Raw genomic sequence first — 67,614 nt, forward strand, 5'->3', positions numbered from 1 at the left:
GTATTCGTTGATTTGTGACACTAACGGCCTAATGGCTTGGAATAACTTCATAAGCAAAGGGCTATTGGTTCCGATGGAGTTAAAAAACAAAAAAAATCCCAAACAATGTTCTTAAATCTATATTTCAAAAGTGATTAGTTGAAAATGAGCATTTCGGTAAGTTCGCTATGAAGAGAATCTTAAATTGATGGAGACACAAGTTAGTGAAAGGCAACAAAATTTACGTAAATAATATTTAATTTTCGAAGAGAATCTAGTTTTACGATTGAATGTGCCTCAACATAGCCTTGGTTTTCGGTGTTAACCAGTTTCCAATGCAAAAATTCAAAATAAAATTACAGTCCATATGAAATTCCAACTCATGAGGATTGAGAAGTATGCATGAAGTGATTTTAGTGCGTGTCCAACTACAGCCAGCCACCAATTGCGCGAAGGCGGGCATCGTCCCAATTGGTTTAGATAAAAAAGTTCTTTAGGTTTTACTTTGTCGTTTTTCGATTGTTTAAAACCTGAATTATAAGAGATTTTGCACCAAAAAATATACTTTGTAGAATATAAAGACGATAATTTGATGTTGCAAGGGAAAGAAAACAAAAATAAGGCAAAAACCAATATCAAAATAAATTTGAAGAAGGGGAGGATCCGTATTATGCTACCAAAGAAATGATTAAATAGGTCTATGAAAAGATTTATTAAGAACTTGCCCTTGTATTAAGAGGTTTTTTTTTTTTTTTTTTGAAAAAATCTCTACGGTACGATGAGAATTTTGTTGATATTGAAAAAAAAAAAGTACATCTAATCAGAGGTATAAACGTAATCTCTCATAATACAACAAAAAAAGAAGGGAGGACAATTCTCCTTTGCTTAAGAACTTTGCTTGCGAAAAGATTAAAGTATAGTTTTAAGAAGCTTACTTAGGAATTCCTCCTTTATATTCCATGGGAACCAATTGTCCTTCGCTTATGAAATTATTCCAAGCGATTAGGCACAATTTTTACTCTATTAGTGTATCTAATTCGAATGTGACAGACCTAACTTACCTACAGTGTTTACTAGGTTTTCCCGATTCCCTTTGTGTGTGCGTTGCGAGTCACTTGAACATGGGATTTGGATGAGGAACTTGGAAAACCCAAATGCTACACACATGCTATATCTTCCTTATTATGCAATAGCTTCCGAAAAATTTCATGTTTCATCGCCACATATTTTCCTGAATTATACTTGTCAGTATCTTGTTAAGAAAGTTAGGGTTATATTATAAAATCAATTAGCAATATGAAAAGTTGAAGCTCGATGTGGGAATGACACTCTTAACATGCTCCTTGCCTATGGTGAATTGATATAGGATTGATATTCTTAACACGTCCCTCATGTGTGCAAATTTATAAACCTAACATATGGACAACGTAAATCGTGGTGTGACATGGAGTAGGTGTGGTTGTTAGCACGCGGGACAAACTGCTCTGATACTATAAAGAAAATTAGAGTTTTACCATAAAACCAAATTGCAATATGAGGAGTACCTCACTTGCTTATAAGTACATGCAAGCATGGTTCTAAAAGACACTAGGCGCTAGTCGGGCGACAGACTGAGACTTAGCGCCTAGGTGGCTAGATAGGATCTAGGCAGGGGCCTAAGCTGATTTAAGTAAATCCATTATATATCGTATAAATAAGTGTTTGCTCATACTTAAAATTTATTAAAAAAATAAAATGCAAAATGAAAGTTATATATTTTTTGTCTAAGTGAGTCGCAATCTAGGCTCGTACCTAGACAGGTCTGGATGAGTTAGGCGGGTGCCTAGACGAGCGCCTAAGTAGGTTTAGGCGCCTTTTGTTAATTTTCAAATGCCTAGGGATTAATCTAGTCGGTGGTCAACCGCCTAATGCCTAAGCGACACTAGGCAAGAATTTTTAGAATAGTGATGCAAGGTCCCTCCTTTCCTTGATGCGAGATTGATAACACGCCTCCTCATGTGTATCTAATTTTCAAGCTTTGGGATTGATAGAACACCATATTCATTTTGACAAGATCTTATATAGATGCTTTTGATTGCATAGAGTTGACGCTTTGAGAAATACATTAACATATTTAAAATATATTAAATTATTTTTTTATTTAAGCAGGAAGATGAAGATGGGGGAGAAGAGAGAGAGGGGGGGGGGGCAAGGGACGAAGTGAGGTTTTTTTTTTTTTTTAAACTTTTGTTTTAATATTTAAAATATATTAAATAATTTTTTTTAGTTTTTAATAATTTTTTATTAATTTTTTTAATAGAAAGTGGGCCCTTAATCAAGCCACGTCAGCATTTAACTGAGAAATTAATGCCAAACTAACAGAAGGTATAACATTGGTACAAATTCGTAAGATAAGGTTAACATTGTTAATTTTAAAAGATGAAGTATGAAAATGTCGTGACACCAATAGTTGAGGTAGTTTTTTGTACTTTACCCTAACATATTTATACTAGGTTTTTTATTTAAACAAAAATTATTATTATTAAGGGGATGGGAGAGAGTTCAAAACCATTACATTAATATAAGAGATAAGGCCTCGTTTGGCAGCTCGGACTGTACTGACTATTTCTGTCGGATAGGATAAATAGCCACCGGATAGTACTGACTAAATTAGTCGGGTGTTTGGTGCAGTGTCGGACTAGCGATCGTATTATTTATACTGTGTTTGATATTATACTAGATAGGAGGCATCAAACTTTAAAAAAAAAAAAAATTTTAAATGAAATCATTTTTTTGTTCCCAGGTCTCTCCGCACCCCCCAAACACCCTCCCTCTCTCTCCCTTCTTCTTCCCCGACGATAGAAGAATCCCAAATAATTGTTCCCCAGCTCTCTCCGCCACACCCCCCAAACTCCCTCCCTTTCTCTCCCATATTCTTCTTCCCCGACTAAATAATCCGGACATTTTGGTTGGTTTTATTAAGCGGGTGTATACCGTATTATCCTATCCGACCGGTTAAATTAATCCGGTGCTTATTTAGTACGAGTGAACGCCAAACACCCGGGTCCGTATAACTAATCATATCCGATCCTTTATCCGATGTGCCAAACAGGGCCTAAGAGATAAGAGTGTTTTGAACCTCGAGCATATGAATAGAAACCCAAAACTATATCGACTAGGATGTTAAACCACATGCATGTGGCAATCAAACTAGTTTGTTGAATGCATCACACATAGTGTAAATAAATATAGCATCACATGCATCCTCACCACCAACATAATCAGTTTCATGACAAAATAATAATAATTTTTGCCCAAAAAAAAAAAATGTAATATGTTAGACTTGGGACTTAAGCCTCACCTGGGTGAGCATTTAAAGTTAAGTCACGCATAAATTCTTTGCTTATATGTTAATCCAACAACAAATTTAATAAATGGACGGCTCTGATCAAGTTTGTACTCCAAAGCTAAGCAAGAGGAAAAAGAAGTTTGATGAAAAACTGCAAAGAGAAGTCTTAAATAAATGCAACTATGGTGAACATGATATGTCATAATCTCTTCGATCCCTTCATTTCAGTGCCAGAATAAAGGGAGATTTGGTAAAAGGGTGAAAGAGATTATTTTGCGTATAAAAAGCAAAGGGAGTGGAAAAGCTGGAGCATGGAGTAACACTTTGGAAAAGCCCGATTCTCTTTGTGTTCGAGCTTTCATTTTTCGTTCCTTCAGGTACCGTTTGGTACGTGGGACGGGACGGAACAGAGTGGGACAAGGCGTTCCGTCCCACGTTTGGTGCGCCTAAAACGAGTGGAACGAGCTGTTCCACGGGACAAGTTTTGGGTGAATTTTCGTTCCACCTCACCCCCCTGGAACGACTCGTTCCACATCCGTGGAACACAAAATTATAACCTCTCCGTCTCCTTCTTCTTCCTCCTTGTTTCCATCCGAGGGCATCTTTGCTCCCGCTCCGTTCCATTCCGTCCTGTCCCGTCCCGTCCCGTCCCATTCCGTTCCGTTCTGTCCCGTCTGCATACCAAACGATACCTCAAGTACCTCCACCAATGTCTAATCTAATCGTGAGATGTTGATTATTTTAAATACATTTAAATATTATAGTCAATTAGCAAACGAGAAATGATAAGGGGGATTCTCTCAAAAGTTCTCTCAAAAGTGATACTCTTCATAGACTATATCACCTCGTAATTAACGTCAATTTTTTATCAACATTATAAAACATTGTGTAAAAAATAAATTGACAAAAAATATATAAAGAATCATACTTTTGAGATAGCCTTTTGCATTTCTCGCAAAATATAATCCACCCTAAATTAACTTCGGATCATATCGTAATAGAAAAAGAAAAAAGTGTGTGAACCGAAACGTGTAAAAACCATTGTTCTAAAAATCCCCACCTAGGTCCCGTTTAGGCGTTAGGCGGTTAGCCACCGCCCTGATTAATGATCAAGCATTGTTATAAAAATCGAACTACGTTTGGTTTGGTTTTTTTTTTTCTTTTTTCCTTCTTCTTCTTCATGTTCTTCTTTCTAGGTTGCGTTTTCTTTTTCTTTTCTTTTTTCTTCTTCTTCTTCTTCGGGTTTGGGGGGGGGGGGGAGGTTGATGGGTTTTCAAATTATTATTATTTTTTGTTTTTTTTGGTTGAAGATTAAGCAGGAAGATGAAGATGGGGGAGGAGAGAGAGAGAGGGTTCTTCTTTCTGGGTTGCGTTTGGGTTGATGGGTTTTCAATTTTTTTTTCTTTTTTTTTTGGTTGAAGATTAAGCAGGAAGATGAAGATGGGGGAGAAGAGAGAGAGAGAAAGAGAGGATTCTTCTTTCTAGTTTACGTTTGGGTTGATGGGTTTTCAAATTTTTTTTTTTTGGTTGAAGATTAAGCAGGAAGATGAAGATGAAGATGGAGGAGGAGAGAGAGAGGGGGGGAAGGTACGAAGTGAGGGTTTTTTTTTTTTTTTTTTTAACTTTTGTTTTAATATTTAAAATATATTAAATAATTTTTTTTAGTTTTTAATAATATTTTATTAATTTTTTTAACAGAAAGTGGGCCCTGAATCAAGCCACATCAGCATTTAACTGATAAATTAACGCCAAGCTAACGGAAGGTATAACATGAGCACAAATTCGTAAGATGAGGTATGACATTATCAATTTTAAAAGATGAGGTATGAAAGTGTTGTGACACCAATAGTTGAGGTAATTTTTTGTACTTTACCCTAACATATTTATACTAGGTTTTTTATTTAAACAAAAAATATTATTATTAAGAGGAGGGGAGAGAGTTCAAAACTATTACATTAATATAAGAGATAAGAGATAAGAGTGTTTCGAACCTTGAGCATATGAGTAGAAACCCAAAACTATATCAACTAGGATGTTAAGCCACATGCATGTGGCAATCAAACTAGTTTGCTGAATGCATTACACATACTGTAAATAAATATAGCATCACATGCATCCTCACCACCAACATAATCAGTTTCATGACAAAATAATAATAATTTTTTGCCAAAAAAAAAAATGTAATATGTTAGACTTGGGACTTAAGCCTCACCTGGGTGAGCATTTAAAGTTAAGTCACGCATAAATTCTTTGCTTATATGTAAATCCAACAACAAATTTAAGAAATGGACGGCTCTGATCAAGTTTGTACTCCAAAGCTAAGCAAGAGTAAAAAGAAGTTTGATGAAAAACTGCAAAGAGAAGTCTTAAATAAATGCAACTATGGTGAACATGATATGTCATATTCTCTTCGATCTCTTCCTTTTAAGTGCCAGAATAAAGGGAGATTTGTTAAAAGGGTGAAACAGATTATTTTGCGTATAAAAATCAAAGGGAGTGGAAAAGCTGGAGCATGGAGTAACACTTTGGAAAAGCCCGATTCTCTTTGATTTTGAGCTTTCATTTTTCGTTCCTTCAAATACCTCTCCACCAATCTATACTTTAATCTTGAGATGTTGATTGTATTAAATATATTTAAATATTATAATCAATTAGCAAACGATAAATGATAAGAAGATTCTCTTAAAAGTAATACTTTCCATAGACTATGTCACCTCGTAATTAACGTCAAATTTTTATCAACATTATAAAACATTGTGTAAAAAATAAATTGACAAAAAATATATAAAGAATCATGCTTTTGAGATAGCCTTTCGCATTTCTCGCAAAATATAATCCACCCTAAATTAACTGCGGATCATATCGTAATAGAAAAAGAAAAAAGTGTGTGGACCGAAACGTGTAAAAACCATTGTTCTAAAAATCCCCACCTAGGCTCCGTTTAGGCGTTAGACGGTTGGCCACCGCTCCAATTAATGATCAAGCATTTGAAAATTTAGAAAGCGCGCCTAGACCTTTTGAGGCACTCGTCTAGACCGTCCAAAGACACCAAGACACCCGCATAGATTGTGACTCACTTAGACATAAAATAGATAACTATCATTTTGCATTATTTTTTTTTTTAATAAATTGTACGAAACTTGTTAAATACTAAAACGAACACAAGTTATATATATGTTCCTCATGTTTTCATTATGTTTCAATACTTCATAATATATATATATATATATGTAATTCTATTTTGTAATTCATGATGATTATATATATTTTAAGTATAAAGAGATACATACTTACATGAAATATAATAAATTTATTTAAATCCGTCTAATCCGCCTAGACGCCCACTAGGCCCCGCCTAGCCGTCTAGGTGCCCGCTAGGCCTACTCCACTGCCCGACCAGCACTTAGCGGCTTTTAAAACTTTGGTAAAAATAAAATAAAAAGTCGTAAAATTTTCTCAGAAAAGATTCGTACGTTGCAAGTTATAAAATCGTAACAACTGATGAGTCCCGCTCACACACTTTCGAAATCTGAACTCGAAAAACTCTCTCGCAGCTCGCAAGTATCACCGTCGTAGTGGCTGCTATGGAGCAGTTCAAAGGCCAGCCCCGGCTTCCGAAATTCGCCGTCCCGAAACGGTACGATGTAAAGCTGAAGCCGGACCTCGCCGCCTGCAAATTCGGCGGCTCCGTCGACATCGACCTAGATGTCGTCGCCGATACCAAATTCATCGTCCTCAACGCCGCCGAGCTCTCCGTCAATGCGGGCTCCGTCTCTTTCACTCACGGAGGCTCGTCCAAGGTAATCGATGCGCTTTGCTTTTCAAATTTGTGGAACTGAGAAAAAAATGAAAATAGAAATGAGATTGAGGTGTTTGGCTGATGAAAATTCATTGTTTTTAGGTTGATTTTTTAATTAATACTTGATTAGTAAAACTAAGTTCAATTAATAAATCGTTGATTAGTTTTAATTTTGGTTTAATCACTGCTCTGTTAATGATTTGTGAGCAAGTGAATGGATTGGAATTGATAGGATGTTTGTGTCGACCTTGCTGCCTTCTGTTGCTGCACGGATAAGGTAGGAAATGGAAAGATTATTTGGAATTCATTTCGTGCGTTGTTTGCCTACTTGTGTCTTGACTGAATGAGTAAATGAATGTTTGAGCAGGTTTTCAAGCCTTCGAAGACCGAGACGTTCGAAGAGGATGGAATTTTGGTTTTGGAATTTGGCGAGACGCTTCCGATTGGGACTGGAGTTTTGGTTATTGAATTTGAAGGAATTTTGAATGACAAGATGAAGGGTTTCTACAGAAGGTAGTTTTTGAATGCAGGAACTTTTGCGCAGTCTATCTTCGATTGTTCGTTCAGTATTATCATGTCCTAATGGTATAGATATGTCTAAGATTTGATTTGTTTCGTGCAGTACATATGACCACAACGGTGAGAAGAAAAATATGGCAGTTACACAATTTGAGCCCGTTGATGCCAGGCGGTGCTTTCCGTGCTGGGATGAACCTGCTTGCAAGGTTATCCTCTCTCCCTCTCTCTCTCACACAGTTGAGTTAAGATGTTGATTTTCATCAGTGTCAAGTGATATTGTTTACACCATTCTGTATATACATTGTTATAAATGCATTTTTGCATTTTTGAGACTAGGAAAAAAGTTATCTGTTGTTTATGATGGTAGTATAGATGAGAAATCAATCTTCCCATTCTGGTTAAATTGTTCAAATCTAGAATTTATGACTTACTGGCTATTTGGTTGGCAGGCTACGTTCAAGATTACCCTTGATGGTGTTCCGTCTGAGCTAGTAGCCCTTTCCAACATGCCGATTCAAGAAGAAAAAGTGAATGGACATCTGAAGACAGTTTCATATGCAGAAACACCAATTATGTCTACATATTTGGTGGCCGTTGTTGTCGGATTGTTTGATTACGTTGAAGATCATACTTCTGACGGTAAAGTCCTACACAATATCTCTCGTTTCATCTGTATGTCAGTGCAACCTTTTTCTTGATGATGTCACATTTGATGTCATTACAGGGGTCAAAGTGCGGGTATATTGTCAAGTCGGTAAGGCAGACCAAGGGAAGTTTGCTTTGCACGTTGCTGTCAAGACACTTGAATTGTACAAAGAGTATGTGTCAAAGTTACCAATCATTCATATCCAAGTTGGCAATTGCTCTTGATGCATGTTATCAACTAAAAGTAGCAGTTTCTCTAGATTTTTTTTTTTCCTTTTCGTACTTATGCTGCATTACATTCCATTCAATATGAACTTATTGATGATAAGTTCTGCAGTTACTTTGCCGTGCCATACCTGTTGCCCAAATTGGATATGATTGCAATACCTGATTTTTCTTCTGGTGCCATGGAGAATTATGGTTTAGTTACATACCGAGAAACAGCTTTGCTTTTTGATGAAACACATTCTGCGGCTGCCAACAAGCAAAGGGTAAAATGCGAATCCTGAATGTTACTGCTTTCAGAATTTATCTTGGTTAATATGGTAGGGGAGTATAGTCTTTGCACCCAACGATACGTTTAATCACTCTATTTGGTTTTGGTATAAGGTTGCGACTGTCGTGGCACATGAATTGGCACACCAGTGGTTTGGCAATCTTGTAACTATGGAATGGTGGACGCATTTATGGCTGAATGAGGGATTTGCAACATGGGTATCACTTCATATCATCGCTATAATTGTTAGTTATTAGTTTCCATGCTTTTGTACTTAAAAAGTAAGTATTTTAATGTCATTAGGTGAGCTATTTAGCTACTGATAGCTTGTTCCCAGAGTGGAAAATATGGACTCAGTTTCTTGATGAACTCACTGCTGGTCTTAAGCTGGATGGGCTTGAAGAATCTCACCCCATTGAGGTACTTATTTGTGAACCTGGTTTTTCACGGGTTTCATTTTAATTTTTATTTCCTGAAGTTTCCTGTTTCCTAGCATCGAATCTTGATCATCTGCATAGAAGGCTTTAAATAGTAATATTCACCACTATAGTTTTCAAGGTGTTATTAATTGGAGAGTATTAATGTATATATGTCTCTCTGGTATATTATGGTTTAATCTTTTTTCTTTTTGGCCAGGTGGAGATCAATCATGCTGCTGAGGTTGATGAAATATTCGATGCAATAAGCTATAAAAAAGGTGCTTCTGTTATTCGGATGCTACAAAGTTATCTAGGTGCTGAAGTCTTCCAGGTATGTTCTTTGATTTGTAAGCTAGTGTGCTTGAAGGTTGAAGGAACTATCTTATTTTCTAGGATATAAAAAAGTTACAGAGTTAATTGCATGCTACTTTTTAATACATCCAGAGGTCACTTGCTTCATATATCAAAAAGCATGCTTACTCAAATGCAAAGACAGAAGATTTGTGGGCTGCCCTTGAGGAGGGATCTGGTGAACCTGTAAACAAGCTAATGAATTCATGGACACAGCAAAAAGGTTACCCAGTTATTTCTGTCAAAGTCAAAGATCAGAAATTGGAGTTTGATCAGGTATCCTTATGTTTGCTTCTTTCAAAGTTGTTTGATTATCAAAGGAACTTCTGAAAGAACCTCTTGAGCTCTAATGCATGTATAAGCTGTTAAGTCATTAGTTTAGGTTTTAATCCATGGTACAAGGACACGAAAAAAATCTAATAAGTAAATTAATGTATGGCAGACACAATTCTACTCAAGCGGTTCCCAAGGCGATGGGCAATGGATTGTGCCGATCACATTATCCTGTGGCTCGTACGATGTGCGCAAGAATTTCCTACTACAAGCAAAGTCTGAAACTCTTGACATAAAGGAATTTCTGGGTTGCTCAGTAGGAAAGGCTGGATGCACAAGCAACAAAGACAATGCATTATTCAGTTGGATAAAAGTCAATGTGGACCAGACTGGTTTTTACAGAGTGAAATATGAGGATGAACTTGCAGCTGCACTTAGAAACGCTATCGAAAAAAAACAATTGTCTGAAACTGACAGATTTGGTAATCATCATTTCGTACATTTGCTTGTTTAACTCTTTGATGGTGAAAGCTTTCATCAAATTTTTATTTTTCCTTTCACAGGCATTTTGGATGATTCATTTGCCCTGTCAATGTCTCGCAAGCAGTCTTTTGCTTCATTGCTTACCTTGTTGAGCGCTTACAGAGAGGACCTTGACTATATCGTTCTGTCAAATTTGATTACTGTAATGATCTTCCCTGCATTGTGTTTATGTCACTGCATCTATAGCCTTGGCCTAATTCCGGTCCTCACTTTTCACAGATAAGTTATTATCTGGCAAGAATTGCAGCCGATGCTGTACCCGGACTACTGGGTGACATTAAACAATTCTTTATTGGACTTTTCCAGTATTCCGCAGAGTAAGCTTGTTCTTTTCTTAACAACTCAAATACCTACGTAGATAATCTGTCATGATCCACAAGATTTGCTTCTATCTTGTTCTCTTGTAAACATGAATTTCCTGAAAGTTCGATGTCTACATCTTTAATTTTTTTTTTAAAGTTTATCATTTATGGTGGAATTTCTTTACAGGAGGCTTGGTTGGCAGCCTAAACCCGGCGAAAGCCATTTAGATGCAATGTTGAGAGGAGATGTTTTGAATGCGCTTGCTGTTTTTGGTCATGACCAGACATTAGATGAAGCAAGTAGGCGTTTTCATGCCTTTTTAGAAGACAGAAACACGCCCCTCCTTCCCCCTGACATTAGAAAGGTTGCTTCGATGCAAATCGTTAATTAAATTACACATACGTAATTAACCTTTTAAGTTCATCGTTGATGCTAATTATGGACTACTGTTGCAGGCAGCATATGTGGCTGTAATGCAAAGAACAAGCGTATCTGACCGATCAGGCTACGAATCTCTTATTAGAGTCTACAGAGAGAGTGATCTAAGCCAGGAGAAAACCCGCATTCTAGGTAAATATAAGTAAATAGGAAAATAATGCTGAACGTAGAGGCTGTTAGATTGTAGCACTAATCGATGTGTCTGTGCCTGTAGGTTCTTTAGCATCTTGTCCCGATCCCAATATTACACTGGAGGTTCTCAACTTTATATTGACTCATGAGGTATTTCAGATTTTCTTTCTCTTAATTGGAGGTTGAAGTTTTACTTATTACTATTAGTAATAATTTTGAGAATTCAAAGCTTGATGATATATGACTTCAATGCCCGTCTACGCAGGTTCGCAGTCAGGATGCTGTCTTTGGGCTTGCTGTTAGTAATGAAGGTCGGGAAACAGCTTGGAAGTGGATGAAGGTACCTCTCTTACCAATTTACGACATACTACGAAATGTTCCCACTTTCATGGATTTTATCTTTCTTTTTCCCACATCCGTTACTATGATTCATTTTTTCATTTGGATTGCCCGAAACACAGGATAACTGGGAGCACATCTCAGAGACCTGGGGGTCTGGATTTCTAATCACTCGCTTTGTCAGTTCAGTTGTTTCACCGGTTCGTTCTTTCTTTCACTATAAACTTTCCTTCTTATCCTCGAGGCCTTTTTGTTGTGCAACTTAGATTTCTAATGCCTTATCATTTTCTTTCTACCTTCCCCTGCAGTTTGCTTCGTTTGACAAGGTTAAGGAAGTAGATGAGTTCTTCAAAGCCCGTCCCAACGTGGCAATAACTAGAACCTTGAAGCAGAGCATTGAGCAGGTGCAAATCAACGCCAAGTGGGTTCAGAGTGTTCAGAGCGAGAAAGACCTTGCCGATGTCGTGACGGAGTTGGCTGCTGCTGTTTTCTAACGAGAAGATCATCTCTGGGAATGTATTTCCAAGCTTATGTAACTTAAATTTGCCAAAACAAAGAATAAAGAGACATAATGTAAATACTATAAGTACCTAGTTTGCCTTCAATATGACTTGCTCTCATGAAAAATGCATCCAGTACTTGGAGAGATTTTTCAATGCACGGGTACATGTTCTGGTATACTAAGTGTTATAAGTTGTTGGATACTTTAAAAAAAAAAAAAATTTATAACCACTTTTATTGTGACATTTAGTGTACCATGTCGTCTTCACTTAAAAACTTCTCCATTACTTGAATCTCATTTTACCTATTATAAGATGGGGGGTTGATAACACCATGTAATGCTGTTACGGTCACATCAAGTTACCCCGCTTGATTGGACAGGGCACATCAGAAACGCAGGAACCACCAAAATTGCAGTTCCCTTTCCACTTGCAGACCAACACATGAGTGATTCTATCAACCTTAAGGAGTACGGAGATTAGAGGAGCTTCAACTCACAGATTATACGCCTCTGTATGCTTCCCTCAACGCATACGAACACCACGAAGCATAGGGTGTAATATTCTCTCTTCTCTTTTTTTTCCCTTCCCTTCCTCCTCTCCTAATTGAACGATCACGGTTAAGTCATGTTAACATTTTATATTAATTTTTTTTTATAGCAAGAGAAAGACAAAATAAGAAAATGTGAGAGGAAGGAATGGAAGGGGATAGAAAGAGGATGGGAGAGAATCCTAGTCCCGAAGCATAGACATGAGGTATTGACATCCTTGGTTTTCAATTTTACAAATTGGAAGACAAATGGTGTTGGATTTTGAAGTTTATTTTGCCATAGTATACTGGTGTTATTCTGATCATAAATGAAGACTTCTTGACTGATAAATGTGGATGGGTTAATTGGTATCTTGTGGGAAAATTTGTGAAAAAAAGATTGTTATGCATTGGAACTGTTTGAGAAAATGTCCGAGAGAGGGAGTGAAGACCAAATGGAAATATCCGACCAGAGAGACCTCTATAATTTCGAGAACACTAATTGTATCTGGAGTTCCTGTAGCTGCATAATTGTTGTTGAGCTTTTAGCAAGTCAATTTCAAGGTATCTCTGCTACTTTTCACCAATATGCTACAAGTGGACCACAAGTTGGGGATGAGCTTTTCCAATTGAAAAATGTGGAGTTCGATCATATCAAGGGAATTGAGAATTTGGGGGTCAGATGGATAGCACATTAGCACTACCAACTGCTTCAATCTTAATTCTCTTGTTTGATGGAATGTCTAAGAGACATAATTACAACTGGAATTCTCGTAGCTGCTCATATGCTGTTTGGAATGCTCCTATGCTATGTGGAATGCACAAACTTATGCATCATTTGGTGTTGCAAATTCATGACCATGATTGGCACCCCATTGGTGATAAGAAGTCAATTAAAGCAGAAGTGAAAGTGTCTGTGGGAATTGGTCATGGAGGGTACACTACTCTTTGGTGGGTGCTGTGGAGGATGAAAGCTATAGGAATCACAACTTCTTTTGCAAAAGCACCAATGGAATTTGTTCATGGAGTTCAAAACTTGTGGACTTCACTGCCTCCTCCAAAAATTCGGTATGCAGCTCTTGTGATTGGTACCTCATTTACCATTGAAGGTGCTTCTCTTCTTGTTGCCATACAAGCTGTCAAGGAAGGTGCAGTGGCTGAGGGCATGAAGTTGACAGACTTTATATGGCGCGGACATGATCCCACATCTGTTTCAGTCTTGACGGAGGATGGCGCAGCTGTAACTGGTCTTGCTATTGCTGTGGCATCATTGGTTGCAGTGAATAGAACAGGAAATGCACTTTATTGGAAAATATTTTGAATTTGATGTACGGAATTTATTATTTTTCTTTGTTATTTGAAAATCTGTGTGGTTTTCAAATTTTCAATAGGTATAAATGAGAAAAGTTCAACAAACAAACCAAGATTCGTCAAATTTTTTATGGGGAGTGTATTTTTCTTTCTAAATATAGAAAGTTTAGAGTTTAGAATGAGAATTTTGAAGTGCCAATAACAATTCCCTTTTTTTTTCCTTTTTCTGATCCAGTTCAGTACCAAACACAGTATAAATAATACGGTCATTAGTTCGATACTGCATCAAACACCCAACTAATTTAGTCAGTACTATCCGGTGACTATTTATCATATCCAACAGAAACAATTAGTACAGTCCGAGCTGCCAAACAAGACCAATGTTATGGTTCTTTCTACTTACATTTTTGTTTAAGAGGTGATTGTCGCACCATCCTTTTCCTCTGCCCTCATTCTTCGCAAGTAAATTTAAGAAAAATCAACGATAAGACGATAAAAACAATGAGATGAGTGCAGAAGGAGAAAACGGCAGCGTGAAAATCCCTTTTTTGTTCATGCAAGATCATTACAAGTGGCAAGCAAATTCCAATTTAGTAATTTTATAAGCACTAAGATTGAAATAACAGATAAAGTAAATACCTCACTGAGCTTTTTCTTTTAACTCGGAGGCATAATGAATACAATTTAAAAGCATCACACCGCCACCACATTCCCATTTTCTTCCTTCTACAAAGCAGCTGCGATTTACACAGCCACAGCTCGGCACAGTGTACAGCGAATGTTCTACGGTACATGCAGACTGCGTGCGGTTCGGATCAAACAATGAAGCCCGAGCGAAAAACAAACGGGCAACACGATAAATCAGATCATACGAAGGTTTTTATATCATACAGCTACAGATCAAATGGGAGATGAAGGAACCGATCATGTTTTGCTTTTAAACTTCCTTTGAGCTTTCAAATCTACCACAATTACAGTAATGTTGTCCTTACTTCCTTTTTGAAGGGCACGGTTTGAAAGAAACTCCGCGGCTGCCTGGGCAGCGGGATCAATTCCTATGCCTCTTTCCTGCGGAAGTCCATCTGCGCCATTCTTCTTGTGCCAGAGGAGTATTCTTCTCCGAGCAAGGTCACACACTTCTTCGTTTGACATAACGTCCCATAAACCATCACTGGCTAAAATTAGGCATTCGTCGTCTTTTGTTCGGGGAATAAACATCACTTCTGGTTCTGGAATGATCCACGGTTTTAAATATCTATCGCCTGCAAACCCAAAACAAAAGTTGAAATTCAACTTTACTGTTGAACTGCTCAAGCTTTAGAGTAGGACATAGCTTTTCTATGTACTTTGGTCACCGAAACGTGTTTTTGCGTCTAAATGTACCATCATATTTGGACCTAGCATCAAATCTATTGTATATATAGCATTCGGTGAAGTACTACAAAGGTTTCTACGAGAACAGCACCCAGTTGAGAAATAAAAAACCATGGTGAAGCACATACCTATAGACCTTGACATAGCAAGAACTCCAAACACACGATGGCCATTCCATTGTATGACCTTGCCTCCAGCTGCTTCAATCCTTGCATATTCGTCTTCCCGATTTGGCTACAACCGATTTTTCCATACACGGTAATTTACGACAAAAACAACACATGCACATCAGTTTCCACAATCAGTAATAAACTATACGATACAAGACTTCAGTTAGCGAATGTCTTACTTTATGATCCACTGACAACGCCATGGGTTCTTTACCACGACACAGAACTGCTCTCGAATCTCCACAGTTTGCTACTATGATATGAGACGAGCAAATAAGGGCAACAACAGCAGTGGAACCAACAGTTTCTGGGGCGATGGGCTCAAGACCAGCCTTCCCTCCAATCTCAGTATCAACCTTAAGAAAACAATTCGTAAATGCATTTGTCCATTGTGCTTGGCAATTGTCTTTGATACTTACATGAACTAGGCCTTCCTTAACAGATTCTATCTCTTCAACCAAAGCCAAATGAACGCGATCACGACAATAGTTTGCAACCTAAACAAAATTAAAGCCGATTCCATGAAAATAAAATACCCGTAGAAAGACATTATGCGCATGTTATGCAGAAGGAAAAAGTTGCCCACGGAACACGTAAGGATTAGGAAATGATACCTGAGAGCCTCCATGACCATCATAGACTCCAAAGAAATGCACAGTTTGGTGTAAACACTTGCTCAAGCCATCAAGTATGCGGTCACCAATCAGCATTTGAATTGGAATCTTCAAAAATTGTGGTATAGCGGCAAGTGCATCTTCCATCTCTGGTCTTCTTCCAATCACGGATGTAAACCCCCAAAGTGGCACATAGTCTACCTCAAAAACACTGCGGCTGACTGTTTCTTTGGCCCCTGTTTCCACAGGTAATTGATCAACAACTGCAGATGGCTTTGGATCAGACCCATCGCCAATTTCTTCCTCAGGGTTCCCCGTCACAGCAAGGGGGTCACTTGTGATCTCTGTCTCAAAATTTGAATCACCTAAATCTGTAGCCTTATCGACAACATCAACACAGCAAATGCTCTGCTCCGTGTCTACAGAACTCAGAGTGCCTGCATCCGGACCAATCTCGTAGACGAGGAAGTCCTCTAAACACAAGCTACTTGACTCACTCGCCACCGAGACTGAACAAAAGCTATCAAAAACCTGATCGCCTTCCAATGATAAAGAATCATCGTCCTCACTCTCACGGCCTACCAAATCAGCAGAAGAAACCCAATTGCTTTTGTCTTGAGATATCATATCCAACAAAGGAGCTCCTCCTCCCTTGTCCTCTTTCGGTGCAGAAACTGCTCCGAAATTATCATTACCTGAGCAACTACAATTACAATCCTCTTCACCAGCTGCAACTGTCTCACTGGAACCCATGGTGACAGAACCAGATACAAACCCCGCCGTGTTTTTCATTAGCTTAAGTCTTGTGATATCGATATGGGCAGCTATGGTTGGGTTATCACAGACTGAGTTACCTACTCTAAATGGCAACGCAAACGCCGAAGACATATCCTCCATCAAAATCCTTATCTGGGCAATACAAAAAGTTACCCTTCAATCCCTCCAACATCACACAACCTGTCATTTCTCAATTAATCTAAGACTTTCTCCCTCTATTGAGAATGATTTCGGAATGTGAATGGTGGATTCTAACGGGCTATTTTCCATGCCTGAGGGCACCCGAATAAAGGCGAAAAGACGGTGCAAAATTCAGGAGATGTGAATGTATGGATGAGCTAAAAAGGGTGGTGGAAAATGAAATGGGTAATCAGATCTGGTCAACAACAATGGATCCACACTTCCATTTTTGGAAATTGAACTTTAATATTACTAAATTGACAGGTTTTGAGCCCTTTTCAACTTCTTCTCTTCACTCTTCTCATCAACTACAACCCAGAAAGATACAAGCTTTAAATGCACAAATGAAAAGAAAAAAACAGTAAAATTAGAAAGAAAAAAAAGTACAAAAATCAGATTAAATTTAGAACCAACCACTTATCAAAGCACAAGAAAGAAAAAGGAAAGAAAAGGAGGTCATGAGAAAGAAACCCAAAAAAGGCAAAGCCCCAAGAGTCACAGGAAAACCCAACCCTATCAAAGAAAGCAACTTTTTCCCATCAATATTAACTTAGACTTCCCTGGATCTGAGGCAACCTATCTCTGCCTCTTGTAATTCAACTCTCTCTCTCTCTTCTCCCCTCCCTCTCTCTCTACAAATAATTATGACAATTATTAAGCAGGAAAAGCAATAAGGTAAAAGAAGAAGAATCACTACCAAATATGTCAACTGTGTAGTCTTTCCTTCCCTCCCTCCTTTCCCTCCCTCTCTCTATACTTTATTTAAACAGCTGAAATACATGAAAAGGATCAAAGAAATCAAGAAAACAAGCTATGGGAAGCTTACCAATTAAAAAACCCAGCTCAAAGATGACTGCTTTAATATTAATAAATGTAGCTGGAGAGAGTTGAGACCTGCAAGCGCAAGAAAGGGAGTGGGGAAAGAAATATACCAGAAAAAGCAAAAATAATAAGAAATAATGGAGATAAAAAGGAGAAGAGAGAGACAGGGAAGTGTATTTGAAGAGTGAGAAAAAGGTGACACATGTCAAATCTTGAAGAGCATATTAAAGCATCTCCACCCATCCCATGATCCTTCCCATTTCATTCTCTAATCCTACACTATTATTTTTTTAATACAATGATAAATTTTATATTAAGAAGAAGAAAAGTTCAGTTAAATCACACAATAGACAATCTAATTTGTAATTAAATTCTCTATCTACGAGATTTAAACTTAAAATCTCTCACTTACAAGTGAAAAAAAATATCACCAGATCGTAGTACTAAGTAATTCTAATCCTAAATTATTATCAAAAGGAAAATGCTTCAAAGGATTTTTTTTTACTTTTTTTATTTTTATAAATCTGTAAATTTTTGTTAATAAGAGGGAGGATCTTTCTCTGGTATGTCTTATCTTGTGTGCGTGTGTTGTCCTAATTAAAAAATTTTGTTATAAATTTCTTTTTGTTTCCTCCAATGGTTTTATATGTTTTTACAAGGGGCAGAATCTCTTCATTAATGTTGGCGGATATCATGAGCATCAATGGTTATGAATTCCAACTAACTTACCATAATACATTCTTGGAAAAATTAGGTTGTCATCTCTCTGTTTTCTACTACATTGATTAAAATTTTATTCCTTTTCAATTTTTTATTAAGGTCTTAGGTTTTAATAAACGTCATTAATTATTTCAATGACAAAATATTTTTTTATTTCTAAATATATTCATTTAGTTTGTACCCATTTTTAATTTGCAATCCTTTTTTAATTTATACCAATCTTATTTTTAGTTTTAATTTGTACCCATATATATATATATATATATATATTTTTTTTTTTTTTTTTTTTTTTGTGCCCATATTTTTTAAACTTTTATTTATATTTGTACCCATTTTTTTAATTTTATTTGTACCCATTTTTTATTTTTCTAAATGTACCCTTGTTAATTATATGTATTCATTTTATATTTTAAAATATATCACTAGTTATTTTTCAAAAAATATGATAATAATTATGTGGATACATTATTTTAAGTATTTATTATATTTTAAAAATATTATTTGAATTTGTTTAAATTTCATAATTTGTGGGGCATTAAATGCATAAATGCATGAGTTAAATCTCTTAAATGATCCTAAGGACCCCAATCAAAATATTTAAACAAATAAGGTTTCAATCTAACAATTAGGCTGATTAAGGATCGGAACTAAAATGACCCTTTAATCTTTTATCTTGATAGATCGATAGTGTTTAATACTCATAGAGATCTTATAAAGTGTAGACAAAAATTGTAATAAGATGTTGGGCTTCTACTCATTTGTCGGTTTGAAACTCTTCATTCTTTAAATTACTATAATAGTTTCAAACTTTTCTCCCTCCTTTAATAATAATAAATTTCAAAAAAAAAGACTTAAAATTGTAGGTATTTGTATTGGTTGATAAAATGAATCACTCACTTGGTTTAAAATTTTGTTTTACCAACAAACTCCATCAATGGGGTGTTCATTCTTTTTTGACAAATCAAAATGGTTTGACCACTCTTGCTTATGAAACAATGCTAATTTGCTAAACCTAAAGGTGAAAGGGAAGGTGGGTTAGTTATTTTGTAAAACACTAAAAAGAAGCATATGAGAATTGCAGGGGGTTTGTAGTTTGAGTAATTGAGAGTATTTACGCAATGCATTTAAGAAAAGGCTTCTCATTTTCTAAATTCCAACATCGTTGATTTAACAAACAAACCAAAAAAGGAAGAGGAAAACCAAATTATCCTACGGTAGCCATAGTAAATCGCGATATGATCTCAATACCAACCTTGAGAAAATGTGCTCCAAATTTTAGGCCTAAATGCATGGTGGTTATATACAAATTTAAAATACATTGCGTGAATTACTGATAATGAAAATTCGAACTTAGAACCTCTTTTGAGATTTGCACTTGGTTCTTAAGGAAATGAGTTCGAGGTGAGAGATCACTTCCTTTCGTGTGTTTGGTTAATCCAAAATTGTGAAAAACTTTCACGTCTTATGAAAAGTGAAACCGTCCATCCAAACTTAGATTTAATTTTTATTTTCATTATATTTCCTTTCAACTTGCTAACTGTATTATTAGGTTGGGAGTAGGCTGACAATTTTGAGCTTAATTATTCAAAGTTTGTTGTATCTAGTTGACTCAAGCAAATAATTAGCTAAATAATTAACGGTCATTCAATCTCATATAGAGAGACTTAATATTCAACTAAGACGTTAAAATAATGGGAAATCCCAATTTATGTAAGTTGATTAAAAAAATGGGAAGCATTATTGACACTCCAAAAATCTCATTCTACACTTCTTAGACCATCTCCAATGGTTGGGCTAAAAGTCAAATATTTTAGCCCGGAAAATTTAGCTTTTAGCCCAGAAACAGCTTTTTTATTCCAACCGTTATAGCCTAAAATTTTAACCCGGAATTATTAAAGAATGAACTTAGGTTATTTTTTTTGTTAAATTAATTTTTTTTTTAAATAAATATGTAGACTATCGTAAATTAATTTTATGAACATTTTAATCTAAAAAAATTTAAATTCAGATAAATATTGGGTGGAGTCCACTCCGATTTCTGGGCTAAATTTTGGAGGAAATTTGGTTTTGGTTTAGCATTTAGCAATTAGCATTTAGCCCAAATTTTCCCCGTGAGTTGGAGTGGGTTTGGGGGAAAATTTTGGGAGGTAATTTAGCTTTTAGCCCACCATTGGAGTTGGTCTTAGAAGTGTAAATTTCTTTCCAAATATAGAAAATTTAGAGTGTAAAATGAGATTTTTAGAGTGCCAATAACAATTCCCAAAAAAAATATCGATTTGGAAAAGATTTCTCCATACATATTGATCTGAAAACAGATGGATAATTAAAATAATGTCTAGTGTCAATTTTTAATTTTTTCTTGAGAAAAACATCCTGAAACCTAGAGGGATGATGTCCCAATCCGGATACCTGCTGACCTGTGTAATAAAACGACGTCACTGACTGACGCGAATTACAGAGATTAAAATTAAGGCCCACTTAGTGGACTTGGTCTAGTGAATTCCTATTGGGTCTCAGATTTTAGTGGGCAAGAGAGAGTTATAGCCTGCTGAGCCCAAATTGTTTTTATTTATTTCTTTTTTAAGAACTTTAACGACAAGTTCCGCTTCGGGTACTGTTTATTTTAATGAAAAATCATATTTTTACACTAAAAATTCAATCTTGGTACTATTCACTTTACCCTTTATTTTTTGGTACTTAAAATTTGTTCTGATTTATCTTTTTTCTACAACTGGAAGAACATGTTGGATTTTGAAGAAAATTTTAAAAAGCCAACAAAAGGCTTTTCATTTTTATGTGTGAAAATCTCCAATTTTAAATAGAAAAATGAAAATAGCAAACTTAAGCGTAACCATGTTGGTTTACAGTTAAACAACGTCTTTTTACAAAACATCTTGGTTCGAATCCTCTTCTCTAATTTAAGTTCATTTAGAATATTGGTCAAATAAATAAAAACAGAACATGAAAGCTCGGAGAGAAAAGACGGCTCGAAATTCTTCAAGGGTATATTTGAGTGAGGGATTTAGGCACAGTGATGAAGAAATGAATCATAAAAAGTTAGATAGGAGGAATTAGAAACGACTAAATGAGTCCTACAAATCCCTCTCACACTCCACTGTACTGCTCATGCAGTGCATTTCTAATCCCTCATGTGTAACTTTTTGTGACCAATTTTCTGCCTCGCTTCGTCTAAATCTCTTAGAATTTGGAAGTCCCTCACCCAAACATACCCCAAGACACGCCAGCGGAGAAAATCTGTCGCGTCACCGCAGTACAGTCTCTCCCACTTGTAAGGACTTCAAAGTTCAAGGAATTGACATATTTAACCAAAAAATAAAACCTTATACATACATTTGTAAAATTCCATTTTGGCCAGAGTAAGAGGCGTATGATATATAATATGGAGGTATGAAAATTGAAGCAATATATTTACACAAATATTTCATTTCATAGCAAATTTCAAGTCCATCCCTTAAAAGCCTTACACAAAACAACAGAGAGAAAAGTTACTTGTAAAATGGCTACTGAGTTTCTTGGTAATTTGGCCATGAATACTTATACTATCACCAGAAACTGCCACTAGAGAAGGCATTGCACAATACTGCCAACCTGGGCAGTCAGGACAACCGGTTCCCAGAATTCTCAGGCTACATTAATTCTAAAATTCTAATTCACAAGGCCTAATTACTGAAGTCTCTCACTTGCCTCTTTTTCCGGGCTTTTATGAAGTTCTTCAATAGTTACTGTACACTTAAAATGTTTATATTGCAAGCTACGCGGCAGCCAATTTCAAAGATATGCCAAGTTTCTTTGAATATGAACCCGAATTAAGGACATGAGTATATATCTTGTCACCTTTTGTCCCCCGGGATTTGGTGTTATGGTAACATGGGATCACCGGCTGATGCAAGCATCTGTAACTCAGCTTCCTTGGCTGCCCGTTCAGCAGTAAAATCTACCCTAGCATCACCTGCATATATTAGCGAATATATAAGCTTTAATCCGCTTAGGTTCAAAACAGAATAACATCAGGTAATTCCAGTAAAGTTATACGATTCTGGAAACAAGAGTCAACATTAGAGTAACATTGCGTACCAAGAGCTTGGCGAAGCCCTTTCACAGCATCAAAGTTTTTGTATGTATAGCCAACAAAGCTTAAATCTTTGGGAGTCATTTGCAACTGCATGAAAGTATAAGGTGATAAGGAATACAAATTGTACATTCATACTAAATCATAAATTACTTAAACATGTGGTATGAGTTCGTATGAACAGGCTACTGCAGATTTTTGTGGATCCTCTAGAGAATAGACACGAGAACTCTATTGATAACAAAAGGGCAACGAGGTGTTGCCTAATAATGCAGATTCCTTCTGAGTTCTGAAAATAATGTTACACAAGTTGAGATATAAGCAAAAGCCAATTGAGATTGATTTTTTACAAGAAAATTCCCTTTTCAGAAAATTAAAAACAGAATTATTGGCATCAAACAGCACTAATGCAGATTTCATGGTGGCCGGCTAAAGTCAACAATTGTAATTTGGCATTACGTCATCTTGAAGACAAACATAGATGAAAAGGTCTACGCTATGATCTTTTCTTTTTCCTATGGCAGTTCTCTTGGCTCTGGCGCCTTTTTAACAAAGGGAACCCAGTATTGAGCTTGGGTTTTCTCTTCAAGGAAAAGATGAGCATAATGTCAATTGATTATGTAAAGTATTACATATCATGTCTTATAAAATATGTATTGCATATCATCAGTATATAGACAGCATCTACAGTTACAAACCTTTCGTGAAGATCCAGTTCTTGCTGACACTGGCGGGTCCAACTAAGCACAAATGCAAAGATGTACGGAAGTCAGTATTTCAACAGGTTTGGCAGTGATGTAATGAAGCTTCTAGATATCACATGAATGAAAGAGTACAGAAGCTAGGTTTGTAAAATACCTCATCAAACTTCATAAAGTTTTAGAACTGTTAATTATAGCACTGAAAGTGAAAGTGTTTAAAATTGATAAAGTTTTGGAACTGTTTAAAATTGATAAAGTTTTGGAACTGTTTAAAATTGATAAATGGAACTGTTAATTATAGCACTGCTATTAGTAGATGTTGGTGCAAAAGATGATAAACAATGATACAAGAAATAGAAGGATGATCTTGTAAAATACCTCATCAAACTTCATAAAGTTTTGGGTATCAAGCTCCCCATTCACTTCTGGTTTGAATGCTGCGTCCGTTTCATAGAGTTTGTCCCACACAACATCCTTGAACCAAGGATGAGACTGATACAATACAACATAGTTTTCAGAAATTTAAGAAAGAAAGAAAAAAATCCGATTAGAGGATAAAGACAACAATTTATTCAAATAGGAGAGCTTTACTTTGATTTGATGTGCCCCTCCAGTACCTAGCCTATGTTCAACATCACACAGCAACCTGCAAATAAGATCCTTAGCCTCAGCTGTCAACCTTGCATCTTCTGGAAATTTTAAGTGGTTTTTCCAATGAACAATCTGACGTAAATTGACAAATACAGTGAGTAATTTTGTATGTGAAACTGAAGTGACCTTAGTTCAAACGTATGACTCACCACAAAAACTTTGCACTCAGATTTACATGAGCGTTAAGCATTTTACCTTTCTGCATGTAGTTATTGGATCATCTGAATAAAATGGAGGGTAACCAACAAGCATTTCATACATTATTGCTCCCAATGACCACCTAAACCAAACAATACATATCATAAACACAAAGATGAGAGAACGCGAAAGAGAATAAAAATAAATTAGCAGTATAAACTTACCAGTCGCATTCCATTCCATATCCTTTCTTCAATAACACTTCAGGTGCAATATAGTCGGGTGTCCCCACAGTTGAAAATGCCTTTCAGAAAACAAAGAAACAAAAAACAATAGAGTGAGGGGAAAATGTCTAAGGGTTAAGGCTAAAGATATACTGCAAAAACCAGTCTGTAAAGATGCTAACATACCAACTTCCTCCTGTTCATCTGCCAATGTTGCAGCTGTTCGGCGGGGCTTTTCCAACTACTCCGATTATCCGCATCAGGAACGCATGTGTCGATATCCATTGGTTCTGTCATATTTTCATCATCCATAGTTCTATTTTCATGCAGTGAAGGTAAAGTTGTACAATCAAGAGGCTTACAGAGGCCAAAATCCGAGAGTTTCATGTGACCATTTTTATCCAGAAGCAGGTTGTCTGGCTTAATGTCTCTGCAGAGGCAGCGAAAATGAAGTGGTGAGACAAGATTGCATACTTACTTCATCACCTAACAAGTATTCTGGTAACAAAATAAAAATTTAACAACATGATATTAGTAGAATTCTTCAACCTGTGTATGTAGTTGTGTTTCTGAATAGATTCTATGGCCAGTACGCTCTGTGCAATGTAAAATTTAGCCACACTTTCAGTCAAGGTGTCTTCCCTAATCAGCAGAGTCATCATGTCACCCCCAGGCAGATATTCCATTATTAAATATAAGTACTCATCGTCCTGGAAGGAGTAGTAAAGTTTAACTATACAATGGCTGGCAACTTCTGCCAGCAAGTTTCTTTCAGCTCTAACATGTTCCACCTATAAGGCAAAACGAAAAATATATCAACAGCAATGTTTCAATGATGAAAATCTAGGAATGAGTTCCAGTGGTGGGTTTGGAACAAAGTCACATATGTGATATTACCTGTCCTCTCTTCAGCATTTCAGATTTCTTCAACTTTTTCATGGCGTAGATATTGCCAGATTTTTTCTCCCGACACAATCGGACCTGTAGTTTGAGAGTGAATTAGGAAAGGTATACTGCAATTAGCAACCACATCTAAAGCATAAAATAACTTCAAGCTAACGCGAGTCCAATGGTCAATGAAAAGTTTAATACATTCGTTAGAATACTATGTTTAATTCAGACCTCACCAAAGGCCCCCCTACCAATGATGGTCAAAGGCTCAAAATCATCAACACATATCTTGTGCCTTTTAAGTCGCATAAATTCTGTCTCTTTTCGCTCCAAGTCTTTAATCAGGTTGACTTGTACCTCCTTTGGCACATCTGACGAAGCTAATTTCCTTTCCAACACCCATCGTCTGCAACAGAAATACATATCATGTCGGTAACTCACTGCATCTTTGAACTAAAGCATTTGGCAGTGGCCTTAACGATTTTCACCATAATACCCTTGTTCATGTTAAGTCGGAGTATGTGAGAGAGGAGTCTTATTTTCAATTACCTTACTTCTAGAACTTTGGTGTGAAACTCTATGAAAAGAAAATGTAATAACCCTATCATTAACCTCAAATTTTAGGCGGCCCCTTGGCATTTGGGAGACTTCGGGAGAGACGAACTGCCCTTGCTAGATTGGATTCTATCAAACATCTGAGTATTACTGATCCAGACTAAGGGTAGTAGTCTAATTGCTATACAGCCTAAATCAAACAAAGACAATCTAAGATTACCAATTAAACACCGATAACAAGATCCGAACCCACACGGATCAGATTCCGCAAACCCCAATTCTTATCCCAACGGAATAACTACCCTATTAGACCCTCATTTGCCCCATGACTACTTGCTTCCATCTTTAAAAAAAAAATCTAATTTCTTTACTCACCCCCACACTTCCTCAACCCAAAACATTACAGAATCATATTTTCAACTAACAAAACCACGATACCAACACATATTTCGCTATTCCCACATTTTCTCAGCAACCAAACAGCAGAAATCGAAACCGATTCATGAAATGCCAACACCCAATTCAAACACCGAATAGTTTCACGATTTAGAGCTCGAAATTACTACCCCAAACTACATTATTCAGCAATCCAAACAGAGCCTAACTAAGAAAATCCAGAAGCAATTGAAGCTGCAGATTGCAGATTACCTCTCTTTCCGCTCCTGAATGTTCTTCATCTGAGCTCTGTAGTGGTTCTCTATGAACTGCTTCGCCGCCGCCACCTTCTCCATCGTCAAGCTCGAACCCAGCACCTCCTCCTCCTGCTCATCCAGATCCTCCATTCTTTCTCTCTCTTCACTCTCACGGTATCGTCTCTCTCTCTCTCTCTCTCTCTCTCTCTCTCTAGATACACAGAGTAACAGTATTTTCTCTGTCTACAGACTCTCTCACTCCTCCGAGGGAGCTTCGTTTTTATTGCGACGACGAGTAGATGATGAAAGAGGACCCTCCCAAAATATTTACTCTCTCATTTTTACTCCTCAGCCGCTATTCGCACGCCACGTGTACTGGTCTGACTTTGGCTCCGACTCGGGATGACGTGTCGGATCGCGATTGACTGGTGGTTGTGAGCCCACGGAGTTTCGAGGCAGTGGAACGGAGCTCGACCATTTCTTTATAAATAACTTTCAGATTGCTGCTGCAGGATGAGTGGCTGAGTCACGCGCTTGAGAGTCGTAGTGTGACACGCTCCACGTTGTGGTGAGGAGCAGTGTAGTTGTCATTTTAATGACGCTTGAACGATTTTAATACCCAAAAGGCAAGCAAGTTATTTTCGTTATTACGGATTATCGTTATAGGAAGAGGATTCTTTACTAATTTTCTTTGTGAGGATCCTAGCATTCTATCCGTTTATTGTATAGTGCGAAGTCAGTTTTCACTAGGTATTATTTGTGTTTAATTTTAAATAAAAAAATTCATAATAATTTCTGACCGTACGATATACGAAGAACAAATAAGATGTAAGATGCTCCTGATAAGATCTAAATTTATTGTTATTTATATTTTTATTCAAATAAATATGAAATAAGTACATGGGCCGATCAAAACCACCATCTGTTTACACAAATTCTGATATACATTTTTTTTGAGGCCATTTTGTAATGTATTTCAATGGTCTGAACTATCTATGTAGAGCCAAAAATAATCCCAAAAATTATGAAGGTGACATGTGGATTTTTGGACAAGAATGACAAGATTACACTCGAGGCACACCAAAATTCTCATGCGCATGCAATAGACAATAAATGCTCAATCAAGGAAGAGTCAAATGTGATCAATATTGAATTTATTCAAATTCCTCTCATCACTCCTCATTAATCCCTTATTGATTTTATTCAAAATATAACTCTCAAAACTTCCTATTTAAATTAGGAATAATTGCAAGATATTATTTCACATAATATCTTGCAATTATTCATCCAAATACACCATAAATGGCCAACCACTCCTCACCCTAAGGGCATCCCAATGGAGCTTTATCTTCCTTAAGGTTACCACAATTGTAGCTCTAATGAAAATTTTCATCCCCAATAGGCCGAAAAATGGTGCTACATCTACCACAAGGGCTAGCAACTTCAATCCTTGGGTAGCAAGAAGTTCGGCTACGTCTAGCCCTATAAAGTAAGGGGACCACACCAAATTAAGGGCCCATTCTTGGCTTTTGTTTTTGTTTTTTGTTTTTGTTTAGAAATGGGTGATCCTCATTTTTAATTCCAAAACATGATTTTAAGGGTTTATTTTTCAATCGTTTAGGATTCTAAGAGTTTATTTTCAACTATTTGTTTGATTAAGAAAACATATACAAACAACGACTATTTTTTGTGTTGTTGATTAGAAAAAAATGTTGTGCTTCATGTCTAATTTTCTAGAATGAAAAATTAAAAAAAAAAAAAAGATTGATGAAATTTAACATTGGTAGTATAGAGACCTAAACCGAAAATATAAACAAATAACATAACTAAATTGTGATAAGATAATCCAATCCAATGATCGTTATGAAATGAAAATCTTGTTTGATTTCGGAGAAAGTGTCAATCAACGAAATAAACCAATAGTTGTTATGAATGAAATCTTATCTTTTCTAATTTCATAGAAATAAACCAATAGATGAGATTGAGATAAGAAAATCAATACCAATGATTGTTATGAAATGAAATCTTATCTTGTCTGATTTCCTAGAAACAAACAAACAGATGAGATTAAGATAAGAGAACCTATAATGGTGCATAAGTGATGAAATCTAACTTTGTCAGAATTTGAATATTTCTAGGTTAAAAAGTTCATAAATTAAAATTTAAGATAATAAGTCCAAAAATCAAGTTTAGAGAAGTTAAGACAACAATAAATTAACCGCGTAATCAAATTACTATATAATAAAATATATAGTCACATATAGAGCCCGAAAGATATATAGCCCCTTATTGGGAGAGATTCTTTTTTAGAGCCCCAAAGATTCTTCAGAGCTCTAAATTGGGCTATATCCACCACTTTTCTAACCTCATATAGGGCCCCTCATTGGGATACTCTAAGGGCCGGCCACTCTCCTATAAATACTTATCTTATTCCACTAAAATGCTAAGTCATTTGCTACCGACAAACTTCTAAACACATTCTTTTTAGAATTCTAACTTTGGTATTGGAGATTTTTCGACCAAAACCCTCATATTATCGTGGGCACGTGAGACTTTTAGCCATAATATTAGGTGTTATTATATTGTAGGTACATTTTCGTCAAATGAGAAGACGGTGAAAATTTGCATCCACAAATTAGTGTTTTCATTGAGAGTTTGATTCACACATTCGAATAAGACTCTTGCATTCAAAGTTTCTCGTTTCTCGTTCATACGTTCTTATTCCTGAAATTGTTTAATTCTTTGAATAGACGTATGAGAAAAATACAATGGAGGGAAATTCGAAAACCACGACGAACGAAAATTCCTATGTTCAAAGATCCGATCAAATGATGGAAATTGCAATGTAGCCCCACCATGATGATCCACGAGACTCACCATGGCAAAAGAAGTAATCATGGCAGCCATGACAACTACTGTGGCAGTGGAGAATGGGACAACTCCATGGTAGCTAGGCCACGAAGCAACAACAGCTGCAGCCCGCCCACAGAGCAGCAGCTTAGTGAGCAGCTGCTGCAGCACAACCAACCTAAGACCCGCAAGCCTAGGACACCGTGCAAGCCCATGTGCCGAGATAAAGAAAGGCCCAACACCCACACTCCCTAGTGGCCCCGTTCGCGCCTGCGATCCAGCCCGTGCCCGTGGTCTACCCACTATTGTGGCCCACCTAGCTACCCAAATCGGTCCAAAACTAGTTCAATCGTCCCAGCTTCAGATTTCTGAACCGGGGGTATTTTCACTCATTTTTCTGCAGATTTGACATATCTCAAGTCAAATCTCATGCCCATAGTCCATTACACTTCCACCATTCAAGGAGATGTATATCGTCCAAGCTCTTCCATCCCACATGGTGAACAACACTTATCCCGACAAGTCGTAGAATTGAGGAGCGCCCTCGCTCAACAAAAAACCTTGGTGAATCAGCTCTTGCAGCGTATCGAGATGCAACGTGTCCCATATGAGGTGTCCCGAAGTAGGACAAGGGCAGACAACGAACCTCTCCAACAACATCCATGTAAACAACTCTTCGACCACTCACGAACCGAACGTTCTAGCAGTGTACACTCCCGCCTAGGCCCTTGAGATAGCTTATACTTCCGTCATAGTGCGCGAATGAGCTTGCACTCTTGGTTAGGCTCACAAACGAGCATACATTCACGATTGAGGCCATACTCTGATATCAACATGAACAAATTATGTAGAAAAAGGAAAACAAAAGTCCATTCTGATGGCATTTGTGATTTTATTATAATTTAGAAATATGACATATTATCTTTGTCATCATTTCGGAAAAAAAAATAATAATAAAACTCTCACAAAGTGCAGTGACGGCCCAACTAGTTGGCTGTGATTGGGGCGTGGTGTGCACTCGCATATAGTGGCTGTGATTGGCAGTGACTGCCCAGATCAGTGACGTAGTGGCTCCTGCTTAAACACCCTGGACCTCGTATTGTAATAACTGTGGGATACGATCTCCTGCGGACAGGTCTACAGTCAGAGAATCAACTGCTTTTTAACCTTTTTTTGTCTGTTTTGGTAAAATTTGGTCAAACGTCATGGAAATTTTTTCCATGTTCCGTAGCTTTTCAAGGTACGAGGTACGGACGGTCAAGATGGAAAATATGTAAATCTGACGGTTGTGAATAAGTTTGAGGATTGAAAATAATGAAACCGTTCCAGTCCCTCTCTCTCCCTCTCTATCCAAATTCCTACGGGGCGGAGAGATGGAGAAATCGAATTTGCCGGCGAGTTAGCTGTAGTGGGGTTTCCAATGGGGCGGAGAGACGGAGAAATCGAATTTGCCGGCGAGTTAGCTGTAGTGGGGTTTCCAATTCGCCGCCGTCCTCTCTCGGCGTTCGAACTAGAGCCAGAACCCTCCAGAAGCAATAGAATCGGAACCAATCGACTTCCATGGAGCCCGACCGGATTCCTCCTCCTTGCACTACCTCCATCTCGGGAGCCGCCGTGACGCGGAGAGATTTGGTGGTGGGGGTGTTGCCGTGTTGGTCAATAGTAGGAGAGAGGTTTAATGCGGTTGTGGTCTTCAAGGATTTAAATCCATTTTCCTACTTTTTTCGACAGACCAAGACCTTTTCCTATTTTTTCTGACAAGTGGAGAGGTTGTGGGACCAAATTTTTACAGGCTACCTCCTATCATTTTCTGTAAACCGGCAATTTTAACCTAATGCTACGGGGTATGGAAGTGAAACTAACTCATTTCATGGTAATAATTTAGAAACATGTAAATCCTAATTTCCATGAATACAGGATCTAATGCTAACTGTCGAAATGATAATTGTATTAAATATAGGTAAGATCTTTCATGATACAGTAAGTGAGACTTGCAAGTTTAATATCTATGACACTATCTTACATTGGTGAAAATTAGAGTCATACTTTTTTTACAAATTTAATTATAAATATCACTCATGAGTTTAATATATCGAACGCATGAGTTTAATATTATGAGTTCAATATATTGCTATCATATTTGAATTTTTCAACTAACTGTAAAAGCATAATTTTTATGATAATACTAGAGATATTAAATTTAGAGACTAAATTTACAAACTAAATGATACGTTACCAATAGAAGTAAGTACGTTTATTAACGTTTAAGTAATAAACCAATTATCAACTTTCATGTCTCTTGGTTTCCAAAATTTTATCTACAAATTTAATCTCTCTAGTATTACTTATTTTATACGTTCACATACTTTTTCCGACATACCAACATATTGCCACAATATCATGGAATCTGGATCCCTTCCACCAAATCCTACCGATCAACAAATTCGGACCTTTGAAATTTGATCAAACTACTAAAATTATTATAACTTTTAAAAGATCTAATATTTTTAACCGTTGGATTAAATTTTAAAGATTCGAATTTGTTGATTGGTAAGATTTGGTGGAAGGATTCTCTCCGATCCCTTTCCCAATATGATAGCCAAATCCCTAAGTAATTCGATCCAAATCCGATTGGTCTAGAGCCAAAACTGCGGCGTTTCGACCTTGAATGCGCCTGCAAGTCTGCAAGTAATACAAACCAAACGCAGAGGGTGATTTAACTGCTAAAGAACCAGAGGCAGTCGATCTCATCGGCCGAAACAGGCGGCGGAAGAAGACATGGGCGATCCCTACCGTATATACTTCACCCCGCCCGAAAGAGGTTTTCTGTTTTGACCTAACCCTAATTCCACAACCCCCAAATTCTCGATTTTCCTGCACACTTTCTCGCATTTTCTCAGCATCCAAACAAGCTATTTGTGACTTCATCAATTCAATGTTTTCTAATGCATGGTTTGATTGGAAAGTTGATGTCTTACTTAATTGTATTGTTTTGCTGTTTAATACAAGATTAGAGAAATTGATGAATGATTGATGGGTGGATTATATTGTATTGTGACAGACAGTGTTGCAAGGCCAAGCTTTCCCGGCTACTTGTCGTCGGAAACACCCTCATTGCTGTTCAATCCTACGATTCCCTCTACCGATACGCAGCGGAGTTATGCTTCCGATTTTCTGCAGAGAGATGTAAGAACTAAGAATTTGTTCGATGCTACCTTTTTTGAGTTACTATAGGGGCCTGTTTGTGACTGCTTCGGTAGGTATCACTTGTGCTCATAAGCACTTTTGCTAGAAGCCTAGAAGTGCTTTTATTAGAAACAGGTCGAGATTTTTATCAAAATCCAAGTGCTTATTGGAAATGAACTTTCAGTAGAAGTGCCTAATGACCCATAAATGATTTTAAGTTTAGTCTGCCAAAGGCATTCATAAGCGGTTTTGGTTGTCAAAAAGCGATTTTAGCCCTTCCGGAAACAGTCCAAGACAAGCCTAAGTATATGATAATGTTCATGTGTGAATGTATGTGAATTATTGTGAAGGGATTGTGGTATTTGATCTGCTTGCAGATAAGATCAATGACTACTGGTACTGGGGTATATGCTGTAGATGATGCCGGAGGTCTTCGGTTTCGTCATGAGTCAGTTCTTGGTGTAACAGCAGGAGCCAGCCCAAACGGTTATTCGTCGCTTTTAGAAGTTCCGAGTTTGATAAGCCAGAGACAGGATGTTGCTGCGGTAAGCATTAGTCCAAATGTTCCTGCTGACATAAGTTTAGAAAGGCCAACTGGCTCTTCAAGAAATGCCGATGGTCTTCCTGTGAAAGGAGAATCAAACGTTTTGTTTGTCGATGGACTTCCCACTGACTGTACCCGAAGAGAAGTAAGCCGTATCCTTTTACTCCAGAATTTATGGAAATGGAAATGATTGTGGCTGAAGTATGCTTTATTCTATTGCTTTGTTCTGTCATTTAAAAACCTTGACTTGCAACGAAGATATATTTCGTCCATTTGTTGGCTTTAAAGAAATCAGAGTCGTTCACAAGGAGCCTAGACGTGTAAGTCTTCTTATCTTCCTACTTCTTGAGTAATCTTCACAGACTTCATTATTGTTTCACAAAGATTATGCGGTAACTTATACTGTAATTGGTGTTTTACCCTTTAGTTTAGCAAAGCAGACAGGCTACGTGTGAACTAGCAACCATTTTTTTCCTTGAGGGGCACATAGTTATTGGTTTCTATTTCTATTAGCGTCCTCGTACTTTTCTTTTGTTTGAGCTCGTCTCTATGTTTACTAGACCTTTACATGAACTGCAGAGTGGTGATAAGGCTATGGTTCTGTGCTTTGTGGAGTTTGCTGATCCGAAGTGTGCTCTGACTGCTATGGAAGCTCTTCAAGGTATTACATGAGCAATTAACTCTGATCTATCCATGTCCGCCATATATGTGAAATCAATGTTCCAGTTATCAAATAATACCATATGGCAATCGGAGTAATACTCTAACCAATTTTTTTTCTTCGTGAAAAAATTAACTTTTTACAGTTTAGAATCCCGTTTAACATAAATAGTTAATTGATAAAGCTTCATTGAATCTAGTAATTTGAGTAAACTCGTCGCTTATCAACCTCTGCAACGTGGATGTGTGCAGGTTACAAGTTTGATAACAAGAAACCCGAGTCCCCTGCATTGAAGATCCATTTTGCACATTTTCCATTCAATCTACCAGATGATGACAATGAACATAGAATTCGAATCCCACGGTGACAAAAAATGGCTGATTAGAAATCTGTCTGAGTTGTCTTGGTCCGTGGATGTTACAGAAACGAGTAATGTGCACAAGCAGCTCCAGAGTCCATGCATTACGCTGATTATACCTAGAGTTCGGGCATTAAATCTTGACTTGGCATCCGCTGATTTAGAATCGCTTCTTGGTTGTAGTTTTAAAATGGAAAACCCATTCAATGGAATTGTTGCATAGGGAAAGGCGTATGGACCGTGAAGCCACCGCAAGTTTACGACGACGACACAGGAATGCCGAAAGATGCGGCTTGCTGGAGCCTGTTTCGTGATGTTTTCGGTAGGTCTCAACTTACTATTTGTATATTGTGATGCTTTCAGTGAAGTCATTGGAATATAATACTGTTTCAAAGGTAAGTGTTAAGCATGGAATATGCCTCTTACTTTGGGGAACTGTTGGCTGGACTTTATGATAATGACTTGATATTAAAGATTCTTAAACTAAATGGACTACTACAAACTGAATACTTAAACTAAATAAACCATTACAAATTTGGTGCGAAGTGGGGGAGAATCTTGCATACAATCAAAGATGTGACGGAATATCCTGGGGGCACCCAAGATTCTCCCATGTATGATGTTAGATCCTACATTGCCTGGGGGTGAGGATTCTTTATGCTTTATATGTACATGCCCACCTCCATTAGCACGAGGCATTTTGATAGCTCATTAGCTTCAAATTTCATAGGAACTCCGAAGTTAAGTGAGATCGCGAGAGAGCAATCCCAGGATGGGTGATCCATTGAGAATTTTTCGCGTGAGTTCCTAGAAATAAAATTGCGAGAGCGTGATCGGAGCTCAAAACGGATAATATTGCCGTGAGGGCGTGATCGAGGCTTAAAGCAGATAATATCGTGTTACGGTGGAGTGAAGTCTGAGATGTGGTAGAGTCCGAGTTAGGATGTGACATATGAGACACGAGATAAACTTTGGTAAGAATATCTAATTAAAGGCAATATTCACACGACAAGATCGATGCGAGGTCGGAAGGTTGGGTAGTACTTTAAGTATAGAGCGTCCTATGGTGTGAAAGGTGTTGTCCGAATGACGTGCTCAGACAATCTACGCGAGAGAGAGAGATCATCCAAGCACTGAACGGATTATGGCCTTTCTCGAGCCACGAAATATAAGGTCATGATGCATTTTCGGATGCTCGTCGTATTTTTTTTTATGAGGTTTTAGAAAATCTATCAATCTTATTCATTTTGTATATTGTTTGATCAGAAATTATTTAAAATTAAATACAAATAATATTTAATAAAAACTTGACGAATAATATATAATGAACGGACAACATTTATAAATTCTTAAAATCCTCATAAAAAAGATCGAAAGACGATCCTGTTGGATAGAAAATAAGGGAACAGATCCTATTCGGATCCCCTTTCATCCGGATCCTGCGGATCTCTCTCCCATCACTCACCTCCCCCTCCACCTCCCACCCCAATTCAAACTGCATGTTTCCCCGACCTTCAAACCCTCCCATTTTCTTCTTCTTTCTTGTTTGCGGTTCTTCTTCGTCGGTCGAGAAGAAGGCAAGAACGTTGAGGAGAAAGAGAGAGTGAGAGAGTTAAAGAGCAAGAGTGATCTTAGCCGCACGATTTGATTTTACGTGCACGACTGAGGTTATTTGGTCCGAAGGATCCACATGGAAATGATAGGATTTTGTTCCAGAAAAATAGGGAAGAAAAACATCCAAAATAATAAATAAATAATTTGCTATGCAACTTCATTAATATCTTAATTGGCAATTGGGGTGCGAAATATCATGTTACAACAACGTGTTCTGTGATCTTGAAGTATATCTTTTACAAAGAGCCCCTCCACACAAATTATAAATAAGGGAGGAAAGAAAAATACCTGCCTCCTTACATGTACTCCTTACATGTACGTGTTAGATTGTGATTTGTTAATGATACATATAACGAGTACGTGTCAGACCGTGACTTGTATATATAACGAGCTGAGTAGAGTTACCTAAAGAAAACTAGTACCCGCGAGGCCGTGGTGCAATAAATTATGAGCAATGGCATCCCTGGCCTTCATCGAGCTCGTCGACCTCAGAGCGACCTCCGGGACCATCTCGTCGTCGACGAGCTCGAACCGGAGCTCGGGATCCATCTCCTCCTTCCTCAACTCACAAATGTTGTGCAAAACACAGCACGCCCCGAGAACCACCGGCAAGTCCTGCAGCTTCACTTCCGTCCTCTTCTGCAAGCAAAACCACCTCCCTTTCAACCTAGCAAACGCATCTCTGGCGACATTCTGAATCTCCCCAATCTTCTCGTTGAAAGCGTGCTGGGTCCACGTTAGGTTCTGCTGGGTGTACGGCACCAGCACCCAGTCCATCAGAGGGTACCCAGCACCCCCAACAATCCACACGTTCTTCAGCAGACCATTGTTAGCCCTCTGATTCAACGCCGATTTCTCCAGCACCTGATCATCCGGCATTGATCCTGGCCATCCGATGCACACGTCGGTAAAAACGCCTTTGGCGTCCACCACCCCCTGCACGGTGATCGAGTACGAAGTCTTCTGGTTCCTATCGGTGTGCCGTTTATTGAAGTACGCAGCGACGCTGATTTTGGGAGCGATGATGGGTATGTGCGTGGTGTACATAGACCCAGTAACGTTTGGAATCCCCGAAATACCCTCGAACTCGTCTTTCATTTTCGTCGCCGCGGCCTCATCCGGCCACTGCAGGTACTTTGGCATCAGAACCGTCCGAATCGCGGAGCAGACCTCGAGAACGAGCTTGTGGCAGGTCGAGATGCCGAGGCCGAATCGTTTAGACACGAGGCGGAGCGGGTCGCCGGTGGCCAGCCGCCACAGGCACACCGCCACTCTCTGCCGCACCGGAATCGCCGACCGCAGCGTCGTGTCCTCCTTCGCGATGGCGGAGTTAAGCTCCTCGCATATCAAATCGAACGTGGATTTCCCCATCCGAAACACCTTTTTGAATTCCGATTCCGGAAAATCCGGCTGGTTGCACTCATCCCACCACGCTTTCGACCTGTCCTTGACCCACAGCCGCCGATGTTGACCCGACCCGACTCCCGGCTTACCTTTATCAGCTCCATCGGCTTCCGCCGAAACGGCGGCGCTTCTCGATTTTCTCCGCTTCATCGTTTCGGATTCTTCCACCTCCGAGGAGCACTCCTGGAAATCGGAGTAGCAATCGAGCATGGCCTTGGTTCTCTCCGTGTGCTTCTCTGGGATAAAGGACGCGTCGTCATTCGATGCCCTGTCGTGCTTCCGCTCGTCCTGCTTCTCCTCCTCTTCTAGCAGCGACAAGGAGGCGACTACGCCCTTCAGCTCCTTCTTCTTCTTCTCGCCGCCGCTGGAGTCTTTACGACGCCGTTTCCTGGCGTTTCCATTTCCGTTCTCATTCATTTGCGCGTGGAGAGAGTTCTGGAGGAAGGTGTAGATGGTGGATAGGCCTTCAGCTGCAGGGTGTGTTGGGTGTGCTGCTGGGTCTCTCTGGAGCTCGAGTTTCATATAAGGTACAGATTTGCAGAAACAACAACAACAAGAAGAAGGAAATTGAGGAAGAAGAAGAAGAAGAAGCAAAATAGGAAAAGAAGGAGAAAAAGTGTTTGGCTTTTTGAAAAATATGAAAAATGCAAGTGTGAACGCGGAGATTAACAAACTGAGAAAGTGTGGGGCGGAAGGAAAGTTTTGTGACATTGTATAAATATGGACTTATATGTCACTTGTCGTTCACACTTCACATCAGCATAAGCATATAAGTCCAATACTAATACATAGAATCGGTATGAATCAAATATGCATCAGTGCATAAATATTATTAATTTTTACCGTGACATCTGATAATGATTATGAACTTAAGTAAATATCTAGTTAGCACAAACACCTAACTCTTTGTACGTGCAGACAAGATTTAAAGAATTAAATTATATACCTTCATTAGTCTCATTAATGTTTCGGTGGAAAAGATGGTTGTTGTGTGTTAAAAAGTAGACTATGTGTCGATATCGTTGCAATAAATGTATCAACGTATATTACAAAAGTAAACCTATCATTCATGCATAAAAACCAACTTAACTAAGCAGTAGTCTTCAAGTAAACCTATCATTCTTCACTAGAAAGTAAGAAGTTTTAGATTCTAATATCGTGAATGGCGATTCGATACCAAATTAAATTGCCTATTGTATAACTTAGCTGAACTCGTCATTTCTCTAGTATAGAAATATCAATATACTAAAAAAAAAACAAAAAAAAAAAACTTTAATTACATTTTAATTAAAGATGATTAGAAACACTTGTAAAATGCTTAGAAAATGAGTTAGAAAATTAATTAACGGGAGGGATCGAAATAACATTGGCGTGTACGGAAAACGTTGACTTCAATGGGGCGGTGCGGAGCTGTGTGTGAACAGGATAAGATTCTCTGTTCTTTTTTATTTCCTTCCCGTTCTTTTTTTTCTTTCACATTTTTTATTTTGTTTATTTTTTTATAAAATAAATTAATCCAAAATATTAACGTGATTTAATTGAAATGATTCAAATAAAAAAATTAAAAAAAAAAAAAAAAAAAAAACAGAGAAAGAGGTAATCCTACTTACATGTGAAACGTGGATAAAAAACGCGGGTATAAAGGTGGCACTGGCAGGTGTGAACGCGGGTTTAGGGATGGTGGCGGTGGTGGGTCGGCTACGACGGTGACTTTGGGATTGCCCACCTTTTTTATATTTTATATTTAATTTCTGGGGTTTAAGGGTGTGTGAGTGATTGGAATTTTACTTTGTTGGAACAAAAGAACACCAAACCACCTCATGCCTTTTGACAATTTTCATCAATTTTTGGATAAATGTTGGGCATGAGAATTGGGACCATAGATTTCGTGGGCCAACGCCATTTTCAAGCTTAGTATACAGGGTATAGCCAATTGATTAGAGCAGTAAATGATTAAGACGTGTGATTTAAATGTGATTAGATTTCAAAAAGATTTTATATTTTTGTGAGATTGATCTAATTAGCTACATGGTCAGACATCCAAACAAAAAAAATTCTCCAAATTACACATGTCTTTAGAAGATTCATGCTAACTCGCAAATGATGACTACTTACGTGCCCAGAAACATTGAGTGATGTTATTTAGGTTTGCATGAATAATTGCAGAATTCATTTGCATTAACGATTGAAAGTTGAGAAAATATCAAACTCTAGATGTCAAACGTTACATTTAATAAATATGTAAAAGAATGCTTATCTCATATCCCAATTTCTTATCATTGTTACATTTTTCACGAGAAAAATGCTAAGAGGACTCTCTCAAAATATAACTCTTTATAAGCTTTCTACTACTTAATAGTTTAACATCAATTTCCGTACTAATATTATGAGTATGATTTCCAAGAAAAACAAAGCTTTAATACAACATAATATGAACATTGGTTTGGACTAGAGTTGTTGCTTGTCCAAAGATTAGAAAAAACGGTGTAAGCTTTTCAAACTCTTCTATACTCCTTTTGATTTGAGAACAATTCTTTAGACGTTCCCCCCAATTTTCGCAAAATTTTGTTGACTTGAGGTTCCTTTTTTATTTAGGGAATTTTCATGAAAAGGGTTTGAACTAAATTTATTTTAATAAAAAAATCATATTATAATTTTATTTAATGAAAAAGACTTAAATTTTAATGAAAAGACATAATTTTAATATTTTAAAAAAAAATTGACGCATGGACCGGCACGCCACTCATACAAAATGTTTATGAAACTTACTACGCTGTTTATGAAATTTACTACACTGTTTATGAAACTTAACGATATTCCACTATTTATGTAACTTAACGGTACGACACTGTTTATGAAACTTAATGATGCTACATTGTTTAAGAAACTTAATGATGCTACATTGTTTAAGAAACTTAACGCTAGATGCTCATCCTAGATTTTCAAATTATTTCACCAGAATGCAATCAAAAGATAAAAAGTACATGACAGATTCAACATCCATACCATTAAAGTCATGCATGGCTAAAAAATAATATATATATATAAAATAGAGATCAACGTCAACGCCCATACCCGATCGACTCCCTCCCAACCATACCGCCCAAAATGTAGTTATGAACTGAACAGAACTCACTTCAATTTGAAATTTTAATTTCAGAGGAATAAAATTTGTTTGGATTATGTCAAAGCGTTATGCAACTGAAGGTCGGTTGGGTGCTCTTTTCACGCGCTTTTAGTTAGGTTTTTTTGTTTTTGTTTTGTTTTTTCTTTCTCTTATCCTTATCATTAAATAAAGTTATAACATGATTTTTTGTTAAAACTCAAAGTTTTGAAATCTTTTTTATTAGTTATCTATTTATTTATTTAAAACTTATTTTTGCAAACATCGTTGACATAGATATATACAGCTGGCTACGGTGGACCCCACAAGATAGCAAAAATTCAACGATACACATTAATCTTTGACCAAATGCATCGCAATGACCAACGCATCCTACCCAGGAAGAAAATTAAAAATTAAAAATTTGGTTTATTTAATTGGTGGTAAGATTCTTGTGCACAGTCAACATCCAACGTTGAATTGGTAATTACGTCGGTTAAAATTGGCTAAACATATTTTATTTCCATGTTCAAAGTAATCATTTTCGTCTTTGCAGTTTCAGCGAAGTTTCGTTTTGATCTCTGCAGTTTCAACTATCTTTGTTAGTCTTTATAGTTTAATAATTGCCTCGGTTTATGGACAATGGCATGACAACTTTTATACAAATACAAATGTTAAGGAGATTCACTTAAAGCGGGGCTCTTCATCGACTCTATGTTATATTTTAATATAAAATCAATTTTCATATCAATATTATAAAATATTATGTCAAAAATATGAGGTGACAAAAAGTCTACAGAGTCCGATTCTTTAGAGTCTTCTTAGCATTTCTCTTATACAAACTACATATTGAAAAGACCTGGGTAACGTTCTTGAACATATAGATTGACAAAAATGGACATAACCTTTTAAAACATATCGGTCATTACATTTTAAAACATTTGAAATACAACCTAAAGTTTTCAAAAATGGGCATCTATTAGGTTCACTAGCATGTGATGACATGGATAAATACAAAGTGTGTTTTAACTCTCCAGCATCGACGGAGATTTGAATCTCTAAATTGACGGTTTTATCAAAGTAAATTTATGGTTTAACTTGATTAAAATGGGTCAATTGGGGGGATTAGAACTCCAAAGACGTCGATTAGTGAAACCAACTTTAGTATTTGTCCATCTCATCATTTAATGTTGGTAAAGTTCTCGTAACCTACCAGAATGTTGAGTTTTTAGAAAGTCAAATAATTATTGAAAATGTTTTAAAAAGTTCGAACTGATTTGAAATCACCTAATTTTTAGGTTAATTCTTTGTACTTCACCCCTTAAAATATTGTCATTCGATTACAATAATGACTAAAGTACGAAGACTTCAAATGCGATAATTAAAACTTGGAGCATCGAAATGGAACCTTACCAAATTACAGTACCAAAATCATTATTTCGGCTCACAAAACATTATAAAAACAATTATTTAGTTGTATATGCAATGAACAAGACTGTTTTTTTTTTTTTGGTCGAAATACAATGAACAAGACTTGGCTTTTGTAAGTTGCTTGGTCTTACAATACTGACCTGGTCAAACATCTCCGCTATTTATTGGATTATTGCTGCCCAAGGCAAGTCTCATAGGTTTGAATATCATACATATACGTCTAGAACCCTTGAAAAGGCCTGAAAAGTTGAAAATGACTTACTAGGACCAATTTAGCGGTCTTTCAAACCAATAACCAACTGCCACATAGCCAAGATAAACACGTAACATTGCATTATTAATTTTAAGAAACCACTACTATGGCTGTTTTTTAAACTAATAATCAATTGCCGCATGGCAAAGCTAAACACGCGACAATGCGTTACTGATTTAAAAACCCACCATTGTGATGGTTTTTCAAACCAATAACTAACTGTCATATGACAAAGCTAAACACGTGACATTGCCTTGTTGATTTAAAAAAAAACTACCACTGCGCCAATATTTCCAACCAATAACCAACTGCCACATGACAAAGCTGAACACGTGACATACGTTATTGATATAAAAAGCCACCACAATGACATCCCGGACGTAGGTAAACAGATGTGAGAGAAACAAACTTGACCTAGGTTTACAAGAAACTTAGGCATTTGATTTTCCTAGAACTGCCTCGTTTAGAACTTTGGACTTGTTTGAGGTATATACAAATATAGATGCATCAGAACCGTCTAACCTAATATCGAGCAGAAAAGATTACGTCGGTTGTTATGAACTGAGTTGGTGATTGTTTCAGTCACAAGAATAAATTAGTATTAGTAGTATTGGACTAAATTGTAAGCGATTTTGGGCTAATTTGTAAGAGTCTGTAGAATTGGGGTTTGTTTGTAATAGCCTAAGTTTTCGGGGGAGTCAATTTAATTAGTTGGTTAAGTTGTCCAGCTAGCATTCACTAATTGGGCGAATGCTGGCGTTGGGCATCCTCATCCTTTTGTCAGGATCCTAAGAATCTTTTAATCACATCCGTTCATCGTACATCGTATGATAAAAAATCATTGTAAATTTTTTATTTAAAATTGAATATAAACAGTACTTGATAAAAACTGACCGTACGATGTACGATGAACAAATATGATTGGAGGATCCCCGGGATCCTCACTCATATGTTGGTCCGAAAATCATTGTAACGGTATGATTGGAAAAGTAAAAGAATATTCTCTCTTCTCACTTCATCATCTCCATTGCTTCCATCACCATTGTTACACTGGTAGGTTGAGACCATTGCAGGTCTGGGTTTTAACATCGGTGATGGCAGTGAAAGCACCAGCAACAATACATAGGAGCACAGATGCGGAATCATGCCTTCGGCTGCTCTGGTAGGTTAGATAACCCATACAGGTGTGGGGTGAATCGTTGTCGAACAATGTGGCTCAAGATCCATTTGAATCTTGAAAAAGTAGCCAAAATGTGCACACTTTCAGCAGCCAGGCAGCAGGAAAAGACAATGGGATCGAATTCTTATAGCTTCGATTCGGTCTCAAATATTCACCAACTCATAAAGTTGGGACTTGGCAGAGATGAGATCAAGTAAGGGATTTGCCCGCCCATTCTAGCTCTCGGCGCTTTTGCTTGGCTTGCAATCGGTTGAACTTCTCCTTCCCCTTCTCCAAAAGAGGATCATGCACGACGTAGTCATTTAAGTCCTCATTGCGAGACATGTGATCCTGCACAGTGATTTACAGGAAAATTTAAGCCACGGAGAAGCACAAATCTAGATAAAGGGCAAACTGATATTCGTTACGAATTCACATTGAGTATCTTCTGAAAAAAAAAAAAAAAAAAAAAACCCCACAAAATTTACGGGTTTTGACTCATTTTACTAGCATCTTCTACTTTACCATGTTTGAATAGAATGAAAAGGTTGATCTTAGCCTACTCCCATAGTTGAAGGGAAGACAGGTGAAACTCTTTTTCGACTCTATGTTACATTTTAATATGAAATCAGTTTTCATACCAATATTATAAAATATTATGTCAAAAATATGAGATGATAAAGAGTCTACAGAGTCCGATTTTTTAGATTCTTCTTAGCATTTCTCTTATACAAACTACATATTGAAAAGACGCGGGTAACGTTCTAGAACATATAGATTGACAAAAATGGACATAACCTTTTATAACATATTGGTCATCACCTTTTAAAACATTCGAAATACAACCTTAAGTTTTCAAAAATAAACATCTATTAGGTTCACTAGTGATGACATGGATAAATACAAAGCGTGTTTGAACTCTCAAGCATCGACAGAGATTTGAATATCCAAATTGATGGATTTATCAAAGCAAATTTATGGTTTAACTTGACTAAAATGGGTCAATTGGGAGGATTAGAACTCCAAAGACGTTAATTAGTGAAACCAACTTTAGTATTCGTCCATCGCATTATTTAATGTTGGTAAGGTTCCGCAACCTACTAGATGTCGGGTTTTTAGAAAATTAAATAATTATTTAAAATGTTTTAAAAAGTTCAGAGTAATTTGAAATCACCTAATTTTTAGGTTAATTCTTTGTACTTCACCCCCTAAAATATTGTCATTCGATTACAATAATGAGTAAACTACAAAGACTTCAATTGCGAAATTAAAACTTGGGGCATCGAAATGGAACTTTACCAAATTACAGTACCAAAATCATTTTCTCGGCTCACAAAATATTATAAAAACAATTATTTTGTTGTACATGCAATGAACAAGACTTGGCTTTTGTAAGTTGCTGGGTCTTACAATATTGACCTGGTCAAACATCACCGCTATTTCTTGGATTCTTGCTGCCCAAGGCAAGTCTCATAGGTTTGAATATCGTACACATACGTCTAGAACCTTTGAAATGGTAAGGCCTTAAAAGTTGAAAATGACTTAAATCAATAACCAACCACCACATACTTAAGATAAACACGTGACATTACGTTATTAATTTAAAAAAACCACTACTGTGGCGGTTTTTCAAACTAATAACCAACTGCCGCATGGCAAAGCGACATTGCGTACTAATTTAAAAACCCACCACTGTAGCGGTTTTTCAAACCAATAACCAACTGCCACATGCCAAAGTCAAACAAGTGAAATTGCCTTGTTGATTTAAAAAAACTACCACTGCAGCGGTATTTCAAACCAATAACCAACTGCCACATAGCAAAGCTAAACACGCGACATTACGTTATTGATACAAAAACCCACCACAAATGACAACCCGGACGTAGGTAAACAGATGCGAGGGAAACAAACTTGACCTAGCTTAACAAGAAACTCATGCATTTGATTTTCCTAGAACTGCCCCGTTTAGAACTTTGGACTTGTTTGAGGTATGTACAAATATAGATGCATCAAAACTGTCTAACCTAATATCGAGCAGAAAAGATTACGTCGGTGATGGCAGCGAAAGCACCAGCAACAACACATAGGAGCACAGATGCGGAATCATGCCTTCGGCTGCTCTGGTAGGTCAGATGACCCATATAAGTGTGGGGTGAATCGTTGTCGAACAATGTGGCTCAAGATCCATTTGTTTCTTGAAAATGTAGCCAAAACGTGCACACTTTCAGCAGCCAGGCAGCATGGAAAAGACAATGGGATCGAATTCTTATAGCTTTGATTCGGTCTCAAATATTAACAAACTCATAAAGTTGGGACTTGGCAGAGATGAGATCAAGTAAGAGATTTGCCTGCCCATTCTAGCTCTCTTCGCTTTTGCTTGGCTTGCAATCGGTTGAATTTCTCTTTCCCCTTCTCCAAAAAAGGGTCATGCACGACGTAGTCATCTAGGTCCTCATTGCGAGACATGTGATCCTCCACAGTGATTTACAGGAAAATTTAAGCCACGGAGAAGCACAAATCTAGATAAAGAGCAAACTGATATTCGTTCAAAGAATATTTCAAATGAGAAGAGGAGATACTGTTATATCACCCAAAGGAAATGGCATTAACAATTATGAACCTATGAAGCTTACCTTCCCTTTCTCAGGAGCAAATTTTAACGGAACTGATTTCCAATCAGATAAGTCTTCTGCTTTGCCACCTCCAGATTCACTACCTGGGGCTGTGTGCTTTTCGAATATTCCCTTCTTAAACTTCTCAAGTTTTGCAAGAAACTAAAAGCATCTTCTGAAAAAAAACCCACAAAATTTATGGGTTTTGACTCATTTTACAAGCATCTACTACTTTACCATGTTTGAATAGAATGAAAAGGTTGATCTTAGCCTACTCCCATAGTTGGAGGGAAGACAGGAAAGTAAATAGGTAAATCAAGAAAAGAATACATAACATACTTCATCTTCTCGTCCTTGATTTCTACGCTTCTTCTGCTTCTGCAATTGTCTTCCTCTTTCAGCGTCACCCAACGACTGTAAGTCTGCATCACCATTCGCCATGCGTTCAGCTCTTGCCTCTGATCCTATCACTTTTTTTCTTCAAGGACAGCTTATCCACCTTTTGTTGATCATCATCAATGCTTTCAACATTGGACCTGGCAACAAGGAAATGAAGAGATTATTGTGAAGCTATTTTCCAATGTTCCAGTCTCTGTGTCAGTGTTCTGAAATCTGCAAAAAAAAAAAAATAAAAAAAAAAAAAGGAAAAAAAATCACCAACACCCAAAACTTTGCCAGGGTAAAAATATGCAATGTCAAGAAATTTTTTGAACCGTTTACCTCGATGTAGGTATTTCATGCTGCTTTGGGCTAGATCTCCCTGCATATGGATGTGATAAGTTAAGAAAATGGGTATAAAATTATTAAGGCAATAAAAATAATTGTCATTTATAAGGCAACCAGCCATGCATTAATTATTCCTAGTGAGGAGAAAATATACTACACAGGACAATTAGGTACCATTCTTCAGCTTTGGCTTTGGTGGGAGATCTCCCAAATCTGTTCGTTTCTTGAGTATTTGCTGGCGCATTCTTGCATCAAAGTTGGCCTCGTCATCATCATCATCATCACTATGATCAAGGGTATTATAAAATTTGGATCCAGAATCTTTCCTGGGCTCTTCTTTCTTTGAGCTTAGAGCTTCTCTGATAGATAACTGTACATGCCTTGTTTTGGCATCAGAGTTCTGCATACAAAACATTTGAAGATAAGTCCTTTGAATTATAAATTGCTGATTAGGTGAAAGACGGAATGTGCATATGTAGATTGCTAATCACACTCAAAATGCTTATAACAACATATGGACCTAAGTTGGCAAAATTTCAACAGTTTTATGTAAACAAGGAATCAGAAGAAGAGATGCCGGATTATTACCAATTTGTTAAATGGAACTTCTTCCTTCAGAAGGCGAGGATCATCCAATACATCGTGACTGCTCTTGATTTTTGTCTTTACAGCTGCCAATTCTTTCTCCTCTTCTTCAGCTTCTTCTCCAAATGAAAGCAAGTTCAGCTTTCTGCATTTTTTAAACAAACCATGCACATAAGATATTGAATAAGCGTAGAGACAATTTTGACAACATATATCATGGCATAATACATTTTTTTTTTTCACAGACACAGGTGTGCAAAAACAAATCAACAGTCACACAAGTGCACATGCACGCATTTCTTCAGGCAAGGAAGAAGCTTAATTTACAGCTTTCTTCTTTGTATCTTTGTTTTCAGTATTATTTTTGGATTCCGTCAAAGGCTTTGCACGTACTCTTGGAACAATGTCATCAAGGGGATTCCATAATACCTAAAACACGGACATAAAAATGAAAAGCAACAAAAAAAAAAAAAAAAAAAAAAAAAAAAACCACAGAAGCATATAGAAAGTGGAAAGCTTAAGGTTTACTCAAAGACCATGTTTAGCTACCTCTACTGATAGTATCCTTGGGGGCGGGTCCAACGGCCGATCCTCCTTGTCAGTTTCGAGTTCACCCAACCTCACTAGATTATATATTGAATCCCCAGTTACCTGAAAAACCAAAAACAAAGTACTGAGTGAGTTGGGTTCCTTGGTTTTCTACTGATACTCATAAAGCTGAACTGCTGGTGCCGGCATTGAAGTTAATCATCACCTTTCCGAAGATGGTATGCTTCTTGTCAAGCCAATCACTCCGATCTGAAAAACTGGCTCCCATTCGAATTGGGTGTACCGGCATTTGCACAAGCGACTAAACCCCTATGCTTGAATCTCAAACGCGAATGAAACTCATCAGGAAAAATACCTCCATAAATACTCTCACCCCTTGCAAAAAATGCACCCAAATTCAAGATCAAAATCTTAAATCCGAAGTAACCCAGGTCACTAAACAAATTCTGGAACCGAAATTCTCAATCTTTTCCCCGAAACTGAAGTAACCCAGATCACTATACAAATTCCAGAACCGGAATTCTCAGTCTTTTTCGAAATTACCCAATTCAAGTTCAAAATCCTAACCTGAAGTAACCCAGATAACTATACAAATTCACGAACAGAAATTCTCAATCTTTCTTTCAAATTACCTGTGCCGGAGCCGGTGGGGTCGCCGCCCTGAACCAGAAAGCCTTTGATAATGCAGGGGAAGATGGTGTTGTCGTAGTAGCCTTCAAGGCAGAGCTGCACGAAGTTCCTGACGGCCTTCGGAGCCTCTTTGAGCCAGAGCCCCACGTCGAGTGGTCCGTGAGTTGTTTGCAGCACCACCTTGCCCTTCGTCGGCGGCTCTAAAACTTATATCGACGACATTGCTCACGGATTGAGGCGTTGCAGGAGATTTGAGTCCGCTGGGGATTTGGGAATTTCGTTGCTATCTCGGTAATTCCGGTTGGTTAATTGGGGAAGAAGGGTTTTTCAATTTCTACTCACCGGTTGGAGACGACGTCGATTCCTAATGTTTTCTCAGGGCTCCCGCCAATCCGCGGGCAAGGTGATGTGGTAGTCAAGAGAAGTTTTCAGTGATTATTTAAAGGAATCGTTATTATTACTTCAAAAATCTCATTATATTTTTTATAAGTGTATTTTTTTCTTTCTAATTATAGAAAGTTTGGAGTGCCAAATGAGATTTTTGGAGTGCTAATAACAATTCTCTATCTAAATTATATGATTTTTTTTTAAATGTTTCTCTCATTGTATAATATGTAGTGTATCGTTCTGTATTTTATACACATTAAAATCTCTCGCAAGGTTTGTATTTTTGAAAAAATAATGAATGCTACTTTATTACTACTTCACGTGTTAATGTGTAATTAGGGAATCAATATGTCATGAATTAAATTACTGAAAACATCTCAAAATTTTGGACAAATTCAATTCGCACACCAAATAAATTTGTTTTAGACTCTTGTTAATGTGGGAGAAAAATTTATACGCGAATAATCATGTCATGTTGTAAAATGATCAAAAAAATTCGAAAAATATAACATGTTAAAGGTTCTTCAAAGTCCAAATTATTCTTCGAAAACACATTTTATGTTCTATTTGTAGTACTGTCACGTTGCAAAAACATTATCGCATAAACTTTTCTTATAGTGTACCGATTCAAGAGAGTTTTGAGAAATATGAGTAAGCAAAATAGCAGAGAATCATAATATTTGAAGTGCACATAGTAACAAAGACTAATACTTGTCGGGTTGGTCTGGTCATTATAAAATGTCTTATAAATGAATATTAGCGCATCCTAAATTTGAATAGATAATCTTTTTTGTTTAATCAATATTAAAAGAAATTCGAATTTAAGGTATCTTTCAATATTAAAAAGATGGTCCGTTAAATTAAGAATTGGTCGTTATTCTCTTATAAAGTAAAAAAAAATAGAGATTAACTTGAATTGAATACTACGATTCATTGTTTTATTAAGCCACTTGTGTCACAATTTGTAAACATAGTTTGTATCTTCATAGCCACCATTTAAGTCAAATACTTGTAATTCGTAACCTCTGTACAATATGGATATCAAACAACTACCAATAAAGGGCGACTTCAAGCCAACAAGGCTTTCCGTTTTAGGAGAGGCGAGAGGAACGTCTATCGTACATAGTCTTATCTTGCTTTGCAAAGAGGTTGTTTCCATACCTTGAACCTGTGACTTTTTAGCCACCAAAGAACAACATTTCCGTTGTGCAATACTCGCCCTCATCAAAGAACTACCAATCCTTAAACAAATTTTGTTGAACAAACAAGATTTCCGTTCCGCTCAAAGTCCCATTTCTCTCATTGTTTGTTGACTAGCCCAAAAAGCTTCAAGAAAAATCCAAACCTAATCAAGTGAACAAAAGTCCCTTTGTTTTCTTTGATTTTGGTCATGGCCAGCTTAAAAATTGCCTAAATCAAGCAACGGATGAAAGTCAATCAAAAGTTAGTTATGTCACATTTTCTATGTTTAGCCAAACATGTCGTTCTACAGTTCAACAACCACACCAACAGAAAACCCTAATCACCCAACCTTCATCCTTTCTTCTTTCCCTTTTTCCCTTTTCTTGCGTCTCAAGCTTCCCCGGAGCTTTGGACGTGGAGGGTGGTGCCATTGACAGCGGCATTGGTGCGTGTTTGTGCTAGTGCTGCGCTAGTGGCGTCTCGCAAAATGGCCTCCCATTACTCCTCAGACGACGCTGTTCCACCCATCAATGCAACCGCCGTGGCCGTCGACAAGGACAACAAGAACAGCAACTATGCCGTCCGGTGGGCTATCGATCATCTTGTAATCCCCAGCACCACTCCGTACGTCATCCTCATCCATGTCAATCACAAAAACAATCGTAGGTACCCTCTATTTTCTCTGCTTCATTTTCAAAACACATTGTTTGGCCTTGTCGACGTGATTTCTTTGTTTCTTTTCGAAATTATGCAGAGAGTGATGGTGAGGGTGATAATAATGGACATAGCGTTTTCGTTCCTTACCGTGCATATTGCGCTCGTAAAGGGGTACGTACCTACATCATTTCTGTCAGAGATGTAGTCTACAATGTGTTACGCATAATATCGCGTACAGGGTTCAATATGGTTTGATTTGTTTTTAATTTTAGGCACAAGTGAAAGAGGTTATCCTTGATGAAAGTGATGTTGCAAAAGCACTTTTGGAATATATCAACTGCAACTACCTCAATAGTATTGTAGTTGGTGCATCAACAAGGAATGCTCTTACAAGGTTTAAATCTCTCTCACTCTCTCCTCTCTCTCTCTCTCTCTCTCTCTTTCTCTCTCTCTAAGCTACATTCTGATGCTGTGGTTGTTCACAGGAAGTTCAAAAGTGGGAATGATGTGTCCAGCAGCCTTGTAAAACTTGCACCGGAATTCTGTTCGGTATACGTAATTCAGAAAGGGAAGATGTTGTCAACAAGAACTGCAAAGAGGCCTGTGCTTAATACTGCAGCTCCACCAAAACAGCCATCATCTCAGGGACTCCCACCTTATATCCCAGCAGATCATAATGAATTTGAAAACGGAGCTAGGTACGTACTTTCCTCTTCAGGATGACATGTTGAGAAAATCTCACTTCTTCTCAGTTTTCTTCGACTCTGATCTCTTTTAATTACATGCTTGAGGTTTCTTCAACGTGTCATGTCTTTAAGTAAGACAAAACGTCATGCAGAGAGAATTTCTCTTATTACTAGAAAGTCATGATTTTTGCAATGCTGTTTGGTGGAAGCAGAGGACAGCCTGCATCAAGGGGAGGGTGGAAAGCTCCAGGATCTGAGAAAATGCCTGCGGTGCGCGAGAGGACAAGGAGTGCTCCGAACAATCTCTCGTTGGATATTAATCTCGACATGGCTAACCATACTTCAGCACGGCCTTCGCTTAGCTGCCGCACTTCGAATGCTGATGAAAGTGACTTGTCAATGCCATTATTTGGGTCAATGGATATTACAAACCAATGCTTCGATTTCTGTAGTGCATTAAATTCTCCCAAGGAGTCATCCAGACAATCTGCAGTAAGTTTGTATTAAATGGTTGCTTGTAGGAAAAGTTGATCAGTAATTTGGTAGTGTAAAATTTATAATCAAGGCCTAGATAAAAGAATAATCTGGCTGTTAACTGCTTGATCGATTACAGCGGGATTTGGAGGCTGAAATGAGAAGATTAAAGCTCGAATTGAAGCAAACAATGGACATGTACAGCTCGGCGTGCAAAGAAGCAATCTCGGCAAAAAATAAGGCTAAAGAGCTTAGTCAGTGGAAGCAGGAGGAGGCGCGAAAGTTCGATGAAGTGAGGGTTGCTGAAGAGACAGCCCTTGCTATTGTGGAAATGGAGAAGGCTAAGTGCAAAGCAGCTATTGAAGCAGCTGAGGCGGCGCAGAAGTTGGCGGGGATGGAAGTTCAGAGAAGAAGACAGGCAGAGATGAAGGCAAAGAAAGAGGCAGAAGAGAAGATCCGGGCGTTGAATGCTTTGGCACAAAATGATGTCCGGTATAGGAAGTACACCATAGAAGAAATTGAAGAAGCCACGGAAAAATTTGCAGAAGCGAATAAAATTGGTGAGGGTGGATATGGACCTGTGTACAAAGGAAAACTCGATCACACGCCGGTTGCCATCAAGGTTCTGAGACCTGATGCTGCTCAAGGGAGGAAGCAATTCCAACAGGAGGTATCTTATTGATACAGTTTTGAGATTTGGAACATTACATAAACGTTATACTATCAGAAAAACAAAATGGTTATCAAGGACATATTTTGCGTTGACATGCAGGTTGAGGTCCTGAGCTGCATGAGATATCCTAACATGGTTCTCCTCCTTGGTGCCTGCCCCGAATATGGATGCCTAGTATACGAATACATGGAATACGGCAGCTTAGAAGACCGGTTATTTAGAAGAGGTAACACCCCCCCAATTTCGTGGAGGAGACGGTTCAAAATAGCTTCTGAGATTTCAATAACGCTTCATTTCCTTCACCAAGCAAAGCCGGAACCCCTTGTACACCGTGACCTAAAGCCAGCAAACATCTTATTAGACCGGAACTTCGTGAGCAAGATCAGTGATGTTGGGCTAGCACGCTTAGTTCCACCATCTGTAGCAGACGAGGTGACACAATACCACATGACTGCAGCCGCGGGAACATTTTGTTACATCGATCCTGAGTACCAACAAACTGGCATGTTAACAACAAAATCGGACATATACTCATTTGGGATAGTACTACTCCAAATCATCACAGCCAAGCCTGCCATGGGACTTGCTCATCATGTCAGGAGGTCCATCGAGAAGGGAACATTTTCAGAGATGCTTGATCCAGTGGTGACCGACTGGCCAATCGAAGAGGCTCTAGCGTTCGCTAACTTGGCATTACAATGCACAGAGCTAAGGAAGAAGGACAGGCCCGATCTTGGCACAGTTGTAGTGCCAGAACTTAACCGGTTAAGAGACTTTGGAAGGACTGGTGACATTACTCCTCCTGGGTTCAATTATAGTCCAACTCGAAGCTCTGCGTCGCGTCCTTCCACATCAAGAACGTCACCTACAACTAGTCAGGTTTGTAACATTAACTGATAGACTCGATGGGATGCTGCTATTGACACTCTAAAATAGTAATCCCGCACTCATTTCTAATTGAAGAAAACAAGGGAGGGAAACATGAGTGCAGAATAACTATTTTGGAGTGCTAATAACAATTTGCGGTCCTCTTTTCAATTTAGTTTTCATCTGCTAGCGCCTTAATTATGCTACATTGTTGAATAACCAGGAGCCACTGGATAAGAGTAGCTCCGGGGGTGGAGTTGAAACATAGTGCAGAAGTACAAAGAAGATGAAGACAATTCAAAACCACTCGATGATGTGAGGAACGAAAGGCCGGAAAGCTAGTTACAATTGAAGAAACTGGAGTGTTTGTAGATAATAGGAAACTGATATAAGGAAAAAGAAGAGGTTGATATTCTTAGGCTTCTTTCACTGATTGGTTTAAGCTAATCTTTGGTGGGTTTGTGATTAGAAAATCTTTGTTATTTGTTCTTTGTGTTCATGCTGTGCCTGTTCATAATATTTTCCTTTTTTTGACTATAAGATGATCACTTCCCTCTGCAGTTGAAGTTTGAGAAGATTTAAGGTGTGGTGACTCAAAAGGAAACCTGCAAGACTTTATACTTAAAGTGAAAATTCCAGCCTAAAAGAAGTTAGTAAATTTTATTTACTCGAACAATAATCTAATCTAATCTAATCAAATCTAAACTATGGGGCGTGGAATCCAAACTTGGGCGCAAATGGGCCATGAAAACATACTGCTTCAACCAACTTGGCTACTCGCAAGTTTGCGAGTTCTGTTAGGTGAATTAGAAGTGCAAAAAGTTAGTGAAAGGGTTGTGGATCCATCTTACAAAGAAAGGTATAACTAAAGAACGAGCATAAAGTGCACCGCAACTGTAAGGGGGGAATTGATCCACACAAAGGTGGATTATGCTTGCAGAAAGGCATCAGAAAAAAAAAGTAGAAGCTAGAGGTGGAGGATTAGATTGTCATTGAAGCTTTTCTTAGGATTCCTTCTCGCATGAAATTGAAAGAATCTTACAAAGAAAAGCGGAAATAAAACTGGTTACAAACTCCTAATAAAAAAGATAACTCGGGTACACTAAACAGACAATGTGCAGACCGTATGTAAGTCACAGTTTAGTGCCCCTTTATTGTCTGTTTTGTGAAAATTCCATCCCCAAAAACCATATTTTGATTGCGCCTCAACAATATCAATTGTACTTGAACTGTTAGATAATTATAGTCGGTGATACCATCACTATTGCCATCGCTATTACAGAACTGTATGTGAGATTTTCACCCGTTCTGTTGGTGCGTATTTCCTGAAACATCTAAATCAAAACTTTTGGGAGGAGCCATACATACGTTTGTATAAAAAGGTAGATAAGAAGAACAAAATTTTCTGAAGGCTACCTCACAACTTGGTCAGTTTTCAAGGTTATGCTTCTGTCAGATGGCCAACTCCAGAGCTTTGAGATCCATGGTAGGGAAATGGATTCCCCGGTCCTTGATGGCCGCGATTTTCGGGATGATCATGTTTTCCAGGTTCACATATGGAGATCAAACGGTGGACCCTGAGACTGGTTTAATATGCATCAGTGACTGCACTACATGTCCAGTCATATGTTCACCACCTCCTCCTCCTCAACTTGAGCCTTCAAGTCCACCGCCATCACCTCTACAATCACCGCCGCCAGCACACCACTCTCCACCTCAATATTACTACATTTCTCCACCTCCCTCGCCACCAAAACAACCATCTTTGCCACCTCCCTCACCGCCAAAACAATGCCCCCCATCATATCCTTTGAAAGGCGCTCCTCCTCCTCCTCGGTTTAGGTACTTCTACGGCATGCCTCCTGCTGGTCCAGTGCCAACAACAGAAACAACAGGAGGAGGAGTGGCGAATAACAGTTCACATCCTTACTACTACTTTTATGCCTCCGAGGCTTCTTCTCCTTCCTCTGTTCATGTCTTTTTTTTGTTCATCTTGTTAGTTCAGCTTGTGTTTTCTTTTTGGTGAGAAGTACAGAGGCATAGACCAAATCTTGGGTGATGTATACACACACTCCTACTCCTACTTGTATTTGATTTTGTTTGTAATTAATTAATTAATCTTTCCTTTCAACGAGAATTAATATGTGATCTGTAACATGTTTTTACTTCGAGCGATACGTTAATATAATCTAAATAATAAAAATGAGGATCCGAACTTGTGTTTGCAGAGGGGCATGCAGCCCTAGCAACCTGAAATTACTCAAAAATAACATGTCCAATGCCTGATCAAGTATATAATTACCAAAAATTAGGGTAAAAAATGGTTTACCGCACCAGCTTTAAACAGACAATAATCATGTATAAATCGATATGAAAATCTATTCAGAAACTAGAAAAGTTTTCTAGTGATTTATATTGTCACGTTATTATCAATCCACTCATGTTATAACACGTGAATTGATAACACTATAGAACTGTGTAATCGTTACAATTACAAATTTCTCAAGCAGAAATAAAATAAATGAAACTCAGTCATGCTCTGTATCACTTTAAAATGAAACTGAAAAAATGGCATTTTATTTTATTTTATATTTGTTTTAAATACTGGAAAATAAAAAGAAAAATGGAAAAAACCATAGAATTACCTCTTAGATTGGGCCCATAGAGGCCCAATAAACCCAGCAAATAGTTGGATCCAGATCCGAATCGCGGCAAATCAAACGACAAGACAACCACCCCATCGAAACGGAGCAACGAACTCCAAAGCAGCAGCAGCAGATCTGCAAATCTGCATTTCCCTCCGACGCATCCCAAACCACTAACCGGAGGGTCCGAGATCCGAAAACCTCCACCCAATTCGGAGCTCCACCACCCGATGATGGAGTCCGAAAATGCCGCCGACGACTCTTCCGCGGTGGCTAGCCTCCTCCCCTTGGCCTCCGCCTCCCAGCAACCTTACGTCTCCGAGCTCCTCTCCTTCACCCTCGATCGCCTCCACAAGGTCCTCCCTCTCTCTCTCCCTCTCTCTCTCTCCCTCCTCTCTCATGGTTCGTTCGTTTGGTTAATCGAACTTAAAATTGATTTCTTTTTATCGGGTCGGGTTTTCAGGAACCGGAGCTTCTTCGGGTGGATGCGGAGCGAATACAGCGGCAAATGCAGGAGGTGGCGGTGGCCAATTACCGAGCGTTCATTGCCGCTTCCGATGCATTGGTCGCAATTCGAAACGAAGTGTCCTCCATCGACAAACATCTGGAGTCTCTGGTAATAATGAATTAACTCTATTTTCTGGTTAATTAATTAATTAATTTGAATTTATGATGCATTTTTGAAATGCTGACTTGGAATTTTGGGTTTTGGTAGCTGGAGGAGACGCCGAAGTTGATGAGTGGGTGCACCGAGTTTGTTGAATCTGCGGAGCAGATTTTGGAAAAGAGGAAATTGAACCAGACGTTGCTAGCTAATCACAGTACATTGCTCGACTTACTTGAAATTCCTCAGCTTATGGATACGTATGTGTTTGAAATATTGTTTAACATCATTGGTTTGAATTGTATTACTACTGTATGTGGTATAAATCCTTGCTACATTACCCATCAATCTGATTTGGATTTAGTTTCCGAACCCAAAAAACCCCGAAACAATGCATTCTTTTGTTTCTCGAGTGATTGGATAGAAAAATGTTGTTGTTCTCATTCTAGTGAATTGGTTTCATCAGTAGTGAATTTGAACTGAATGGGATTGTTTGATGGTAGCCGAGCATGATTTTTTGGAATTTTGTATTTCTTACTGCAGCTGATTATGCCATTGGATAAGTTTTGTATGCTTAATTCATTCTGGTTCTTACGCAGATGTGTGAGGAATGGAAATTACGATGAAGCTCTTGACTTAGAAGCATTTGTTTGCAAGCTTTCGACCATGCACCCCAGGTGAGTCTTGCCCCCTTATTCTCCTTGTCAATTGGTAGTAACGACGTTCCAATTTCAATTTTGTGAAAGGCAATGCACTGAGGATCTCTTGGTTCGTTGACTTATTTTTTTCATTCTGCTGTAAGATTGCCTGTTATTCAGGCTTTGGCAGCTGAAGTCAGGCAGACTACTCAATCTCTTCTTTCTCAGCTTCTTCAGAAACTTCGTTCAAATATTCAGGTATTGTGTAATGCCATGAACATACGTGTCTAGTGGTGCAGCATGATTTTTTATTACATTGATTGCAGAATTTGATAATTTTTTTAATTGTGGGTGTATCTTTGTGTATTGCAGCTACCTGAATGTCTCCGCATTATTGGATATTTACGTAGAATAGGAGTATTTAGTGAATACGAAATGCGTTTACAGGTAAGAAAATAGTAACGTTTCAAATGACATCTTTCATTGAGTAATCCTCTCTGGAAATCTAGGCTTTCTTGTATCTGACCTTAATTTTCTGTGCTTTAGTTTTTGAGATGTCGGGAGGCATGGCTTACTGGAATTCTGGAGGATTTGGACCAGAGAAATGCCTATGAATACCTTAAGGGGATGATAAATTGTCATAGAATGCATCTTTTTGATGTTGTTAACCAATATAGAGCAATATTTGCTGATGATACATCAGGCAGTGAAGAAAATTATGACGGTGGCCTTCTTTTCAGTTGGGCTATGCATATAATTACTTCACACCTTAAGACTCTTAAAATTCTGCTTCCAAAGATAACTGAAGGCGGATCTCTATCAAATATCTTGGATCAATGCATGGTGAGCATCCTCTGTTATATTTATTATCATTCTGCACATGCTCGCATCAAGCTATAAACTGGAAATACATGCCTGAATACAGTTGCTTCTTTAATAGTCCATGATTTGCAAGATGTATCACCATTCATTGAACTTTTCGTTTAAAATGATACTCGTCACCTTTTTACGTGATAAAAAACGAAAGCTTCACTCGTAAATCGGTCATGCTACTCCTTTAAATATCGTTGAAATTTAAGAGTAATAGAAGCTCTGTTTGTTTATTTTGATCTTCTTACTTTTTATGGTCGACAGTATTGTGCTATGGGACTTGGTTGGGTTGGGCTAGATTTTCGGGGATTGCTGCCATCACTGTTCGAAGAGTACAGATCTTGTTCCCCTTTTATCTTGACTACTATATACCCTATGCTTTCTTCGTTGTGAATGTTGACCTTGGTTATTTTTCCAGGGCAGTTCTCAACTTGTTCTCAAAAAACATGAGCGCAGCAGTTGAGAATTTTGAGGTGAATGGATAATTGATGATTTGAATTCAGTGTCTCTATGATTAAAAATGCAAATAATTGACATTGTGCTTAAATCCAGGTGGTCTTGGATTCACATCGTTGGGTCCCACTACCAGTAGTTGGCTTTTCATCGAATAGTCATGGTGATGAAAATCAGGACGATGTAACCCCACCATCTTATCTCATGGAACATCCACCTCTTGCTGTCTTTGTTAATGGTAAGTGTTATGTAAGCTTCTCAGCTAAATCTTCTATGTTTACTGAGGAATTGCCCTTTTCCCCACCGAAATTCTCATCTTGTGTGCTTTGTTCGTTTTTAGTTGCCTACTTTAGTAAACAAAATAATGATAGATGGTCTAATATCATTGATGACATTTGGAAGAAAGAAAGTAGGTTCCCATGTTTACTTATATAAACTGCATAACTGAATTGTAATGTGGGACATATATTTCATGGTTGCTCTTAAAACTAAAGTGTTAGTAGGTCCGGCTATTGCATAATACTCCAGAGGAATGGCCGATTTCTGCTCTCTTTTTTCAGGCATTTATGCATATATCTCTTTCTTGTGGCTTTAGGTGTGTCTGCAGCGATGAATGACCTCCGCCCCTGTGCACCAATAAGTTTGAAGCATGTGCTTGCTCAAGAGTTAATCAAGGGGTTGCAGGCTGTTTCTGATTCTTTACTGAGGTACAATACAAATCGGATGCTGAAAGAACACGAGTCTGGACTTTTCCTCTCACTTTGTCGAGCATTTATTGAGGTATAATATAAACAAACTAGGGCTACATATTGTCTAATATTTTTTATCTATAGACAACATCGACATCCTCTATATCTCTCAAACGCATTTGTAGGTCACTTACCCACATTGTGCAACATGCTTTGGCCGCTGTTACCCTGGTGGAGCTACTTTAATAATGGATGCAAAGAATTTATATGACGGGATTGGCCGCCTATTGACAGTCGCCACTCCATCGAGAGGACTCCCGAAACCTGTTGGTGATGGAGACGGAAATGAAAATGAAAATGAAAATGAAAAGAACGTAACTGAGAACGGCGACGTGCCTCCAGTGGAAAATGGCGTATCGTCTGTTGTTGAAGAAACTGATAATCCCAACACTGATGAAAGGGAACTGAAAAGCCCCACTTTGCAAACAGAGGAAGAGACTCACTGATCTGTGAAGCAAATAGAACACTCCTTGTAGCTCCCATGTTTCGATTGTGTAGGTCATCATTTTTTATTTTTCGGTTTTATAATTTTGAATATTGGCTCTAATATTTTGGTTGTAATTATTTGGCTCAAAGATGTTATATCGGAATTTCAGATGTTATATGATAGAGGAGAAACAGTTCGATTGTAGAAAACCAGCTGCAAATTAATAACAGTTCAATACTACTTGTGTGTACCATCCGATATAACGCTAAATTTTCGCACCCATATTTCTTTTTATATAATCAAAAGAAATTATTGTTAGTCCAGCTCGTCAGGACAGTGAATTTGTTTTTTTATACAAAAAACAAAAAAATAAAAAATATAAGGATCGTTTGGTATTTAATTTGAAAATAATTTATTTATTTAATAAATAAATATTGCTAAGTTACTTTTTGTTTAATTCAAAAAAAAAAAAAAATTAGACTCAATAAGAATATGAATAACTTATGCACACCCATTTTCTAATTTTGCACTAGTGTATCTTTTGTCTATCGATTGTTTTTTATTTATTCAATTTAAATGTTAAAAATGAACAAAGTTAAGCATGAGAAAAACGTTGTGTGCATAAACAACTTTCAAATGAAAAATGAATGAAAATAAAAGAAAGGGTTAGAAGCCTTTTTTGTCAATTTATTTTGCAAATCTATTTTTGATTACTGTGTTTTAAGTTTAGCCAAATTAATCATTGTGTTTTACAAAATAAGTGAAATGTGTCAAACGTCGAAGAAAATAAGTCTCACAAATTTGCCACGAATTTGTTCTAATGATTAGAGAAGTTGTGATCAGCATTTAAAATATCGATATAAGTGAAAATATGAATGGATATATGCATATCGAAGTTGATATCGATTGTCTTCGACAAGTCATGAAAATTATGAAAATTTGCAGACTTATTCACATTTAGTCGAAATTAGAAAATAAAATTTCTCAATAAAAATTCAAAACTTCAAAATTTGCAATGAGTACCAGCAAAAAAAAAAAAAATATATATATATATATAGTAAATTGGTAAATATCGTCAGTATTTATTAATTTTCTTATATCTCTCGTATACAAGATGATATTTAAATCTCACCTCATCATTTCATATCAATCCTTGATTTTTCAAATACATTGACGAAAATATCAAGACTCTTGTGAATATTTCAAACACTGATTGTGAGTCAGCATGACAGCAGTCAATTGCAGGAGTAAAATGGAAAAAACCAAAACTGTTAATCGAACTGACTCATTAAAAATCAGTTCCCAAAATTTGAAGATGAAAACAGTTAAGAGAGTAAAGTTGTTAACCCTAAAAAGAAAATTTGTTGAAATATACCAAAAATAAACGGCGCATAAAAGGACACACTGAACCAAAACCCTAATTACTATTTACACTACACGGCACCTGCAGCAGTCAACTCTCTCCCACTTTCTCGTCCAGTCGTCTCCTGCACCTCGAACTTCAACAGGTACAACTCTCCTTCGTTTCCAAACCAAAAATCCGATCAAATTTAAATATTTTTTTTGTTCTTTTCAAAAGTTCAAAAATCGATTAATTTAAGCTGATAATTCGGTAGCAGGATCGCTCTGTTTTCAAATTTCAGCTTTATTTTCAGAAATCGTTTTTGTTGCTGAATTTCGTATTTTTGTTTTCGGATTCGGCTTAAATATAGAATCTTTTGTTCCGGAAGAAGCTTTGGAGGTTATGGCGCCCACTGTCAAGGTAGTTTCGGAGCAAGAGCAAGCAGCCCCAAGGCTGCAGATTTACTCCACCTCTGATACTCTCTCTTCTTTCTGGAGAGGTACTCTTTCTCTCTCTCTCTCTCTCTATATATATATCTTACATTCAGTGAGGAAGCCAGGAATTATCGGGAAAGCGACGAAGTTTTGAAAGGTTAAAAGGTTCTAGAAAAATTTAGACAACCAAATCCTTTTAGGTGGTAGACAAAATTAATGTCGTTTATAATTTGTCAATACAAACAAGTTACAATTATTGCCGGCGAGGTTTCACGTCGCATATGATCATTATCAATAAAAGCAAAAACATCTGTCTCAATGTTTATTTGGAAAACGCCCTCCACATGTAAGTTCATTTTAAGTAATCCTAGTAATCCGAAAGCGTTACTAAAAAAGTGTGATAATGCCATAATGGGGACCTAAAATGGAAGTAATCTGAAAGCAAAAGAGAAAAGGGGATTATTAGAAACCCGTTCTGTCCTTTGTAATAAGCTCACTGCCAAATTATGGTTCTTTTAATTCCTCAAATTGTTGAAATACAAATAAAAATAATTTCAGCTAATTCAATAAAAATGCATCAGAAACCGGCACAACCTATCATCGAATTTGCATCAAAACAGTCAAAACAAGAACAACCCATCATCACATTTTTGTAAAAGTATCGAAATTTGCAGCTAATTCATGTCATAGACGATCAACAATCAAAAACCTAAAATCCCAATTCAACAAATTCGATGACAAAGAGAAAGAAACTTTGCGCCTCTGTAGCTTTGCTGGTGCTTACATTTGATCATAAACCCCTTTTTGGCAGAAAAGTATGAAAAAGATGCCAAGAAGTACTGGGATGTGTTTTACAAGCGGCATCAAGACAAGGTGTGTTTTCAATTACTTATTCGGTTAGTAAGTTTCACCATAGCTACTTCTGCGGTTGCCGGGCCCCCAAAATTAGGCTCTGTTGCATTCTTCTGTGTGCCAATATCTGGTGCCCATATCCGAGTTTTGATTTTGCCTGGTGCGAAATAACTAACTGCGAATTTCTTTAATCAGTTCTTTAAAGATCGGCACTACCTGGACAAGGAGTGGGGCAAATATTTTTCGGTGAGTGAAGAATTATGATGGAGATATATATGTAGGTTCTTAGTTTTGTAGTTTCATATCCATCCAACAGTTGCATAAGATTTTAACTTTTGTTTTTATTTTTTTTAATCTTTTTGACTATCAGGGTGCTGGGCGGAAAGTCATTTTAGAGGTAAATTAGTGTGCCAGTCATGCATGTTACTGTTGTTGTCTAATATCTCTGTATCAGTAAAGATCTTGTGGCATTATGTCACATATATGCCTCAACTTGATTTGGAAGAAATATAATTTACTTCTCTTTTGTGGCAAAGTATTTATCTTAGTTTGTGAAATGCGCTGATCTATTTTATGTTTCTATATAGAGGATCTCTGACCATTTTCCTGGAAGGACGTTGTGTATTGGATTATTGATTACTGTATTCAATGTACAGGTTGGCTGTGGAGCTGGAAACACTGTTTTCCCACTGGTAACGATGTATCCAGATGTTTTTGTCCATGCATGCGATTTTTCAACAAATGCTGTTAACTTGGTTAAGGTATGATTTCCTTCTACATTTAGTTGCTGATTCCATGGCAAAGGATATTTGATTGAATATGTTTGACTAACAAAATGCAAGTAGACGAAAAATAGTAAATTCAGTTTAGGTTGGTGGTTGGTATTGAATAGCCATGACAAGTGATGCATGACAAGTTTTATTGCAGACGCATAAAGACTTCACAGATACCCGTGTTAGCGCATTTGTTTGTGATCCTACCATTGATGATCTAAGCAAGCAGATTTCTTCATCGTCTGTGGATATTGTAACCATGGTATATGAATTGAACATATTGAGCAACTTTCCCAAGTGGTTAAATTTGACGAGTGAACTTTTTTACTTAGTAAAGTTGCTGACTTGTTAAGTAGATTTTTGTGTTATCTGCAGTGTCTCCAGAGAAGATGCCTCTGTTACTGAAAAATATTAAGAAAGTTCTCAAGGTAACTGATGATTCTAACAAACTTTTATTTCAAGCAGCTCTTTTTACAGAATTAGTGTATGCCTCCTGATATGTGATGAAATTTGTGGATTCCTTTTTCCCAGCCAAATGGTTGTGTGCTGTTTCGTGACTATGCTACTGGTGACCTTGCTCAGGTTCCTCTCCAATATGCTTGTATTTTGAAATTCATCCTTATTATTAATTGATTGTTTTTTTTTACCCTTTTGAAAGATGGTTATAAGATACGGAAGTTTACTTGTAACTGTATTGGTAATTGACAGGAAAGACTGAAATGCAAGGACCAAAAGATAAGTGAAAACTTTTATGTCAGGGGTGATGGCACTGTAAGGTTTTCTTGCACATGCTTGTACATTGAGCTACTTTTTTCTCCGTTCACAAGCTTGATTGTGATCCCTTATTATATTTCAGCGTGCTTTCTATTTTGCTAATGAGTTCTTGACAAGCTTATTTAAAGATAATGGTTTCGATGTCGAAGAACTTGATTTGTGCTGCAAACAAGTTGAGAACCGGTCAAGGGAGTTGGTTATGAATCGGTAAACGATCCTATTTTCACTTGTAGGTTGTGTCCTGTATGTGGATGAGGATTGTCACTTTGATTAAATCCTGCTGTTCCTTTGGGTTTTTGTTCTATTAATTAATCTTCTCTGATCAAATTGTAATTCTTGTATTTTTTACTCCAGACGTTGGGTTCAAGCCGTATTCCGCCTTTCAGACGATACAAAGTCCTCTACCAAAACGGAAGCAGCAACCGAAGTAGATCATCTTGGTCAAGAGAAAAGCGAGCAAGAGGCCAATGAGAATATCTTGAAGAAACCTGTGAATGATTTGGATGTTGACATTTCCGACGGTGTGGCGGTGGACATGTTTGGTGTCTTACCTTCCAATGACAACGAGGTAAAGTTTCGTCTTTTTTCCTTCTACAAATATGCTTAAATTTTCATAATTGTTTGCAGAAATAAAGCTTTTATTAGGTTGCGGCTCGACTCATTTAAGGCATTCTTGCTCTTAGGTAATTGAGCTAGAGCTAGGTGATTGGACTTTCAAGATTGAAGTGTTATCCAAAGTGTATCAACACACTTGCAAATCAACTGGTTTAATGTTGTGGGAATCAGCTCGGTTCATGGCTTCTGTTTTAACCAGAAATCCAACTATTGTCAGCGGGAAAAAGGTGTTGGAGTTGGGGTGTGGCTCCGGGGGTATTTGCTCTATGGTTGCCGCTAGATCTGCTGACCTTGTGTTTGCGACTGATGGTGACTCAAAAGCACTTGACCTACTGACGCAAAATGTCAAGTCGAATCTTAGACCGCCATTTCTGGACAAACTGATTACAAGAAGATTAGAGTGGGGAAATAGAGATCATATAGAAGCCATCAAGGAAGCTAATTCTCAAGGTTTTGATATCATCCTCGGCACAGACGTCACTTATGTAGCTGAAGCAATCTTGCCCTTATTTCAAACTGCAAAGGAGTTGATTTCATCGGACAGCAGCACCGCTGAAGATTTCAAACCGGCCCTAATCCTTTGTCATATTTTCCGTCGGGTAGACGAGCCGTCCATACTTTCAGCTGCATCCAAATTCGGGTTCAAGCTAGTCGATAAGTGGCCTATGGAAACTTCTCCTTCATCACAAAGCATCATCAAATCTTGGTTCCCTGAGAATGGTTCGGAGCATGTCGAAAGGGGAGCACTACATATTCTGTACTTCCACGCGTAGCGGAATTTCGTGACTCGATAGTTATATTTCTTTCTTCTGTTATGACAGATTACATCAAGAAATACAGTCAATGTTCAACATTCCAGCCATTTTGTTTTTGTTGTCACGTTTTGAACTAAAATCTGTAATTTTTCTTGAAAGTTGTTTGAGTTGCTATTGAAGGCATTGGATGAAAGGAGAGCTATCACCTTCAATTGTGTAATTTTCTTCTTTTTGTTGGGTAAATAAAAGTGTGTAAAATAAAACAGAATAATAAGAGCGAGGTATAATGGTTAATTCATTTTCGTGGTTTGATGGTCAAGGTTCATGCAATCTGCAAGTGACAATTTGCTCCGGCGTTTAGGGGTTTTTTTTCTTCATCCCATTGCGTTTCGGGATTGAACCTTCTCTTCTTCCCTTTAATTTGGTTCATGAAGCAGTTAGTTAAATCGTCTTTAGCTTATCACCGTGAATACAAATTAGTATTATGGAGTATAAAGAACATCTAGTTTTAGTGGCTAACCATGGTTTGCTAGCTAAGAATCATGCAATTTGCAAATGGCGGACTGCTTTGGTGTTTAGGGCTTTTCTTTTCATTGCATTGCGTTTTGGGTGTAAACCTTCTCTTCTTTTCTTTAGGGCTAGTTTGGGATTGTGATACTTTTAAAAAAAGCAGCTTATTAAAAAATTTGGAATATTAAATGTGTTTGGTAAAACAAAAAAAAAGTGCTTGTTTAAAAAACTGTTATCAATGACAGTAGAAAAGTAGAAACATGGTCTACCTGTACCATGCTTCTAAATTTTTTTTTTTTTTTTTTTTCAAAGCATAGAATCAGTGCTCATGTAATGAAATTTTCAAATGGCAAGTATACCCGCTTTACAAAATTACAATTTTTGCCCTTACATTATTGTCTTTAACAATTATTATATCACATTAAATATCATATCTTTTATAGTCATTTTCATATTCAAAGCAATTTATATAAAAATTTAACAAACACTGAGACACTACTTCCTATTTTTATTTTTATTAAAAGTACTTTAACAGAAAAAAGTTTACCAAACATTCAACAACTTTATTTTACATTTGTTTATTTTCACAATACAACAGAAATTGTTTTTAAAAAAAACACAGCAATACCAAACTAGCTCTTAATAGTAAGTTAAATATTTTTAAGTTAATCACCGTGAATACAAATTAGTATTATGGAGCATAAAAACAACTAGTTTTTGTGGCCTCGAAATCGTATCATTGTCACAATACTACATAACCCCAATGTTTTTTCCGTTATGTGGAAAAATAGTATGAAATGTTAGTGGTTAAGAGCATTTATTGGTGTACAGATATCTTGTATTTGATTTCTCCAGTCATATCACTTTTATTAAAAACTGTAATACTGTCACATCCCGGCCCGGGATGGATCACTTCCCGGGCCCACTCCACCACCGTAGCACGATATTGTCCGCTTTGGGCTTACCATTCCCTCACGGTTTTGTTTTTGGGAACTCACGAGCAACTTCCCAGTGGGTTACCCATCATGGGATTGTTCTAGCCCCCTTCTCGCTTAACTTTGGAGTTCCTATGGAACCTAAAGCTAGTGAGCTCCCAAAAGGCCTCGTGCTAGGTAGAGATGAGAATATACATTTAAGGATCACTCCTCTGGGTGATGTAGGATGTCACAATCCACCTCCCTTAGGGGCCCCTCGTCCTCGTCGGCACACACGCGGCCAGGGTTAGGCTCTGATACCAATTTGTCACATTCCGGCCCGGGGCGGATCACTTCCCGGGCCCGCTCCACCACCGTAGCACGATATTGTCCGCTTTAGGCTTACCATTCCCTCACGGTTTTGTTTTTGGGAACTCACGAGCAACTTCCCAGTGGGTCACCCATCATGGGATTGCTCTAGCCCCCTTCTCGCTTAACTTCGGAGTTCCTACGGAACCCAAAGCCAGTAAGCTTCCAAAAGGCCTCGTGCTAGGTAGAGATGAGAATATACATTTAAGGATCACTCCCCTGGGTGATGTGAGATGTCACAAATACCCTGAAAATTTAAATATATGAATTTTATATTCATAATTGTGAATATGTGGGAAAAATCGAAAATAAATCGATTTATGGTTATGAAGAATTTAATCGAGAACTTTTAAAGTTTTGTTTTCAGAAATCATTATAATTTACGGTTTTGTATTATTGAGATTTTATGTTATTTTTGGAGAAATTATATTAATTCATTTAAGTTTAGTTTTAAATTAAACTAGTTATGAAGTTTGGGAATTAATAATTTAAAATCCGTAGGGCTTTCGAAGCCACAATTTATATTTTTGAATAGAGCTTGATCTCTCGAACGTGTAGGCGCAAACCGTTCATGAAACGGATTTATAACGAAGAAGTTATTAACGTTTAAAGTCAGGGATATTTTGGTAATTTTACTTCATTTTAGAAGGCTCCAGAAAATCTGGAGCAATGAGTTGTGCCACGTGTGTGGCTGGGATGAAGGAAAAAATGAGTGATGGACGACTATGATTGAAAGAAAAGAATAGAAAGGAGAAAAGGAAGAAAGGAATTGTTGGGGGGGGGGGGTGACCAATGGGAGGAGGGAACCGGGAGAAAAAGGAAAGAGATGGGGGAACACCGGATGACAAAGACCTGG

At 37.6% G+C, this 67,614-nt stretch overlaps 10 protein-coding genes, 1 long non-coding RNA gene and 1 pseudogene across 18 annotated transcripts; 8 read left to right on the forward strand and 4 right to left on the reverse strand.

Moving 5' to 3' along the window:
* Positions 1-6,701: 6,701 nt before the first annotated feature.
* LOC137717397 (aminopeptidase M1-like) lies at positions 6,702-12,220 on the forward strand. Of its 2 annotated transcripts, XM_088698796.1 has the most exons (20): positions 6,702-7,107; positions 7,339-7,383; positions 7,474-7,619; positions 7,729-7,831; positions 8,075-8,264; positions 8,350-8,443; positions 8,608-8,761; positions 8,880-8,984; positions 9,070-9,186; positions 9,403-9,516; positions 9,630-9,812; positions 9,979-10,291; positions 10,373-10,494; positions 10,572-10,669; positions 10,842-11,019; positions 11,111-11,225; positions 11,308-11,375; positions 11,491-11,565; positions 11,687-11,764; positions 11,873-12,220. In XM_088698796.1, the coding sequence occupies exons 1-20, from the start codon at positions 6,892-6,894 to the stop codon at positions 12,056-12,058; spliced, it is 2,700 nt and encodes an 899-aa protein (XP_088554922.1). In that variant the 5' UTR covers positions 6,702-6,891; the 3' UTR covers positions 12,059-12,220. The 2 variants fall into 2 exon arrangements, with proteins under 2 accessions (XP_088554922.1, XP_088554923.1); XM_088698797.1 differs by lacking the exon at positions 7,339-7,383 and having other exon boundaries at positions 6,755-7,107.
* Positions 12,221-12,402: 182 nt separating this feature from the next.
* Positions 12,403-14,028, forward strand: LOC148695274 (uncharacterized). Its single transcript, XR_015965474.1, has 2 exons — positions 12,403-12,621; positions 12,725-14,028. It is a non-coding gene; the product is annotated as an uncharacterized LOC148695274 (long non-coding RNA).
* Positions 14,029-14,419: 391 nt separating this feature from the next.
* Positions 14,420-18,084, reverse strand: LOC137717898 (protein phosphatase 2C 50). Of its 4 annotated transcripts, none has more exons than XM_088698799.1 (5): positions 17,897-18,084; positions 16,063-16,816; positions 15,628-15,945; positions 15,407-15,512; positions 14,420-15,166 (listed from the first exon to the last, which is right to left on the reverse strand). In XM_088698799.1, exons 1-5 carry the CDS (start codon positions 18,082-18,084, stop codon positions 14,829-14,831), a joined length of 1,704 nt encoding a protein of 567 aa, XP_088554925.1. In that variant the 3' UTR covers positions 14,420-14,828. The 4 variants fall into 4 exon arrangements, with proteins under 4 accessions (XP_088554925.1, XP_068313502.2, XP_068313501.2 ...); XM_068457401.2 differs by having other exon boundaries at positions 16,063-17,327; positions 17,846-18,041; XM_068457400.2 differs by having other exon boundaries at positions 16,063-17,349; positions 17,846-18,038.
* Positions 18,085-21,989: 3,905 nt separating this feature from the next.
* LOC137717500 (uncharacterized) lies at positions 21,990-26,744 on the reverse strand. Its single transcript, XM_068456886.2, has 12 exons — positions 26,460-26,744; positions 25,488-25,662; positions 25,263-25,346; positions 24,915-25,156; positions 24,552-24,795; positions 24,366-24,445; positions 24,199-24,283; positions 23,944-24,075; positions 23,731-23,844; positions 23,350-23,391; positions 22,657-22,741; positions 21,990-22,531 (listed from the first exon to the last, which is right to left on the reverse strand). The coding sequence occupies exons 1-12, from the start codon at positions 26,591-26,593 to the stop codon at positions 22,440-22,442; spliced, it is 1,509 nt and encodes a 502-aa protein (XP_068312987.1). The 5' UTR covers positions 26,594-26,744; the 3' UTR covers positions 21,990-22,439.
* A 5,085-nt stretch (positions 26,745-31,829) lies between these two features.
* On the forward strand, positions 31,830-34,530 carry LOC137718497 (uncharacterized). Its single transcript, XM_068458060.2, has 6 exons — positions 31,830-32,114; positions 32,355-32,479; positions 32,857-33,175; positions 33,282-33,343; positions 33,603-33,684; positions 33,936-34,530. Exons 1-6 carry the CDS (start codon positions 32,072-32,074, stop codon positions 34,049-34,051), a joined length of 747 nt encoding a protein of 248 aa, XP_068314161.2. The 5' UTR covers positions 31,830-32,071; the 3' UTR covers positions 34,052-34,530.
* Positions 34,531-35,785: 1,255 nt separating this feature from the next.
* LOC137717986 (uncharacterized) lies at positions 35,786-37,773 on the reverse strand. The gene has a single exon (XM_068457516.2). The coding sequence runs from the start codon at positions 37,769-37,771 to the stop codon at positions 36,062-36,064; it is 1,710 nt and encodes a 569-aa protein (XP_068313617.2). The 5' UTR covers positions 37,772-37,773; the 3' UTR covers positions 35,786-36,061.
* Positions 37,774-43,216: 5,443 nt separating this feature from the next.
* Positions 43,217-47,718, reverse strand: LOC137718288 (peptidyl-prolyl cis-trans isomerase CYP57-like; annotated as a pseudogene). Its single transcript, XR_015965110.1, has 9 exons — positions 47,684-47,718; positions 47,479-47,580; positions 47,323-47,358; positions 46,933-47,074; positions 46,519-46,744; positions 46,339-46,378; positions 45,958-46,154; positions 45,640-45,759; positions 43,217-43,357 (listed from the first exon to the last, which is right to left on the reverse strand). The product of XR_015965110.1 is annotated as a peptidyl-prolyl cis-trans isomerase CYP57-like (transcript).
* On the forward strand, positions 47,378-47,783 carry LOC148695275 (uncharacterized). Its single transcript, XM_088698343.1, has 3 exons — positions 47,378-47,384; positions 47,475-47,575; positions 47,673-47,783. Exons 1-3 carry the CDS (start codon positions 47,378-47,380, stop codon positions 47,781-47,783), a joined length of 219 nt encoding a protein of 72 aa, XP_088554469.1.
* A 2,237-nt stretch (positions 47,784-50,020) lies between these two features.
* Positions 50,021-53,594, forward strand: LOC137718561 (U-box domain-containing protein 51-like). The gene is made up of 8 exons (XM_068458114.2): positions 50,021-50,339; positions 50,432-50,505; positions 50,607-50,728; positions 50,820-51,032; positions 51,233-51,512; positions 51,634-52,164; positions 52,267-53,046; positions 53,258-53,594. Exons 1-8 carry the CDS (start codon positions 50,165-50,167, stop codon positions 53,300-53,302), a joined length of 2,220 nt encoding a protein of 739 aa, XP_068314215.2. The 5' UTR covers positions 50,021-50,164; the 3' UTR covers positions 53,303-53,594.
* Positions 53,595-54,089: 495 nt separating this feature from the next.
* Positions 54,090-55,165, forward strand: LOC148695276 (uncharacterized). The gene has a single exon (XM_088698393.1). The coding sequence runs from the start codon at positions 54,491-54,493 to the stop codon at positions 55,058-55,060; it is 570 nt and encodes a 189-aa protein (XP_088554519.1). The 5' UTR covers positions 54,090-54,490; the 3' UTR covers positions 55,061-55,165.
* A 578-nt stretch (positions 55,166-55,743) lies between these two features.
* LOC137717753 (conserved oligomeric Golgi complex subunit 8) lies at positions 55,744-59,670 on the forward strand. The gene is made up of 12 exons (XM_068457217.2): positions 55,744-56,035; positions 56,143-56,295; positions 56,395-56,543; positions 56,883-56,960; positions 57,086-57,179; positions 57,294-57,368; positions 57,468-57,764; positions 58,056-58,123; positions 58,210-58,264; positions 58,344-58,482; positions 58,840-59,024; positions 59,119-59,670. Exons 1-12 carry the CDS (start codon positions 55,910-55,912, stop codon positions 59,437-59,439), a joined length of 1,740 nt encoding a protein of 579 aa, XP_068313318.2. The 5' UTR covers positions 55,744-55,909; the 3' UTR covers positions 59,440-59,670.
* Positions 59,671-60,697: 1,027 nt separating this feature from the next.
* On the forward strand, positions 60,698-65,263 carry LOC137717611 (S-adenosyl-L-methionine-dependent methyltransferases superfamily protein). Of its 3 annotated transcripts, none has more exons than XM_068457026.2 (13): positions 60,698-60,928; positions 61,133-61,261; positions 62,008-62,069; positions 62,244-62,294; positions 62,419-62,445; positions 62,705-62,809; positions 62,976-63,083; positions 63,178-63,249; positions 63,353-63,403; positions 63,530-63,592; positions 63,678-63,802; positions 63,950-64,163; positions 64,279-65,263. In XM_068457026.2, exons 2-13 carry the CDS (start codon positions 61,165-61,167, stop codon positions 64,981-64,983), a joined length of 1,680 nt encoding a protein of 559 aa, XP_068313127.2. In that variant the 5' UTR covers positions 60,698-60,928; positions 61,133-61,164; the 3' UTR covers positions 64,984-65,263. The 3 variants fall into 3 exon arrangements, with proteins under 3 accessions (XP_068313127.2, XP_088555003.1, XP_068313128.2); XM_088698877.1 differs by having other exon boundaries at positions 62,013-62,069; XM_068457027.2 differs by having other exon boundaries at positions 60,795-60,928; positions 61,151-61,261.
* The last annotated feature ends 2,351 nt before the right edge of the window (positions 65,264-67,614 follow it).

This window comes from Pyrus communis, chromosome 8, assembly GCF_041283825.1.
Source record: "Pyrus communis isolate YQ-2024b chromosome 8, ASM4128382v1, whole genome shotgun sequence".
NCBI classification, from domain to species: domain Eukaryota; kingdom Viridiplantae; phylum Streptophyta; class Magnoliopsida; order Rosales; family Rosaceae; genus Pyrus; species Pyrus communis.

Bases quoted from the DNA above. Each gene is read 5' to 3' on its own strand.
- LOC148695276 (XM_088698393.1), top strand. From the start codon at position 54,491: ATGGCCAACTCCAGAGCTTTGAGATCCATGGTAGGGAAATGGATTCCC.
- LOC137718561 (XM_068458114.2), top strand. From the start codon at position 50,165: ATGGCCTCCCATTACTCCTCAGACGACGCTGTTCCACCCATCAATGCA. The intron at 50,729-50,819 runs GTTTAAATCTCT...GGTTGTTCACAG, and splicing joins ACAAGGAATGCTCTTACAAG to GAAGTTCAAAAGTGGGAATG. The intron at 51,033-51,232 runs GTACGTACTTTC...TGGTGGAAGCAG, and splicing joins GAATTTGAAAACGGAGCTAG to AGGACAGCCTGCATCAAGGG.
- LOC137717986 (XM_068457516.2), bottom strand. From the start codon at position 37,771: ATGTCACAAAACTTTCCTTCCGCCCCACACTTTCTCAGTTTGTTAATC.
- LOC137717611 (XM_068457026.2), top strand. From the start codon at position 61,165: ATGGCGCCCACTGTCAAGGTAGTTTCGGAGCAAGAGCAAGCAGCCCCA. The intron at 63,250-63,352 runs GTAACTGATGAT...CCTTTTTCCCAG, and splicing joins ATATTAAGAAAGTTCTCAAG to CCAAATGGTTGTGTGCTGTT. The intron at 63,593-63,677 runs GTAAGGTTTTCT...ATTATATTTCAG, and splicing joins ATGTCAGGGGTGATGGCACT to CGTGCTTTCTATTTTGCTAA.
- LOC137717753 (XM_068457217.2), top strand. From the start codon at position 55,910: ATGATGGAGTCCGAAAATGCCGCCGACGACTCTTCCGCGGTGGCTAGC. The intron at 56,961-57,085 runs GTGAGTCTTGCC...TTCTGCTGTAAG, and splicing joins CTTTCGACCATGCACCCCAG to ATTGCCTGTTATTCAGGCTT. The intron at 58,483-58,839 runs GTAAGTGTTATG...TTGTGGCTTTAG, and splicing joins TCTTGCTGTCTTTGTTAATG to GTGTGTCTGCAGCGATGAAT.
- LOC137718497 (XM_068458060.2), top strand. From the start codon at position 32,072: ATGGGCGATCCCTACCGTATATACTTCACCCCGCCCGAAAGAG. The intron at 33,344-33,602 runs GTAAGTCTTCTT...CATGAACTGCAG, and splicing joins TTCACAAGGAGCCTAGACGT to AGTGGTGATAAGGCTATGGT. The intron at 33,685-33,935 runs GTATTACATGAG...GGATGTGTGCAG, and splicing joins TGCTATGGAAGCTCTTCAAG to GTTACAAGTTTGATAACAAG.
- LOC137717397 (XM_088698796.1), top strand. From the start codon at position 6,892: ATGGAGCAGTTCAAAGGCCAGCCCCGGCTTCCGAAATTCGCCGTCCCG. The intron at 7,620-7,728 runs GTAGTTTTTGAA...TGTTTCGTGCAG, and splicing joins ATGAAGGGTTTCTACAGAAG to TACATATGACCACAACGGTG. The intron at 8,444-8,607 runs GTATGTGTCAAA...TAAGTTCTGCAG, and splicing joins ACACTTGAATTGTACAAAGA to TTACTTTGCCGTGCCATACC.
- LOC137717500 (XM_068456886.2), bottom strand. From the start codon at position 26,593: ATGGAGGATCTGGATGAGCAGGAGGAGGAGGTGCTGGGTTCGAGCTTG. The intron at 23,392-23,730 runs GTATTTTACAAG...ATTTGTGCTTAG, and splicing joins ACTTTATGAAGTTTGATGAG to TTGGACCCGCCAGTGTCAGC. The intron at 22,532-22,656 runs GTACGCAATGTT...TAATATATGCAG, and splicing joins AGGGCTTCGCCAAGCTCTTG to GTGATGCTAGGGTAGATTTT.
- LOC137717898 (XM_088698799.1), bottom strand. From the start codon at position 18,084: ATGGGTGGAGATGCTTTAATATGCTCTTCAAGATTTGACATGTGTCAC. The intron at 16,817-17,896 runs CTACATTTATTA...TGGTTCTGTCAC, and splicing joins CAGGTCTCAACTCTCTCCAG to CATGGGTTCCAGTGAGACAG. The intron at 15,513-15,627 runs GTAAGACATTCG...AATCGGTTGTAG, and splicing joins CGTTGTCAGTGGATCATAAA to CCAAATCGGGAAGACGAATA.
- LOC148695275 (XM_088698343.1), top strand. The intron at 47,576-47,672 runs GTTACCTGAAAA...CCGGCATTGAAG, and splicing joins GATTATATATTGAATCCCCA to TTAATCATCACCTTTCCGAA.